Consider the following 72,089-nt stretch of genomic DNA (forward strand, 5'->3'; position numbering starts at 1 on the left):
CACACACAATCACACAATCATACAACTTACCAATCAATATACACACCACACACAGCACATCATACCTATCAACCCATGCAGAATACACGCACACTCACACAGTCAAAGCACACAAAGCCACACACCACAACAACAAACACATATCAACCTAAACACCAGTCAATACCATCACAACAACATGTCTGCTACATACACATGTCCATCACACAACACACACGGCATCCCTGGGGGACAAAAGCACTGCACACACCCTCACATACTGTCCATACAATGCATGAAGCACAAGCACTACACACACACACACACAAATACTCGTACACAAGCAATGTCAGCCAGGAACAAATCAAACCTAGGAAAGAAAATGCAGGGCAAAGATGTAACCAGATAACCAAAAAACTGGTTGGTCAGAATATATATTTTAAATGAATAAGAAGAAATTCATAGGCCATAGGCTTGTCCATAATTCCAGATTGTGCACCAAAGGCACACAATGGTGTCCCAACTTGACTCCTGACTACATGTAACATCCACAGGTAGGAGTAGCAAGGGGGCAGGCAGGGACCTCAGGGAAGATCTGGAAGGGGTATTGGCAGTGAGGGGGTTGGGCTTAGGCTTCGTGGGTTGGGCTTTGTCTTCGTGGGTTGGGCTTTGGCTTGGAGGGGGCGTTTAGGTTTAGGCTTGGGGAGGGTTGGCTCTTCTTGGGAGGGGGCAACTTCTTGGCAGGGGGGGCATGGCTGCTGGCAGAGAGGTAGGGGAGCCCTTGGAGGTTGAAGGGATTGTCTTGAGGACAATAAACTGAATGTTTAAGGATGTCAGGGAGGGGAGGATAAAGAAAAAGTTTAAACTCTGAGTGTATTTCTTTTTCACACACAGGGACAGTCATAACAAAAGGGTATGGGTGTGGAGGGAGACGGAGTGATTGCATGAGGTGTTGGTGTGGATGTCTTAGGTACGTGTCGTGGGAGGTATGCTTGTGGGTGGTGGGTGTCTGTTGGGTGGGTGAGTATGGGTATTTGTGTGTCTTGGGCTGAGGATGGGGGTGGATGTGCTGGGGGAATCCATGCTGGTTGGGTGGTTCTCTATTGGGGTGGTGACTGCAGGTTTGGTAGATGTACTGCTTGTAGGCGTGTCAGTGGTTATGGTGTCTGTGGTGGTGGTAACAGGGGTGGATGTCTGTGGACCTGCTAGGGTGCTGTCTGCTGGTAGGATGGGTATGGTGGCTGAATCTGTGAATGTTGGTGTGGTATCTACAGGTGTGTCAGGTGTGGTGTCTGTGATGCTGGAGTGGTGGAGCTATCAGGGCAGGTTGTGACTGTTGCTGTGTGTACATATGTATGTTGCTTGTGTGTATGCCGGTGGTGTGCCTGGGGTACCCTTTGCTGTTGAAGTGGATGCATGCCTATCTCTGTACTTTGGCTGGGAAAGGGAAGTGGGGATTCAGATTGGGAAGAGGAAAGTGGAGGGGGGATGCTAGACAAAGGGTGCCATCATTCTGGAGGCCAGAGCCTAAAATGATCTCTGTAGGCCAGCCAGTGCACCGTGAATGCCTTCCAGGAACAAATTACTCTGTTGTATGTGAGTTGCCAGTCCCTGGATGGCATTCATGATGGTCGACTTACCCACAGAGATTGGCCTCAGGAGGTCAATAGCCTCCTCAGCTGCAGGACGTGGCTTGATTGTTCTCAGAGGCAGTACACAGCAGTGCAGGTTGTGGAGGTTGTGCTGGCAGCATTGTCAGGAGTCAAGTGAGAGATGAAGTATGAGATGGTGGTCACGTCTGCCATGTCACCACTAGCAGACATCACAGTTGGCTCAGGACTGCCAAAGGCAGCAATGTGTTCCAATAGCAATGTCCACCGTGGTTGTATACTCCTACCGCCATGGTGACATCTGCAGACGGAGTTAGTTCACTTCCTAATGTCCAGTACAGTAGGTCAGGTAGATGCCAAGTTAAGGCTCATATCTGAATGAAAAGGTTTTTTGAAAGAGTTGCGTCACAAGCTGTGAAACTTATGAACGACATTGTGTTCACTGCTGGCTTTAAGGGAACATGTCGAAATGTGCATGTATCATGTAGAGGATGTAATAGTATTGTCAGCAGAGTGATGACAGTCTGGAAATGGTATGTGTGTACCAAATATGTGCAACAGAAAAAGAAAGTTAATATCACATAGACTGTCAGTGACATGTGTCTCCACTTCAAAAACATGATAGGGGTTAGGGGATGTGAATGCAGTTATAAGCCATTGTTTGCCTATAAATGTGGTGTGTACAATGTATGTACAGATTCATCTTCAAATATTTACCAGCATATGTGACATAGGTGTGACCATACTTATGCTGTATTGAGTGATACACATACATATTGTTTTTCTCCCACATAGTTACCCTGGCATGAGAAGAGCGAGACAACCTCCAGTGTTCCGTCTACTAGCAAAACTGCAGACCATGGAGGAGCGACATGTGATTCAGATCTATCACCTGGATAGGCATGCAATCATGGACCTCTATTGTCAGTTGGAACCTCCCATTGTGCAAGTAATGTCAGTGCTTCACTTCCTGGCCACAGGCTGTTTTCAAAATACTGTGGCCCTAACTACAGGGATGTCTCAGCCTGCATTCAGTCTGGTCTTGAAAGCTGTACTGTCTGCGTTGTTGAAACACCTGGACAGCTACATCCGATTTCCACAACGTGAATATTTGGCCCATGTAAAGGCTGATTTTTATGCTTTGGGACACATTCCACATGTGGTTGGAGCCATAGATGGCACCCATGTAGCCTTGGTTCCCCCTAATGCCAATGAACAGGTTTATAAGAACAGGGAAAACTTCCACTCCATTAATGTCCAAGTGGTCTGTTTGTCTGACCTCTAAATTTCACAAGTTTGTGCAAGGTACCCTGGGTCAGTCCATGATTCCTTTATCATGCAGAACAGCAATATCCCACTGCTGATGACACGACAATACACAGAGAGTGCCTGGCTGGTTGGTAAATCACATATGTGATGTGTGCCTGTAACTTATATCTGCTACCAAATATGTGGATGTCCAAGATTTATGTTTGGCTTATTGTAACTATTCCTTACAGGGGACTCTGGCTACCAAACCATCCTTGTTTGTTGCAACAAGTGAGGTACCCTACCACCCCAGGGGAAGTCCGCTTCAATGAGGCCCATGGAAGGAAAAGGCATGTCGTGGAGCAGACATTTGGGATCCTGAAGGCAAGATTCCGCAGCATCGATAAGTCTGGTGGAGCCCTCCTCTACTCACCCACAAAAGTATGTCAAATTATTGTTGCCTGCTGCATGCTCCGCAACCTCACCCTGAGACTTCAAATCCCACTTATACCAGATGAGACGGAGCCGGCAGTTCCAGCAGATGAGAATGCTGATTTGCCAAGTGAAGATGAGTATGATGAGGATGAAGCTGGCGACATCAGGGCTGATCTAATCAATCAGTACTTCACCTGACCTCAAATATGTGATGTGATGTAATTAGAGTTAATAAATGGGGGATTTGGTGAAGTTAGGAATGCTTGATAAGGGTCTTAGTATGACCATCAGAGAAGTCATCAGTACCTCCAAAGGACATGACTCAGTTGTGCATGCAGGTTTTTACATAGTGTAGTGTCCATTCATTTGACCAACATGGTCTCAGTTTTTCACAGAGTCACATTTGTATGTATGAATTGGCTGCGTAATGTCTATCTATCAATGTGGCCTATACCTTATGTTTGTCATTTACAAATTGCAGATTACGTGAACAGGCTCATCCTCATTTGGCAATGTCAGACAGTGTCACAGGCAGTTAGGATTTGCAGACTACCAAATGAGATGATCATGGATTCAAGCAGGTGCTGTCAGGCTTGAGATTTGTTGTATGTGAGTGTTATGCCCAGACTGTCAGGACAGTGGGATGGCAGTGTCCTATTCCACACTAAAGACCTGTTTGACATTGGATGTGGGGCCAATGGTGACTTGTGTGTATTCATTTGTTTCAGAAACATGTCATCGTGTGCTAGCCATACCCTTTAACATCAAAACGGTTTCTGCTGGTAAAAACAAACCTATATGTAGCTGTTGGTGTGTTTCCTCATTGCAGACCAATGCGCATGTGTCTGAAGACTGACATAGGTGATTGGCAAGCCTACAGATAACTGCCAATGGTATGTTGGAAGGTTGCATGACTGGGGGCGTTTGTACTGACCTCTTCCTGTTTTATGGGGTATGGTTAGTTGGGAGTTATGGTATGGGTATGTGATAAGGCTTTAGCTGATAATACATTGAAACAATATGTTTACCTCCTGGGACGGTGTAAGACTGACATGTCCCTAACTTCAGAAATCTATGTGTTGGATGGTGAATGACACCTATGCTGTACATAAAGGGGTCATTACAACCCTGGCGGACGGTGTTAAAGGTGCAGTAATACCGCAAACAGGCCGGCGGACAAAAAAAGGGAATTATGACCGTGGTGGAAACCGCCAACATAGACAGCCACTTTAGCACACCGCCCGCCACGGTGGTACAGACAAGCAGCGCGGCGGTCTCCGCCAACAGACAGGCGGAAGACAATGTACCGCACACAGTATCACAACCCGCCAATCCGCCACCTTTTCCGGGGCGGATTCACCGTGGATAAAAACACGGCGGAAACAGCTTTTGCAATGGGAAAACTCTCACCTCAACATACTCCACGAGGAAGGAGGACACCATGGAGCCGGAATTATCACAGTAACAACCCACAACCCCTCGGAAGAATGCAAAGACAAAAGGAAATCAGTTCAAACATTGTAATGTATCAAAATACAATTCCAAATATATACAGATATATATACACATTCAAATTTATTTACATTACGAGAAGTAGTGCAGGTATACACATATCAATGTCCCTGCACTACTGGTCCAAAAATGCATGGGCTAGGCCCACACTAGATACCTGTCCACAAACGGAGAGAACACTGCAGGGGCATCAGATAGAAATACAACAGGCACCTCAGGGGGAAAGGAAGGGGGGGGCACCTCAGCCGGATCACAGCACCACGCCAGATCCACGACGGGGCTCCATGCCCATTGACGTATCCTGGGGAGTGCAAAGCCACAGTCTCTCAAGCCTCTACAGTAGGTGGGTTGCTGACTGTACCATCCTGGGGAGTGCAAAGCCACAGTCTCTCAAGTCTCTACAGTGGGTGGTTTGCCCACTGTACCATCCTGGGGAGCGCAAAGCCACAGTCTCTCAAGTCTCTACAGTGGGTGGTTTGCCCACTGTACCATCCTGGGGAGTGCAAAGCCACAGTCTCTCAAGTGGATAACAGTCTCCACTGGTTCTGGAGGGGGGCTGGTGCCCAGAGTGCTTCATCCTGTTAAGGACAGACGGAGTGGATGCATGTCTCCACTGGTTCTGGAGGGGGACTGGTGCCCAGAGTTCTTCATCCTGTTAAGGACAGACGGAGTGGATGCATGTCTCCACTGGTTCTGGAGGGGGAATGGTGCCCAGACTGCATCAGGCTCCCTGTGACGGTTCCTGTTCCCTCACTGTCCCAGCTGCACATAGGATAACGGTGCTTGATGTGACGGTGTTTTCCTTGTTCAGCGGTGCTTTGCCCTGTTCAGCGGTGCTTTGCCATGGCGGTCTCTGACCTGTTCAGCGGTGCTTTGCCCTGTTCAGCGGTGCTTTGCCATGGCGGTCTATGACCTGTTCAGCGGTGCTTTGCCATAGCGGTCTCTGACCTGTTCAGCGGTGCTTTGCCATGGCGGTCTCTGACCTGTTCAGCAGTGCTCTGCCCTGTTCAGTGTGCTTTGCCATGGCGGTCTCTGACCTGTTCAGCGGTGCTTTGCCCTGTTCAGCAGTGCTTTGCCATGGCGGTGTTTTCCTTGTGCAGCGGTGCTTTGCAATGGTGGTCTCTGACCTGTGCATTGGTGTGTGGCATGATGGTCCCTCATTGCCCAGCGGGGCTGTGGCTGCCAGGGCCCTCCTGGGCTCTGACTCTGGTGGTTGTTTCCTGACCAGTGACGATACTGCTGCCCTCTTGGGCACTGACTCTGGCGGTGGTCTCCTGACCAGTGACAACGGTGCTGCCCTCCTGGGCACTGACTCTGGCGGTGGTCTCCTGACCAGTGACGACGGTGCTGGTGGTGGCGTCCCGGCCGCCGGGGAGGATGGCGCCCTTCTCCGCCGTGCTGCTCTCACCAGACTATGCAGACTTCTTCTGGCCCCTCACCACCTTTGGAGGAGTCACAGCTGACCCTGCAATCCCCGTGGGACCCTTGTGAGCAGTTTTGCCGCCAGGATTCTTCACCCTGTCCCGTCGGCCACTTTCCAACTTGAGGTGCTTTACAGGGGGTGGACTGGCAGTGCTTTGGCTCCATGTCACACTGGCTACCCTGGTGGCCGGTGCACTCCACACATCTTGAACACGCACCATAGGTCCTGGAGTTTATTTGGCTGAGGTGCTACTATGGGACTTATGAATTGGAGGGGTGGGGGCAAAGAGGTCAACGTTGCTGAGGAAGAGTTGCTGACGAAGACTGGGATGGGTAGCTGGAGGGGGTCTGGGAGTGGAGGAAGAGGAGGTGGTTGTAGGAGGTGTAACTTTAGGTTTTTGGGTGCAGGTGCAGGTACTGGAGGCTGTCGTGAGGTGGATGGATGTTGGGTGTGTGGGTGCCCGCGTTTGTGTACTTTGGGGGGGGTGCATCACATACACACTGGGAGTGGACACAGGGGACGTGTAAATGGTAGTGGGGTAGTGAGTGCAGGTGAGCGGGGTGTGGTGCTGGGTGTTCTGGTGCGAGTCCTAGTGCCTGTAAATGTAGTGCATGCAGGTGAGAGTGTAGACGAGACTGGGAGGGAGGAGGGAGACGAGGAGGAGGGGGACACAGTGGAGGCAGTGGATGTTGTTGTGTCTGTATGTGGGTGATGCTTTGCGTGAGTGCCTGTGGGTTGTGTGGTGCCTATGTTTGCCTAAGCTACTTGTGTGTGTTGAGGTGTATGCATGCTTGTTTGATGGTGTGCTTGAGATAGGCTGGGGTACAGGGGATTGGGTCTGGGTGGAGGAAGTTGGAGGGGGGAGGCTAGACACAGTGACAATGGCTGCCATCAGTGCTGAGGCCAGAGATTGCAGGGTTCGATGATGGGCAGCCTGACCAGAATGAATGCCCTCCAGGAATGCATTAGTGTGTTGAACACTCTTTATACACCCTGGATGGCATTCACAATGGTAGACTGCCCAACAGTGAGTGACCTGAGGAGGTCAATGGCCTCCTCACTGAGGGCAGCAGGGGTGCCTGGGGCAGGGGCTGAGGTGCCTGGGGCGAAGGTGATGCCCACCCTCTTGGGTGGGCGGGCACAGGGCGAATGCTGAGGGGCTGCTGGGAGGGCGGTGCTGGTAGGGGAGGTGGCGGCTGTACCTGTAGAAGTGGGGGGCACAGATGGTGCCGCCACCACAACGGAGCTCCCATCAGCAGAGGAGTCCGTGTCACTGGTTGGTGATCCGGTGACCGACGTGAAGCTCCCCTCGCCCTCCGTCCCACTGGTGTATTCTGAGTCCGTGGTGTGGCCCTCCATGGCCATGTGGGATGCAGCTCCCTCGTGCTCCGGTGCCACTGTACCTCTGCCTGATGATGCTGATGCACAAAAGAACAGGGAGAGCAGAAAAAGGGGAGGGACGACAGAAGAAAGACACGTTGAGTGCATGGCTTACTGATACCGTTGGCGGACAATACAGACACAGCAGCCCCCTGCACTACGCCGTGCTCTTGGCCACTACACATGCAATTCCTGGGATCTGGCCTACATGGCTATGGTGGACATCTGCACACATGGATGCCACAGGGGCATGTATACCTGTAATTGGCCCTCGACTGAGGTGGGGTGGAGTGGCACATGGCCTGCATTACGGAGGAGCCTAGCCTACGTAAGTCGCCCGGCTAGGAAAACCCACATCCCTCCTCCCCCACCCAGACCCCTCCACTGTGTGCAAAGTCCCCAGAGTGAGAGTGTACTCACCCCCTTGTGTCTGCTGTGATGCCCTCAAGTGCCCATCCAACTCCGGGTAGGCCACCGACAGGATCCTGAACATCGGGGGGGTCATGGTGCGACGGGCACCCCTCCCACGTTGGGAGGCCATCCCCAGCTGAGCCTCCGCCGTCTTCATGCTCCAGCGGCGAATGTCCTCCCATCTTTTCCGGCAGTGGGTGCCCCGTCTCTGGTGGACCCCCAGGGTCCGGACTTCCTTGGCGATGGCATGCCAAATGTCCTTCTTCTGGTGGGCGCTGACCTACATGACATGCACAGGGAAAGAAGAAAAGTCATTACCAACTGCACCGTCGATGTGAGTGGCCCCATCCCTACCCTTGCCATGTGGCACATGCATTCACAGTCCTTCATGTTCCCTGAACTCTGCCCCGTTCCTTCTTACAACCAGCCCTCTCCACCAGGCATAGCCCATACAACGTGCTCCCTTGGTACTTACCTGTTGGTCTGGAGGACCATAGAGTAGCGTGTACTGGGGGAGGACCCCTTCCACGAGCTTCTCCAACTCCTGAGCAGTGAAGGCAGGGGCCCTTTCCCCAGACCCAGCAGACATTGTCTCTTTCAGACCGAGGTCACAGCAGCACTTGCAGTGTAGGTCCTCTCCTGTCGAAGATCAGGTATCGAGTGATTGAACAGATAGAAAATGTCGGTCACGTCTGCGGCGGTGACGTCCGCGGCGGTGCGTATCGTCACCGCCGGCGCACTTCATCATTGGCTCCTGGGACCCATAGGGTCCAATGTTAACCAATGCAGCATTGCGCCGCAGTCTACATCCCATTGTCCCAGTTTAGAGGTCAGGCAGCCGCCATTTCAGGGGACCACATGGCTTCATTTACTACTGCGTCACACATACCTAGGCCTACACTCAACACACATACAGGAAGAGTTTTGTGTTTGGTCTCGTGTTCTGTGTATCTGTGGGTGCATACCTGGACATTTGTTGACTCTGTGGTCGCTGTTGTCCTTCCTAGGCACCGTCAGCTTGGACATTTGAGAAGATGGCGGAATCCTCCGGTGTACCGACCGCTGGTGGACCTGTTGACAATGGTGGAGTGACTTTAATCATCACCTACAGGTTTGACCGTGCCACTATCCAGGAACTATGTACCCAGTTGGAGCCAGACCTGATGTCACCAATCCGCCATCCCACTGGAATCCCCCCTGACATGCAGGTGCTGTCAGTGCTCCATTTCCTTGCAAGTGGGTCTTTTCAGACAACAGTGGCCATGGCATCAGGGATGTCCCAGCATTATGTTTTCCAATGTGTTGTCCAGAATGTTGTCTGCCCTGCTGAAACATGTAAGGAGCTACATCGTTTTCCCTCAGGTGGAGGATTTGGCTACAATTAAAGGTGACTTCTATGCCCTTGGACAAATCCCCAACATCATAGGTGCTACTGATGGCACCCATGTAGCTCTTGTCCCCCCCCCACAGGAGTGAACAGGTGTAGAGGAACCGGAAGAGTTATCATTCGATGAATGTACAGATGGTATGTTTGGCAGACCAGTACATCTCCCAGGTAAATGCTATGTTCCCTGGCTCTGTGCATGACGCCTACATCCTGCGGAATAGCAGTATCCCGTATGTGATGGGTCAACTCCAGAGGCACCGGGTGTGGCTATTAGGGGACTCTGTTTACCCCAACCTGTCCTGGCTATTGACCCCAGTGAGGAATCCCAGGACCAGGGCAGAGGAACGCTACAATGAGCCCCATGGGCGGACTAGGAGGGTGATCGAAAGCACCTTCAGCCTCCTGAAGGCCAGGTTCAAGTGCCTCCATATGACAGGTGGTTCCCTATTCTACTCACGGAAGAAGGTGTGCCAGATCATCATCACCTGCTCGATGCTTCGCAATCTTGCTTTGCGATGACAGGTGCCTTTTCTGCAGGAGGATAGTCCAGATGGCGGTGTTGTGGCAGCTCTGGAGCCTGTGGACAGTGATGAGGAGGAAGCTGAGGAAGAAGACATAGACAACAGGGAGTCAGTCATACAGCAATATTTCCAGTGACACACAGGTGAGAACATTTCTTTTTTACCATTACATTCACTTTCACACTTCTACTTCTATCATGTCTGTCATTTCATAGCACTATTTGGTTACTGAGTTGTACCTTTCCATTACGGTTTCACAGGTGTGGTTGTAGGAGGCTGGACTGGCTTGTAGTGAGTACCAAGGGGTACTTGCACCTTGCACCAGGCCCAGTTATCCCTTATTAGTGTATAGGGTGTCTAGCAGCTTAGGCTGATAGATAATGGTAGCTTAGCAGAGCAGCTTAGGCTGAACTAGGAGACGTGTGAAGCTACTACAGTACCACTTAGTGTCATATGCACAATATCATAAGAAAACACAATACACAGTTATACTAAAAATAAAGGTACTTTATTTTTATGACAATATGCCAAAGTATCTTAGAGTGTACCCTCAGTGAGAGGATAGGAAATATACACAAGATATATATACACAATAGCAAAAATATGCAGTATAGTCTTAGAAAACAGTGCAAACAATGTATAGTTACAATAGGATGCAATGGGGAAACATAGGGATAGGGGCAACACAAACCATATACTCCAAAAGTGGAATGCGAACCACGAATGGACCCCAAACCTATGTGACCTTGTAGAGGGTCACTGGGACTATTAGAAAATAGTGAGAGTTAGAAAAATAACCCTCCCCAAGACCCTGAAAAGTGAGTGCAAAGTGCACTAAAGTTCCCCTAAGGACAAAGTAGTCGTGTTAGAGGAATAATGCAGGAAAAACACAAACCAGCAATGCAACAACTGTGGATTTCCAATCTAGGGTACCTGTGGAACAAGGGGACCAAGTCCAAAAGTCACAAGCAAGTCGGAGATGGGCAGATGCCCAGGAAATGCCAGCTGCGGGTGCAAAGAAGCTTTGACTGGACAGAAGAAGCTGAGGTTTCTGCAGGAACGAAAAGGGCTAGAGACTTCCCCTTTGGTGGACGGATCCGACTCGCCTTGGAGAGTTGTGCAGAAGTATTTTCCCGCCGGAAGGATGCCAACAAGCCTTGCTAGTCGCAAATCGTGCGTTTGGCGTTTTTGGACGCTGCCGGGGCCCAGGAGGGACCAGGAGGTCGCAAATTAGACCTGAAGAGAGAGGGGACGTCGAGCAAGACAAAGAGCCCTCACTGAAGCAGGTAGCACCCGGAGAAGTGCCAGAAACAGGCACTATGAGGATGCGTGAAACGGTGCTCGCCGAAGTTGCACAAAGGAGTCCCACGTCGCCGGAGACCAACTTAGAAAGTCATGCAATGCAGGTTAGAGTGCCGTGGACCCAGGCTTGGCTGTTCACAAAGGATTTCCGCCGGAAGTGCACAGGGGCCGGAGTAGCTGCAAAGTCGTGGTTCCCAGCAATGCAGCCTAGCGTGGTGAGGCAAGGACTTACCTCCACCAAACTTGGGCTGAAGAGTCACTGGACTGTGGGGGTCACTTGGACAGAGTCGCTGGATTCGAGGGACCTCGCTCGTCGTGCTGAGAGGAGACCCAAGGGACCGGTAATGCAGCTTTTTGGTGCCTGCGGTTGCAGGGGGAAGATTCCGTCGACCCACGGGAGATTTCTTCGGAGCTTCTGGTGCAGAGAGGAGGCAGGCTACCCGCACAGCATGCACAAGCAGGAAAACAGTCGAGAAGGCGGCAGGATCAGCGTTACAGAGTTGCAGTAGTCGTCTTTGCTACTATGTTGCAGGTTTGCAGGCTTCCAGCGCGGTCAGCGGTCGTTTCCTTATCAGAAGGTGAAGAGAGAGATGCAGAGGAACTCGGATGAGCTCTTGCATTCATTATCTAAAGTTTCCCCAGAGACAGAGACCCTAAATAGCCAGAAAAGAGGGTTTGGCTACCTAGGAGAGAGGAAAGGCTACTAACACCTGAAGGAGCCTATCAGCAGGAGTCTCTGACGTCACCTGGTGGCACTGGCCACTCAGAGCAGTCCAGTGTGCCAGCAGCACCTCTGTTTCCAAGATGGCAGAGGTCTGGAGCACACTGGAGGAGCTCTGGACACCTCCCAGGGGAGGTGCAGGTCAGGGGAGTGGTCACTCCCCTTTCCTTTGTCCAGTTTCGCGCCAGAGCAGGGGCTAAGGGGTCACTGAACCGGTGTAGACTGGCTTATGCAGAATTGGGCACATCTGTGCCCAACAAAGCATTTCCAGAGGCTGGGGGAGGCTACTCCTCCCCTGCCTTCACACCATTTTCCAAAGGGAGAGGGTGTCACACCCTCTCTCAGAGGAAGTTCTTTGTTCTGCCATCCTGGGCCAGGCCTGGCTGGACCCCAGGAGGGCAGCTGCCTGTTTGAGGGGTTGGCAGCAGCAGCAGCTGCAGTGAATCCCCAGGAAGGGCAGTTTGGCAGTACCAGGGTCTGTGCTACAGACCACTGGGATCATGGGATTGTGCCAACTATGCCAGGATGGTATAGAGGGGGCAATTCCATGATCATAGACATGTTACATGGCCATATTCGGAGTTACCATGGTGAAGCTACATATAGGTAGTGACCTATATGTAGTGCACGCGTGTAATGGTGTCCCCGCACTCACAAAGTTCAGGGAATTGGCTCTGAACAATGTGGGGGCACCTTGGCTAGTGCCAGGGTGCCCTCACACTAAGTAACTTTGCACCTGACCTTTACCAGGTAAAGGTTAGACATATAGGTGACTTATAAGTTACTTAAGTGCAGTGTAAAATGGCTGTGAAATAACGTGGACGTTATTTCACTCAGGCTGCAGTGGCAGGCCTGTGTAAGAATTGTCAGAGCTCCCTATGGGTGGCAAAAGAAATGCTGCAGCCCATAGGGATCTCCTGGAACCCCAATACCCTGGGTACCTCAGTACCATATACTAGGGAATTATAAGGGTGTTCCAGTAAGCCAATGTAAATTGGTAGAAATGGTCACTAGCCTGTTAGTGACAATTTGGAAAGAAATGAGAGAGCATAACCACTGAGGTTCTGATTAGCAGAGCCTCAGTGAGACAGTTAGTCACTACACAGGTAACACATTCAGGCACACTTATGAGCACTGGGGCCCTGGGTTACCAGGGTCCCAGTGACACATACAACTAAAACAACATATATACAGTGAAAAATGGGGGTAACATGCCAGGCAAGATGGTACTTTCCTACACAACCCCCCCCCAAACGAAGGACAATAAGACTAGCCATGACCTGATGAGTCTTCATTGTCTAAGTGGAAATATCTGGAGAGTCCATCTGCATTGGAGTGGCTACTCCCAGGTCTATGTTCCACTATATAGTCCATTCCCTGTAGGGATATGGACCACCTCAACAATTTAGGATTTTCACCTTTCATTTGTTTTAGCCAAAGTAGAGGTTTGTGGTCTGTCTGTCTGAACAATGAAGTGAGTGCCAAACAGGTATGGCCTCAACTTCTTCAGAGCACAGCAAAGGCCTCCCTCTCAATGGCAGACCAACGCTTTTCTCTAGGGGTCAACCTCCTACTAATAAAAGCAACAGGTTGATCCTGGCCCTCAGAATTAAGTTGTGATAGGACTGCCCCTACTCCTAATTCAGATGCATCAGTTTGGACATAGAATTTTTTAGAGTAACAAGGGCTTTTCAGGACAGGTGCAGAGCACATGGCCTGCTTCAGCTCCTCAAAAGCTTTCTGACAGCTTGCTGTCCATAATACCTTTTTAGTCATTTTCTTGGATGTGAGGTCATTAAGAGGGGCTGCAATGGAGCCATAGTTCTTAATGAACCTCCTGTAATACCCAGTGAGGCCTAGGAAGGCTCTCACCTGAGTCTGAGTGGTAGGGGGAACCCAATCAATAATAGTTTGGATTTTCCCCTGAAGTGGTGCAATCTGTTCCCCACCAACAAGGTGTCCCAGATAAACCACCTTACCCTGCCCTATCTGGCACTTTGAAGCCTTGATAGTGAGGCCTGCCTTTTGCAGGGCCTCCAAAACTTTCCATAGGTGGACCAGGTGATCATCCCAGCTGGAGCTAAAGACAGCTATATCGTCCAAATATGCTGCACTGAAAGCTTCCAGCCCTTGCAGGACTGTGTTCACCAACCTCTGAAAAGTGGCAGGTGCATTTTTCAAACCAAAAGGCATTACAGTAAACTGGTAATGTCCTCCAATGGTAGAAAATGCAGTCTTAGGTTTAGCATCTTCTGACAATTTGATCTGCCAATACCCTGCAGTCAAATCAAAAGTGCTTAGATACTTGGCAGATGCCAGTGTATCTATGAGCTCATCTGCCCTGGGTATAGGGTGAGCATCAGTTTTGGTTACTAAGTTGAGACCTCTATAGTCTACACAAAACCGCATTTCTTTCTTTCCATCTTTAGAATTGGGTTTTGGTACCAGTACCACAGGAGAAGCCCATGGACTGTCAGAGTGCTCAACCACTCCTAGTTCCAACATTTTCTGAACTTCTTGCTTTATGCAGTCCCTGACATGGTCAGGCTGCCTATAGATCTTACTTTTGACAGGTAAACTGTCTCCAGTATCTATAGTGTGCTCACTCCAAGAAGTGGTGCCTGGCACAGTAGAGAAGAGTTCTGAAAATTGTCCTAGGAGATTTATGCAATTGTCTTTCTGCTCAGCAGTAAGACAATCAGCCAAAACTACACCTTCCACAAGAGCATCTTGTTCTGTGGAAGAGAAGAGATCAGTTAGAGGATCACTGTCTTCTTCCTGTCCCTCATCAGTTGCCATGAGCAGGGTGAGATCATCCCTGTCAGGGTTTCAGGCGGTTGACATGGAGCACCCTAAGGGGACTCCTGGCAGTGCCTAAGTCAACCAAGTAGGTGACTTCACCCTTCTTTTCAACAATTGTGTGGGGTCCACTCCATTTATCTTGGAGTGCTCTTGGGGCCACAGGCTCCAAGACCCACACTTTCTGCCCTGGTTGGTACTGAACCAAAACAGCCTTCTGATCATGCCATTGCTTCTGGAGCTCTTGGCTGGCCTGAAGGTTTTTACTGGCCTTTTTCATGTACTCAGCCATCCTTGATCTGAGGCCAAGTACATAATCCACAATATCCTGCTTAGGAGCTTTTAAAGGTTGTTCCCAACCCTTCTTTACAAGTGTGAGTGGACCCCTAACAGGGTGTCCAAAAAGAAGTTCAAAGGGGCTGAAGCCCACTCCTTTCTGGGGTACCTCCCTGTAGGCAAAAAGGAGGCATGGTAGAAGGATATCCCATCTCCTGCGGAGTTTTTCAGGGAGACCCATAATCATGCCTTTGAGAGTTTTATTAAATCTCTCCACCAGTCCATTTGTTTGTGGATGATAGGGTGTTGTGAACTTGTACGTTATACCACACTCCTTCCACATGGCCTTTAAGTATGCAGACATGAAATTGCTTCCTCTGTCTGATACTACTTCCATTGGGAAGCCCACCCTGGAAAATATTCCCAGGAGGGCCTTTGCCACTGCAGTAGCTGTAGTGGTCCTTAAAGGAATAGCTTCAGGATATCTTGTGGCATGGTCCACTACCACCAAGATAAACCTATTGCCTGAAGCAGTAGGAGGGTCAAGGGGGCCAACTATGTCAACCCCTACCCTTTCAAAGGGAACCCCAACCACAGGCAGTGGGATAAGGGGTGCCTTTGGTGTGCCACCTGTCTTGCCACTGGCTTGACAGGTTTCACAGGACTTACAAAATTCTTTTGTGTCCTCAGACATCCTAGGCCAATGAAACAGAGGAACAAGCCTGTCCCAAGTTTTCATTTGTCCTAGGTGCCCAGCTAAGGGAATGTCATGTGCCAGTGTTAGGAGGAACTTTCTGTACTCCTGAGGAATCACTAATCTCCTGGCAGCTCCAGGTTTAGGATCCCTATGCTCAGTGTACAAGAGGTTGTCCTCCCAGTAAACTCTGTGAGAGTCACTGACATCCCCATTAGCCTGTTTGACAGCTTGCTGTCTGAGACCCTCTAATGTGGGACAGGTTTGCTGTGCCACACTCAGCTCCTCTCTGGCAGGCCCCCCTTCACCCAAAAGCTCAGCAGTGTCTGCTTCCAGCTCCTCTGGTGTAGGTTCTGCACAGGGAGGGAATTCTTCTTCCTCAGAAGTAGAATCCACTGTAGAGGGAGGGATAGTAGGAAGTGGTTTGCTTCTACTAGCCCTAGCTTTAGGGAGCACTTGGTCCATTGTTCCAGGATCCAAGCTTCCCTGTCCTTTTTGCTTTTTGGCCTGAGCCCTTGTCAAAGCAAAAATATGCCCTGGGATGCCCAGCATTGCTGCATGGGCCTCCAACTCCACATCTGACCAAGCTGATGTCTCCAAATCATTCCCTAATAGACAGTCTACAGGTAAATCTGAAGCTACCACAACTTTCTTTGGACCAGTTACCCCCCCCCAGTTGAGATTTACAACAGCCATGGGGTGGCTTTGTGTTATGTTGTGAGCATCGGTTACTTGGTACTGGTGTCCAAGTATGTGTTGTTCAGGGTGCACCAGTTTCTCAATCACCATTGTGACACTGGCACCTGTGTCCCTGTAGGCCTGGACCTCAACACCATTTATTAGGGTTAGTTGCTTGTACTTCTCCAAGTTATGGGGGCAAGCAACCAAAGTGGCTAAATCAATAGCCCCTTCAGAGACTAAAGTAGCCTCTGTGGTCTCCCTAATTAGACCAACCCCAACTAAATTACCAAAAGTGAGCCCAGCTACTCCCTTGGATTGGCTATTAGTAGGTTTGCTCCCACCACCACTGCTATTAGTAGGGACACTAGGTGTAGCAGTAGGGGTTGTAGTGGTAGGAGCTGTGGTGCCTTTCTTTGGACAACTGGGATCTGTTGTCCAATGGCCTTTTATTTTACATAAATAGCACCATGGTGTCTTTTCCTTGTTCTGATTAAAGGAGGATTTGGACCCACCACCCCCACCAGAGTGTTTTTGTGGGCCTGATGAAGACTCATGTTTAGATTTGTCCCCACCCTTGTCAGAAGACTTACCATCCTTCTTTTTGTTGCCATCTTTGTCACCCCCTGTATGAACTTTTCTGTTCACTCTTGTTCTGACCCATTTGTCTGCCTTCTTTCCCAATTCTTGGGGAGAGGTCAGATCAGAGTCCACCAAGTACTGGTGCAACAAATCAGACACACAATTATTAAGAATATGCTCTCTCAGGATTAAGTTATACAGGCTGTCATAATCAGTAACTTTACTGCCATGTAACCACCCCTCCAAGGCCTTCACTGAATGGTCAATGAAATCAACCCAGTCTTGTGAAGACTCCTTTTTGGTCTCTCTGAACTTTATCCTGTACTGTTCAGTGGTTAAGCCATAACCATCCAGGAGTGCATTCTTAAGAACTTGGAAATTATTGGCATCATTTTCTTTCACAGTAAGGAGCCTATCCCTACCTTTTCCACTAAATGATAGCCATAGGATAGCAGCCCACTGCCTTTGAGGGACATCCTGTACAACACAGGCCCTCTCAAGTGCAGCAAACCACTTGTTAATGTCATCCCCCTCCTTATAAGGGGGAACTATCTTGTGCAGATTCCTGGAATCATGCTCTTTTGCAGGATGACTATGGGGAATACTGCTGCTGCCACCATGGGTATCTAAACCCAACTTCTGTCTTTCCTTCTCTAATTCAAAAGACTGTCTATCCAAATCCAGCTGTTGCTTTTTAAGCTTCAGTCTGGTTTGTTCCACCCTCAACTTATTGAGTTCCCTCTCTAACATTCTGTCATAGGGTTGGTGGGAGGGACATTTCTAGAAACAGAGCTATGATGGGAATGAACAGAAGGAGACCTGTCCCTTACAGAAGCCAACTTAACAGCTTGGTTTACAGAAACATTACTACCAGTATGGTGAGAATAAATGCTTTTGCTATGATGTGAGACAACACTATTTCTCTGGTGTGGCTCATCATCATTACCATCTATGCTAGATTGTCTAGTAATGGGCAGGCTAGGAAGTTTCTTTCCTGAATCTTTTCCTGGGGGAGTCCCTGAATCAGATTGGGAACTATTAGGTACTTTTTTCAACAGATGGGCCACCTCTGGCCTTATCCTGTTCTCTAAGCATGTTAATTAACAGTTCCAAGGCAGGATTCTTCCCTACACTCAAACCTCTCTCTATACAGAGACTCCTTGCTCTTTTCCAGCTAAGGTTGTCATATGCAAGTTTGTACAGATCAACGCTTTGGCCTGTGCCAGACATTTTTTAGAGAGAGTTAAAGTGATAGAGAAAGAGACAAAAGTTTTCAGAACTTTTTGGAAAGACAGAAAAAAAACTTTTTAAACTTTTAAGAACTTTTTGAAAGTTTAGGAGTACTTTTCAGCACTTAGAAAAGAGTGAAAAGAGGAAATGCAAAACTTTTTGGCTATGTGTATATACACTGACCTTGTTTTGTATATTTTTCTCTTATGAAAAGTACAATGACAAGAGCGGTAAGTAGTCTCAAGCACTTATCCCACCACTGCACAACCAATGTAGGAGGCTGGACTGGCTTGTAGTGAGTACCAAGGGGTACTTGCACCTTGCACCAGGCCCAGTTATCCCTTATTAGTGTATAGGGTGTCTAGCAGCTTAGGCTGATAGATAATGGTAGCTTAGCAGAGCAGCTTAGGCTGAACTAGGAGACGTGTGAAGCTACTACAGTACCACTTAGTGTCATATGCACAATATCATAAGAAAACACAATACACAGTTATACTAAAAATAAAGGTACTTTATTTTTATGACAATATGCCAAAGTATCTTAGAGTGTACCCTCAGTGAGAGGATAGGAAATATACACAAGATATATATACACAATAGCAAAAATATGCAGTATAGTCTTAGAAAACAGTGCAAACAATGTATAGTTACAATAGGATGCAATGGGGAAACATAGGGATAGGGGCAACACAAACCATATACTCCAAAAGTGGAATGCGAACCACGAATGGACCCCAAACCTATGTGACCTTGTAGAGGGTCGCTGGGACTATTAGAAAATAGTGAGAGTTAGAAAAATAACCCTCCCCAAGACCCTGAAAAGTGAGTGCAAAGTGCACTAAAGTTCCCCTATGGACAAAGTAGTCGTGTTAGAGGAATAATGCAGGAAAGACACAAACCAGCAATGCAACAACTGTGGATTTCCAATCTAGGGTACCTGTGGAACAAGGGGACCAAGTCCAAAAGTCACAAGCAAGTCGGAGATGGGCAGATGCCCAGGAAATGCCAGCTGCGGGTGCAAAGAAGCTTCGACTGGACAGAAGAAGCTGAGATTTCTGCAGGAACGAAAAGGGCTAGAGACTTCCCCTTTGGAGAACGGATCCATCTCGCCTTGGAGAGTCGTGCAGAAGTGTTTTCCCGCCGGAAGGACGCCAACAAGCCTTGCTAGTTGCAAATCGTGCGTTTGGCGTTTTTGGACGCTGTCGGGGCCCAGGAGAGACCAGGAGGTCGCAAATTGGACCTGAAGAGAGAGGGGACATCGAGCAAGACAAAGAGCCCTCACTAAATCAGGTAGCACCCGGAAAAGTGCCAGAAACAGGCACTACGAGGATGCGTGAAACGGTGCTTGCCGAAGTTGCACAAAGGAGTCCCACGTCGCCGGAGACCAACTTAGAAAGTCATGCAATGCAGGTTAGAGTGCCGTAGACCCAGGCTTGGCTGTGCACGAAGGATTTCCGCCGGAAGTGCACAGGGGCCGGAGTAGCTGCAAAGTCGCGGTTCCCAGCAATGCAGCCTAGCGTGGTGAGGCAAGGACTTACCTCCACCAAACTTGGGCTGAAGAGTCACTGGACTGTGGGGGTCACTTGGACAGAGTCGCTGGATTTGAGGGACCTCGCTCGTCGTGCTGAGAGGAGACCCAAGGGACCGGTAATGCAGCTTTTTGGTGCCTGCGGTTGCGGGGGGAAGATTCCGTCGACCCACGGGAGATTTCTTCGGAGCTTCTGGTGCAGAGAGGAGGCAGGCTACCCCCACAGCATGCACAAGCAGGAAAACAGTCGAGAAGGCGGCAGGATCAGCGTTACAGAGTTGCAGTAGTCGTCTTTGCTACTATGTTGCAGGTTTGCAGGCTTCCAGCGCGGTCAGCGGTCGTTTCCTTATCAGAAGGTGAAGAGAGAGATGCAGAGGAACTCGGATGAGCTCTTGCATTCGTTATCTAAAGTTTCCCCAGAGACAGAGACCCTAAATAGCCAGAAAAGAGGGTTTGGCTACCTAGGAGAGAGGAAAGGCTACTAACACCTGAAGGAGCCTATCAGCAGGAGTCTCTGACGTCACCTGGTGGCACTGGCCACTCAGAGCAGTCCAGTGTGCCAGCAGCACCTCTGTTTCCAAGATGGCAGAGGTCTGGAGCACACTGGAGGAGCTCTGGACACCTCCCAGGGGAGGTGCAGGTCAGGGGAGTGGTCACTCCCCTTTCCTTTGTCCAGTTTCGCGCCAGAGCAGGGGCTAAGGGGTCCCTGAACCGGTGTAGACTGGCTTATGCAGAATTGGGCACATCTGTGCCCAACAAAGCATTTCCAGAGGCTGGGGGAGGCTACTCCTCCCCTGCCTTCACACCATTTTCCAAAGGGAGAGGGTGTCACACCCTCTCTCAGAGGAAGTTCTTTGTTCTGCCATCCTGGGCCAGGCCTGGCTGGACCCCAGGAGGGCAGCTGCCTGTCTGAGGGGTTGGCAGCAGCAGCAGCTGCAGTGAATCCCCAGGAAGGGCAGTTTGGCAGTACCAGGGTCTGTGCTACAGACCACTGGGATCATGGGATTGTGCCAACTATGCCAGGATGGTATAGAGGGGGCAATTCCATGATCATAGACATGTTACATGGCCATATTCGGAGTTACCATGGTGAAGCTACATATAGGTAGTAACCTATATGTAGTGCACGCGTGTAATGGTGTCCCCGCACTCACAAAGTTCAGGGAATTGGCTCTGAACAATGTGGGGTCACCTTGGCTAGTGCCAGGGTGCCCTCACACTAAGTAACTTTGCACCTGACCTTTACCAGGTAAAGGTTAGACATATAGGTGACTTATAAGTTACTTAAGTGCAGTGTAAAATGGCTGTGAAATAACGTGGACGTTATTTCACTCAGGCTGCAGTGGCAGGCCTGTGTAAGAATTGTCAGAGCTCCCTATGGGAGGCAAAAGAAATGCTGCAGCCCATAGGGATCTCCTGGAACCCCAATACCCTGGGTACCTCAGTACCATATACTAGGGAATTATAAGGGTGTTCCAGTAAGCCAATGTAAATTGGTAGAAATGGTCACTAGCCTGTTAGTGACAATTTGGAAAGAAATGAGAGAGCATAACCACTGAGGTTCTGATTAGCAGAGCCTCAGTGAGACAGTTAGTCACTACACAGGTAACACATTCAGGCACACTTATGAGCACTGGGGCCCTGGGTTTCCAGGGTCCCAGTGACACATACAACTAAAACAACATATATACAGTGAAAAATGGGGGTAACATGCCAGGCAAGATGGTACTTTCCTACAGTGGTTACCAACGTGTGTCATCTGCTTGCATCCTTCAAGGACTTGTGATGTGTGACATAGGTATGTTGGCTTTAAAACTGAAAACGCGGTTTGACACTGTCATTGATAATACAAATTTACCAAATCACAGACTGACTCCAGATTGTTTTGTGGTTCAAGGTTGTTTATTTATGTGTTTAAAAATGGAGGGGGGTTGTAAAATGGTGATGGGGGACGGTGGAGGAATGTCCATGGCAGAGTCCAGTCTATTGGTCACACAGGTGCACTGCCCATATGGGAATAGGAAGTGGAGCTGGGGCAGTTAAAGTATGGACAGGGTAACAAAGTGGGACAGTGGGAGGACAATCAGGGTGGTCTCATTTCCTGGCGGGGGTCTTGCCATCTTGCTCTGTCCTGTTCCTGGATCTCAGGGACCGCTTGCGTGGTGGTTGTCCGTCTGCAGGGGGTGGGGTCCTGGTGTGGTGGTCCTGTGGCGGGGCATCCTGTCCACTAGCGCCGGCGGAGTTGGTGGGCAGTTCATCGTCCATGCTAGTGTCAGGGGCCCCTTGGAGTGCCGGGGTGTCCCTCATGGTCTTTTGTATGTCCTTCAGCACCCCTATGATGGTGCCCAGGGCGGAGCTGATGGTTCTGAGCTCCTCCCTGAACGCCAAATACTGCTCCTCCTGCAGGCGCTGGGTCTCCTGAAACTTGGCCAGGACCGTCGCCATAGTCTCCTATGAGTGGGTGTATGCTCCCATGATGGAGGAGAGGGCCTCGTGGAGAGTGGGTTCCCTTGGCCTGTCCGCCCCCTGTCACACAGCAACCCTCCCAGTTCCCCTGTGTTCCTGTGCCTCCGTCCTCTGGACCGTGTGCCCACTACCCCTGCCCCCATGTCCCTGTTGCTGTTGGGGTGGTGGGTTATCCTGTGTTCCCTGTAGTGGTGGACACACTGATGATTGACGTGTCCTGGGTACAGAGGTATGGGCCCGCTGGGTGGGTGCTGTGCTGGTGTTACCAGAGGGTGGAAGGTCAGTGTTGGGCTGTGCCTGTGCAAGGGGAACCGACTATCCTGAGTCCCACGATGGTCCGGGCTTGTCATCAGGATCCAGTAGAGCACAGCTGCTGTCGTCACTGTGGGACTCTTCTGTGGGTGGAGTGGAGATGTCTGGACCCTCCGGTGTGGTGACGTTCCTTAGTGGTCCTGCAGGGATATGAGAGCATGATTATTGCATGTGTGTGTGATGGTGTGCAATGGGTGGGTGTGCATGTACCCCAGTGCAAGCATTCCTGTGTGTGGGTTTGTGTGATGATGGTTAGGGAGTTGTTCTGGGTATGTGCAGTGAGCATGCTTTGGTGAGGGGTGACCATGCTTAGTTGTGTCATGCAGGGCTTGGTGTTGGGATGAGGGGTTTGTGTTATTAGTACATTAGTGAGGATTTGGGGTGATAGGGGAGGGGGTGAGGGTGGGGGTGTGTGATAGCATGAAGGTAGGGTGGAGGATATGATAGTTAAGATTTGACTTACCAGTGTCCATTCCTCCACCGACTCCTCCGAGGCCCTCTGGATGCATGATGGTCAAGACTCGCTCCTCCCATGTTGTTAGTTGTGGGGGAGGAGGTGGGGGTCTGCCGCCAGTCCGCTGTACCACGATGTTGTGCCTGGAGACCACAGAACGCACCTTTCCCCGTAGGTCGTTCCACCTCTTCCTGATGTCATCCCGATTTCTTGGATGCTGTCCCACAGCGTTGACCCCGTCCACGATTCTGCGCCATAGCTCCATCTTCCTGGCTATGGAGATGTGCTGCACCTGTGAGCCAAATAGCTGTGGCTCTACCCGTAGGATTTCCTCCACCATGACCCTGAGCTCCTCCTCAGAAAACCGGGGGTGTCTTTGGCGTGACGTGGGGTGGTGTGGGTGATGTGTGGGGTGGTGTAAGTGTTGATGTGTGTGGTGATGTGTAGTGGTGTGTGGTGTTTTGTGCGTGGAATGTTGTATGGGTGATGGTGTTGTGTGCCTCTGTGTGGTGGGGTTCTCAATTGCTGTGCTCTCTGTCTCTCTGGCCTTCGTTTGTGAATTATGGTCATAGGGGTTTGTGGGTGATGAGGGTGTGTGTTTTATATTGAATTGGGTGTATGGGAGTGGTGTTTGTATGTGTGTCAGATGTGTGTATTTGGAATTGTCCAATGTGGGAGTGTTTTGGAGATGTGTGTGTATTTTGAGCGTGGCGGTGTGTACCGCCAATGGAATACCGCGGTTGAAAGACCGCCGCGTGGATTCGTGGGTCGTGATAGCATGGGCGTGTTTCTGTCGACGTGACGGTGGAGGAATTCTTTTCGCCAGTTTAACACTGATCTTTGGTGTGGAGGAGTTGTGTGGGTGTCTGAATTTCGGCGGATTCCGAGATGTGTGTCATAATAGCTGTGGCGGAATTCCGCGGCGGTGTTTTGGCGGTCTTCTGCACGGCGGTAAGCGGCTTTTACCGCCAATGTTGTAATGACCCCCATTGTCTTCTGCCTGTCCGTTGGGGGTGACCGCCGAGCTGCTTGTCTGTGTGTTAAAGTGGCTGTCTATGTTGGCAGTTTTCCGCCATGGTCATAATTCCCTTTTTTTGTCCGCCGGCCTGTTTGCGGTATTGCCGCACCTTTAACACCGTCCGCCAGGGTTGTAATGACCCCCCTAATCCCACTTCTGCCATCAATGTTAGAATTGGAGTCTCTAGTTGGCAGTCATTTTATACCCTGTCCAAGTAAGGACCCTCACCCTAGTCAGAGTAAGGGAGATACACAACTCAGATAACCCCTGTTCACCCCCTTGGTAGCTTGCCACAAGCAGTTAGGCTTATCTCAGAGGCAATTATTTGCACCAACACACACAGTAACACAGTGAAAACACCACAAAAGGATTCCACACCAGTTTAGAAAAATAGCCAATATTGATCTAAATCAAACAAAGTGACAAAAGTCCAACATACACAAGCAAATATATTAATTTTTAAAGTAAAAAAGAGGCTCATCCATAGAAATCAATGGATGGATTGTTTTAGCACAAAGTACCTGTTATGCGTGAAATATAAAGCAGCATGGCAAGTGTACATCGGAAAAGCAAGCGATGCATCGATTTCTTACTCACAAGTGAGGCCGTATGTTGATTCTTTCTCCGTTGGGTAAGCGAGGTGTCAGTTTTTAGACCAGCAGCCTCGTGTCCGTGCACTGGTATTGAAGATTCTGACACCCAGGGAAGATGCGTGGAAAATCAGGACTCACAGCAGGAATGAATCCATACTGAGCTGGTGATTCATCAATTTCACAGGTGCTGTGTTGATTTTTCAGCCGTGGTAAAGGTGCTGCATCGATTTTTCTGCTACGCGGCTCTGGTGCGTGGATTTTCTCTCTGGTTTCACCAGCTTCTCCTTCCAGGGCCCAGGGGAATGGATATGACACTATTTGGCAAGTCAGGGGGTCTCAACAAGAGAGCCCAGGTGCTGGCAGATGAAGTCTTTGATGACCCTGAGACTTCTTAACAGGAGACAAGCTTAGTCCAAGCCCTTAGAGAATCTTCACAAGCAGTAAACACAGCGAAGTCGAGTATTTCAGAGACAGGATGGTGGCCACGTGAGCGGCTAAAGCAAGCCCCTACCCCTCCAGTTCACCTACCTGGATGACTCAGAAAGGCACTTTGTCCTTACCAGAATGAGGGAACTTGGCAGTGCCATTGTGGTCTTTGGTCTAGCAGTTTTACAACGCTGAGTGCAAGGTGATCATCACGGACTGTGGACCTGTGGAGGAGCGCTGGTCTGCCGACTCACAACAGGCATGCGCAAAGGTTGGTGGCTGCTGGACGGTGATTGGTCCTGAGACGGCGACAGGCTGGAGAGCAAACAACAGCAAGTTCGGCCACTTAGCATGGCGCTGAAAGTTCCCCGTTGCTCTCGGGGGTGAGCAGGTATTGGTGCAAACGAGCGGAGGCAGCCTCCTCCACCCTTAGGGACTATGGCTAGCACCAGGCCGAATCAGGCAATCAAACCCTGGGGACCTCGTTCAATCAAGAGGCCACCTTTGTCTGAGGGTGACCGTATAGAGGCTGGATTTAACGATACTGTGCAGCGCGGCGGAGGACCGTTAATAGCTGACATTTTTAAAGTGCTGTGACAGGCTAAATGCTCATCAGCATTACCAGGACGCGGGTAGCCAATATGACTTCATCTTTACTGGGGGACCAACTGCTAGAAGCGGTGAAAGGTGGTGATTCTAATCTTGCTGCAGGAACTAATGCAGATCAGTCAGTCCTGGACTTAAGTGGGCAACCGGAAATTGTGATCAGCTCCTCTCAGGTTAGTGCCAGCACTTATGATAGCATATCTGTAGCTTTAGAAAGGTCTCTTCCTGCGGGTGAATATGATTAAACCAAAAAAAGTATGTAGCGACTAAAGTAGCAGAGGTTAAAGAAGAGGAAAGTCAAGTACCCCTTGTCCTAGATGAGATAGCACTTGTACCCTGGAGTGTAGAGGGCACGATGTTTGGTGATAACAGCAAGTCAACTTCTGGACAGAAGCATGATGGTGAAGTGCTCAGCATGTCTGGGAGCATTATTGGGGAAACTACTGGAGTTAGAGTGACTAAAGGAGAAGATGTAGGGCAGGATGAGACAGTAGGAAAGGGCCCACTTCTCAGTTACTGCATAAGAAGTTAAACATGATCAAGGACTTAAGGGTTGGATATAGGTGTACTGGAAATGGGGGGCAAACTATCCATCTTACAGACCTAGCGGTCTGGCTGTTTCATTTGGCTGGATTGGGGGGTTAGAGCGGGAGTGGTTTATCAGGGTAGAGAGTGGGTTTGGAGGGGCTGAGGGGGTTGGTTGGGGTGGGGTGTTAGAGTGGTGGGGGCGCACAAAAGGTCAAAGACTCAAATCTAGTAAATTCACACTAACAACTGACATGAAATAGATGTATATGTATTCTTTTTTGTGGGGGACAGTATACGCACTAATAAGGCGCATGGAAGTAGCTTGCGCATCGCCCCATTAAACATATGTGGGTTAAATGATGGTTGAAAAAGGCCCTTTATGGCTGAAGGGCTGAAAACACTTAGGGCAGATATTATTTGTATGCAGGAGACACATATTGCAGGCTCTAAGAAACATTTGTTGGAATTTCCTGGTTATCAATTATTGGCATAAACCACACAGGGGGCAACAACTAAAGGAGTAACAATAGTGGCACGTAATAAATTAGTAGAAACGCTAAAGAAATCTACTGACAAATTAGGCCACTGGGTGATTCTAGAGTCCTCAATTGGTAGAACCAAGTTTACATTATATTCAGTTTATGGATCTAACCTGAACATTCCGGATGAAATTGATTTTATTAATATTGAATTAGCGACATGGGCAATGCCGATCATTGTATGTTGGGATTTGAATATTCATATCAACAGTAACTTGCCTAATCAGAATCTTGGGTGGTAAGAGGAGAGGAAACCCAGAGCATTTCAGGCTGTGCAGGCCCTTGTTTCGAGTTACAGACTGGTGGACGTTTGGTAGCAATGTAAGGCTCCCGACACAGGATTTACTTTTTTCTCTTTCCCCCACAAGAAACATGTTAGATTAGATTATTTTTTGGTATCACCTATACTTCTGGAGGGGTTAATGATTGAAAAACACCCAAAAATTATGTCTGACCATGACCCCTTGGTAAAAGAAATAAGAACAATATCCCAAAAAATGGTCATTTGATAGGGGGCTGCTGAATATATTTTACACATGAAAAAATACATACCAGAATTTTGGGAAATTAATTGTGGTAGTGCCCCCAGTAACGTGGTGTGGGATGCCCTGAAGGCAGGAATATGAGGTGAGAGTCTCAGGTTTTGCTTAGAGGAGAAAGTGTGCTCTCAACAAATGAGCGCAGCTCAGGCAGAGCTGGTAACACTGGAGTCTCAGATAGTGGAGGCGGTAAGAATTGATTTATCTGTGCATGAGATGTTAAACAAAATATCCATGGTGAAGGCTAGAATCACCCAATCTTATTTGGAAAGGGTCATGGGCAAGTTTCAGGCATGTCAACAGGAATGTTATGAACTTAAGGGTCGGCAAATTATTAGCCTTCAGGACAAAGCAAAAGATGACTCATGGTTCCATTAGTGAAGTCAAGGACACAGATGGACACGTAGTGAGAGGAAATTCAGCAATTCTTAGGGTGTTAAGAGAATTTTATCAAAACTTATATCTGCAGGGTGACTATGTAGCAGAATATGAGATCAATAAATATATGGCAAAATCCCTGGTGTGCAATTGCATGAAGATGAAAGATGGCAGCTAGTGGCTCCGATGACTACTGATGAGATTGTAGTAGTGTTGAATTCACTGTCTAGTGGAAAGGCTCCAGGACCAGATAAGCTCCCTTTAGAATTATTTAAGGTATTTTTCTTGGAATTGAGAGATGTACTTCTCGCACTATTTAAGGCTGTTCAAGGTGGATCTCCAGCCCCAGCATCATGGCTGATAGCGAATATCATTGTCCTTTTTTAAAAAGAGAAGGACCCTTTAATTAATGGAGACCCTAAACTCTCTGCAATGGTTCTTGCCACCAGATTGAGTGTGGTGATAAGTAAATTGGTTTCTCCTTGGTGTCACGGATTTATCCCCAGCAGGGGGCTATTCATCATGTCAGGTGGGCTACAGCTCTGTTGGATGCAATGCAGGTCCCTAGGGCTCCTATATCACTGATTTTATCGGATGCTGAGAATGTTTTTGACCGGGTGAACTGGTCTTTTTTTATGGGCGGTGTTCCCCAAGAACAACATAGACCTCGGATTTATCAGGGCTATTTAGGGAGTATATAAGAATCCCACTGCAAGACTACAAATTACGGGGTCGGAATCTGAGACCATCTCAATTTCAAGGGGCACAAGGCGGGGATGTCCCTGTTCACCTTTGCTGTTTGCCCTATACACAGACCCACTCGTAATAATACTGTTAAATAACAAGCTAATTACTCCAATTGAAATGCCCAGGGGGAACGTCAAAACTCTAACGTATGCAGATGATATTGCAGCTGCAACACCAGACCCAGTGACAACAGTAACAGAGATAAAGAAATAACGGCAAGATTTAACAAGGAGTCGGGTTATCTGTTAGACTGAGCAAGGCAAATATTTGGGGGTCAAGTTGACAGGATAATAATCTTGCCCCAGTGTTAGCTAAGACCAAGAGAGAATTACACTGCATGAATAGCTTTCATCTCTCAATAGTAGGGCGTTGGAATGTTATTAAAATGCTCTTCCTTCCTAAGTTTTTATATTTCTTCAGGACCATTCCACTGGAATTTGGACAAAACTGTTTCAAACGAATGGAAGTGATAGCCAGTAGTTTCATATAATCTTTTGCTAAAGCTCGTTGCGCTTTTAAGTATATTTAGTGGTAGCAAGGGAGAGGGGAGAATGGGCAGTCCCTAACTTCAGATTATGCTATTGGGCTGCTACTTTGCAATGTATTCAAGCATTAATTATACCTGATTTCTCTAGCAAACCACTAGGGGAAACTCCCCCACCTATATATAAAATGATCTGGGGCAATGTTGCTGATGCTGCTTTTTTTAGAATAATTGAGCCAGGCTATTTTAAAAAGGTTACATTTAAAACAGTAAGGGTTGCATTCAAATTATGGTGTCAGGTTAAGCGATTAGGAATTGGTCGGTTTAGCTACTATGTGCTACTGTGGAACACCCCAATTCACCCCGTGATAATTACTGTAAAAAATGGGCACAAGGAGGCACTCAAATATTGGGTGATTTTTTCTTTGGCAGACAAATTAAATCATTTAGTGAACTGAAAGAGGAATTCTTCTTAATAGTAAAGACTTCTTTAAATTTCTAAAGATTAGAGATGTCTTGCTAACTGCTTCTAGAGAGAGTGTTTGCTGGGAGAACGTCATAGTGATGGAGCTGCTTGAGAGCTCAATGGATGGTAATATAAGAATTCTCTATCCGCTCCTTATGGACTCTATGCAAGACGATCTGGGGAAGCAAGCAGAGAACTGAAGATGATGAATTGATTCCTGTGAAACATCATTTTTAGTTTCCTTGGAAATGGGCCAGCTTGTATTACTTTCAGCTGGGCCACAAGCACAGCATTATAAGACGTTGTTCAATTTATATTATACCCCCACCAAAACATCCAACTTTGGAAGGGCAGCTGGTGTCACTGTCCATGGTGTAAAAGTACAAAAGCAGATTTATGCAATATGTTTTTTAGCTGTGATGGGCTTATAATATTCATAACTGATATAATTACGTTTTTGGAAGCTGCACTGCACCAGGAAGTATGTTTAACACCTCGACTTGTATTATTAAGGATTGACGAAGAGGTATGTATGGGTCAATCTCAGTTCTTTGAGTTTTTGGCCATGGCTGTGGTACGGAGCTGTAATACATCGGATTGGCTAAAGCCTGACCCACCAACTTATTATCAGTGGTTGGCCCGAATACTTGCAATGCATTATTTGCAGAGTGTCTTGTATGCGACCAAGGGTAAGGCCGGCAGAAAGAGGGGGGTGAAAATATGGGCCCCACTGTCACAATAGCTAATGAATTAGTAGTCGGTAGTCTGTTGAAGGAAATGAATTTGAAATTTGTCACTATATCATGATTGTACTGTATTGATCAAGATTCTGAACTCTATTGATGTCAATGATGACAGTCGTTTTTTATGTATCTTACTGTGCGCTATTAAATAATAAAAACGAATGCCTAGTATTTGTCCTCTTTAAGGCAAAAGCAGCAACTGCAGGCTAACTCAGCAAAGCACACACAGCAAAGGGGCAAAATTCCTCCTCAGAGCACTTCAGCTCTTCTCCTTGGCAGAGGTTCCTTTTGATACAGAAGTGTTCTAAAAGTCAGAGGTTTTGGGTCCACTACTTATACTCATTTCTGCCTTTGAAGTAGGCAAACTTCAAAGGAAAGTCTCTGCATTCACAAGATCCTGCCTTGCCTAGGCCTGGCATCAGACACGCTCCAGGGGGCTGAAGACTGTATTGTGTGAGGACAGGCACAGCCCTTTCAGGTGCAGGTGTCTAGAGGGAGTTCATAACCAGCTCAACTGCCAGTCTGACCCAGACGGGAATTCCATAGGCAGGCAGAGGCACAGAATGGTTAAGAAAGAGAATGCCCACTTTCTAAAAGTAGCATTTTCAAACAGACAATCTAAAAAACAAGTTTACCAAAAAATGTTTTTTAAATTGGGAGTTCAGAGTCCCCAAACTCCATATGTCCGTCTGCTCTCAATGGGAAAATGCACTTAAAAGGTATCTAAAGGCAATCACCATGTTAACCTATGGCAGAGATAGGCCTTGCTACAGAGAAAAACGACTTTGTCAGAATTTCACTATCAGAACATGTGAAACACACCAGTACATGTCCCATTTCTAAAATACACTGCACTTTGCCCATGGGGCTACCTAGGGCCTACCTTAGGGGTGACTTACATGTACTAAAAGGGAAGGTTTGGGCCTGGCAAGTGTACCCACTTGCCAGGCCGAGTTGCAGTGCAAACCTGCACACACATAGACAGTGCAGTGGCAGGTATGAGACATGTTTAGAGGGCTACTCATGTCGGTGGCACAATTAGTGCTGCAGGCGCCCACCAGCAGCATTTGATTTACAGGCCCTGGGCACCTCTAGATCACTTTATTAGGGACTTACTAGTAAATCAAGTATGCCAATCAGGGATAACCAATCATAATCACAATTTACACAGGGAACACTTGCACTTTAGCACTAGTCAACAGTGGTAAAGTGACCAGAGTACCAAAAAAAAGCAAAAACAACGTCTACCACACAGTCCAAAATAAGGGAAGCAAAGGCAAAAAGACAGGGGAAACAACACCAAGAATGCCAGGTCTAACATAAACCAATAAACAAATAATTGACAAATATTTGACAAATACAATAGATAAAAAGAAAGAAATTGCATTAAATCTAATTGCCATTCTGTTTTTATAGATAGTATTCACAAAGATAGGAATTCCTCGGATATTACCTCCCTAATAACTTTCCATCCAATTGACAATACAGAACTTTCAAGACCAATTGCATTTTGCACATTATGAGATGATGTAAATTTGTGTGGTGAATTCTCAATTCTATTTTATTCTCTGGGATTTCTTAAGTGCACAACTCCCCAAAAGGGCTTCCCGGTGCTGTGCCCAAGCACAGGTTTCTTCCTAGCCAAAGAGTTAGAGTAACAGTCTGTTCTTTTGGGCTTTCCTGAACATTTGTTCTGATCCTATTTGTTTTAACTGTAACCCTAGCAAGTTCCAAAGCTTGGGGGCGAGATGAGCAAAAGAACGACCACTGGCTCTTACTATTTTTGATTTTTGGGACTGCTAAGAGCTGCTGGTAAGTAAAGCAAAAGATCCTTCCTGGCTTGTAGAGTACAAGAAGCCTCTGAATTAATTTGGATTGTTTATTATATATTGCTATGTGTACCAGGCATAGGGGGTTATTCCAACTTTGGAGGAGGTGTTAATCCGTCCCAAAAGTGACGGAAAAGTGACGGATTTACCACCAGCCGTATTACGAGTCCATTATATCCTATGGAACTCGTAATACGGCTGGTGGTATATCCGTCACTTTACCGTCACTTTTGGGACGGATTAACACTCCTCCAAAGTTGGAATAACCCCCATAGTGTTTTGAATTGGACTCTTTTGGATATGGGCAGCCAATGCAGCAAGGCCAGTGCTCCTCCCAATGACTGATGTTTGGGTATCCTTAATATTAGCCTAGATGTAGCTTTTAGTAGCACTTGTAGATTCTTTAGAACAGATTTAGGGCTCCCAAGATAAAGAGAGTTACCATAGTCCAAGCAGGAAATTATCAGGCCTTGAACCACCACTCTCCGTGCTGGATCTGGAAGCTAACTCAAAAGACTTCTTAGGGTGTGAATCAGGCCAAAACTAGTGGCCGCTACATTCTTGGCCTGGACTTACATTGCAAGATTTTTTGTTGAGCCATATTCCTAGAATTTTGACCTGTGCTTTGGGGGGGGGAGGGGCTGGTTTCCCGTAATGATATGCCAATTTATTTCTCTTTCCCACTGTCATCACCTCTGTTTTGTCGCCAGCAAGTTTGAGATTGCTAACAGCCATTTATTCAACTATTTGCTTAATACATGATTTGAGCAGGGTGCAGGTTGTATCTGTTTGTAGAGACAAAATGGTGACTATTTGTATATCATCTGCATATGAAATTGAAAAAAACTTTATGATCTCCGTTAAAGGTGCAACATACATGTTAAACAATGTTGGACTTAAAGAAGACCCTTTATAGGATTCCTCAATTAAGAGGGAAGATGTTTGAATACTTGTCCTCTTCGCATACTTGAAAAGTGTGGCTATTCAAGAACAATGTCACCCATTCCAATGCAGTACCAGTAATGTCACCCTCAGCTAATCTTTTAATCAGTGTTGGATGTGATACTGTGTCAAAAGCGACAATTAGGTCAAGTAAAATCGAGGCTGTTGATCCACTGTTATCTAAAATTGCCCTCAACTTCTCTGTGGCTGTTAAGAGGGCGGTCTCAGTACTGTTCCCTGCTCAAATGCCTGTTTGTGAGGGATGCAAAATTCCATCAAACTCCGAATTCAAGGCTAAATTCTTGTTACATTTTTTTTTCAAAATCTTACATGGTCCTGGACGAAAGGAAATTGTCAATAATTTTTGGCAAACTAATGAGTCAGCCCCAGACTTCTTCAAAAGTGGCCGGGTTATGGTGTGCTTAAAGACTGAGGAGACTATGCCAGCTTTCAGCAGTTGTTTAAACAGATTAATCAAAGTCGAAATAACTGACATCCCCCTTTCAACATAAAGGCCTTCATTACAACTTTGGCAGATGGCAACCCCCGCCTGCCAAGTTGTAACTGCTGCGCGGCCGCCAATGTGGTGGCCATTACGACATCCCCGATGGGCCGGCGGGCGGAAACCGAGTTTCCGCCCACCGGCCCAGCGGGGATGTCGGCCGTGCGACGGTGCGATGGGTGCAGTTGCACCCATCGCACTTTTCACTGTCTGATATGCAGAGAGTAAAAAGCTCCATGGGGCTGTGCCACGGGGCCCATGCCAAAGGCACAGGGCCCCGCGACTCCCCTCCTGCCAGCCTTTTCATGGCGGTTCCTACCGCCATCAAAAGGCTGGCGGGAGGGGGACTCGTAATCCCCTGGGCAGCGCTGCTAGAAGATTAAATCCGCCGGGACCACTGTGGCAGAAAATCGCCGGTCCCAGCGGTGCAACCGCGCGCTTCCGCCGCAGTCGTAATACCCAGGATTGCACCGCCAGCCTGTTGGCGGTGCAATCGACAAAACAGCCCTGGCGGGGAGAACCTGATTTAAGGGAGACAAACTTACTCCTGTTTTTTCTATTGCCATATCTGGAAACAAATTCATTTTTCCCTGCCCTGCTCCCATAGAAGAAGACTCCTAATGTAAGGAGGATATCATAAACTTTTACTAAAAAAAAGGTTGGGTACTTGATTACACCATGTCTCTGAGGGAGGGGGCTCAGATTTATTACTTACAGGATTTATTAAACTATTTACCAAATTGTAAAGATCTTTAAATGATTTTGCTGCATGATGTATTTTAGTGGCATGATAATTAGTTTTAGCTATCCTAGTTGCACAATGGTACTTTTTTATAGTCTATTTATATTCGTTTTCGCTGGTACTGTCATAGGTTTTCCTCCAAACCCTTTCTGCTTTCTTAGAGTCTTTTTTAAAGGCCTGGAGCTCGGGTGAGATCCAAGGTACCTTCCCTTTGGGGCATGCTGCTTTTAGTGGTTTCAGAGGTGCCAGAACATCTGCCGCCTTCCGAATCCAATATTCAAAGCTCTTGTAACTATTCATGAACCCTGACATATCGGGGATAGAACAGAAAAGTATATTTTCCCACTCCTTTGTATCCACTTTTGACCAGTTACATCGTAGTCTAGGATTTGTAAGGGCCACCGTAGTACATTTATAATTGGTAAATTGTAAAGGAATTATTTTATGATAAGATCAGATAATGTCTATAGTAACGCTCATAATTAAGCTTGGCTAGTTGGACAAGACCGGATCAAGTGGATGACCGGCGTTATGAATGGGGCCATTAAAAAATGGTTAATGACTTCACAGTTTTTATTTTACAGATGTAGTTAGGGTTCCCTAAGAACGAAAAGTTGGCTGTTGTAATACTATGCCCGGCCACTGCTTCTGGAAAAGTTTGTGAAAATTAAGTTGCAGGGACAGTCGGTAAATAAGAGTGTTTGAAAAGGCGAAAGTAAAAGCGAGCTCCAGTGAGAACAGCATCACTTCACATTTTGGGAGTGGTGGAGGGATAGTCTTGGCTTTGATTCCCTTTTTATATATACAATAGCCACGGCCGACTTTTTTTTCACTTCCTCTGTCTTTGTGACTATTAAGTAGCCTGGGGGGGTGCATTTGGGGGTGATTATGTCAGGTACTGACTCTTCGCAAAGACACGTTTCTGTGAAGGAAAGGGCTGCCGGTTTTTCTTCCTCAAGGGAGGTAGAAATATCTAGGCTGTGTTTGGGTAAGGACCTACAGTGAAGTAAGGGAGTGTAAGGATGAAGGGGGAGTCCCAAAAAGCATTTTCCATAGAATATTGTATTTGATGTTGCACAAAAATAGATGAATGAATTTACATTAATTAATGTCAGGATTATACATTATGTTGCAGAGATGATTTTTTTTGTTACTGCAATAAAATATGTAAGTATTTTTAAGTTATAAGGCATTTAAATTTAGCGATGTCTGTCACTGCAGTACTTTTACAGAATTTCACTTAATGTTGTGAAACTAATGCAGTACATGGCGTAAACGTATTTACAAATATATTAATATGAATACATGTCCTTACCTATTACCGGTTTAATGAGGTGGTATTAGGTAGGGACTTACTACTTACATCTATCTAAGGCCCTAACACTCAACACAGCCAAAGTATGGTAAAAACAATACGGCTGCTTTTCAGCCATTACCCAGTTATATGCTGGCTTGTCATCCCAGTGTACTACAGTATACTGCAAGGCTATCAAGGTATACCATGGCCCAAAATATAACTAAGGCCAAGATGCATTATTGAATTACGGTACCCTTGCATCACTCATGGAGGCGTAGGGGCAATGCAATACTTTAGTTAGATTCACAAAGGAATGCAAAGCCATCATTGCCCTGCATTGATAGGTGAATCTGGAGAAATGCAAGCCAGCGCAATTTGATGTTTTGCGTTACTCTGCATACCATAATCTACATTGCTGCTAAATTTCATACCACCCATATGCCATGCCTCTCTAGCCACTCCACTATACCCTATTCCACTTTACACTACTCCACTCAATGCCTCTCCACTGTACAATACTCCACTCTATGCCACTCCACTCTATGCTATTACATTGTACGCAACATCACTGTACTCAACGCCATTGTACGCCACTCCAGTCTATATCACTCCACTGGATACTATTCCACTATAAGCTACTCCAATCTATACATTTTACTCTACCCCAGTCTACATTACTCTATTCATGTGTATGCCACTTAACTCTACAACACTCCAATGCATGTTATTCCGCTGTATGAAACTCCACTGTATACTACTGCATTCTGTGCCAATCCAGCGTATGGCACTCAACTCTACAACACTTCATTTTATGCTATTCGATTGGACTCCACTCCAATGTATGACACTCCACTCTCTGCTATTACATTCTACCCCACTCTAGTGTATGCCACCCCAGTCTATACCACTCTATCATACACCACTCCACTGTATGGCACTGTAATATACACTATTACTCTCTACACAACTCTAGTCTACAACTCTACTCTACAACTCTACTCTATGACAGTCCACTTTACGCTATCATACTGTATGCAACTTCACTCTACGCCTCTTCAGTGAATGCCACTCCAATGTATGCCACTCTGCTATGTGCATCTCAAGTATATGCTATTCCACTATACCCCATTCTTCTGTATGCTACTCCACTCTATGTTATTCCACTGTGTGCCACTCTACTGTAAGCTACTCCACTCTACTCCACTCCAGTGTATGGCATTCCACTCTACATCACTTCAGTTTACTCTGTTTGATTTGACCCCCACTCCAATGTATGCCACTTCACTGTATACTATTACACTCAACCCCACTCCACTGTACATGACTCCAGTTTACACCACTCCACTGTACACCACTCAACTCTTTGCTATTCTACCCTACGATCTTCCAATCTATGCTATTCTACTCTACGCCACTCTGGTATACTCCACTCTATGCTATTCCCCTGTGCACTACTCCATTCTATGCTATTACACTGTACAGAACTTCAATATTTGTCCCTCTACTGCATGATACTCCACTCTACCCCACTCCACTATATGCAAATCCACTGTATGCTATTGCACTCGACCACACCCCACAATACAATATTACAGTATAAACTACTGTACACCACCCCACTGTATACTACTACACTATATGCTATTACAATTTATGCCACTCCAATGTACACTACTACACTATACGCCATTACACTCTACACCACTCCACTGTTTGCCACTCCAGTCTATGAGACTCCACTCTACAATATTCCATTTTATGCCACTCCAATGTATGCTATTCCATTCTATGCCACTCCAGTGTACTCTTCTCCACTCTACGTAACTCCACTCTACAAAGTTCTACTACACTCTATGCCACTCTACTAGTCTCTACTCCAGTATCTCCCTGTACACTCCACTGTCCACACTCTATTGTAGAACACTTTACTCAACTCTATGAAAGTTTCCAACACTGTATGACCCAGCACTCCACTCTACTTTATGAGACCCTACTCCATTTTATAACAGTTTCCTTGATTCTGTGCCACCCGACTCTACGTTAACCCACTGTACCCTACTCCATTCTATGCCACTCCACTCCTTTCTACGCTATTCCACTCTATGCCATTCCACTCTTCTACACTCCACTGCACAGTATTCCATTGTATGCTATTCTACTGTTCGCTGCCCCACTTTACGATAATCCACTCTACACCACTACAGCGTATGCCACTCCACTCTGTGCCGCTTCATTGTATGACACTCTCCTCCACTCCATATAGCTCTACTTTATAAAGGTTTACCACACTTCATGGCATGCTAGAATATTCTACTCCACTCTATCCCCATACACTGCACTTCCCAACACTGTACTCCACTCCGTGCCTGTACACTCCAACATATAACACTCTATACCACTTTACAACACTTTTCTATACCACACAGCTCCACTCTAGTGTACGAGACCCTACGCCAATTAATAGCATTTACTGCCTATGTTATACCAGTAGACTCAATTCCATGCAACTCTACTCTATGACACACCAATACACTCCATTTCACTTTACTTGTTACACCACTCCAGTCAACACCACTCCACTCTATGAGACTTTACTTCACTCTATACTACTATACAACAATCCAGTCCATGCACCTCCACTATTACACACACTACTGTACTCTATGCAACTCTACTCTGCAAATCTTTACTATACTGTACGCCACTTTCCAACACTTTACCTCGCTCTATACCCCTTCACTCTACTCAAGAAGACTGCACTATACTGTATACACTATACTGTATGCCACCGTACAGCACTCTAATCTGCTCTACTCTGCAATATTCTAGTCCACTATATGACACTGTACTCTACACTTTGCATGCCACTGCACTTCACTTTATTCCACTTAACTCTGACACAGTACTCCACTCTGCTCCACTACCTCCATTACTCCACTGTATGCCACTCAACTCTATGCCACTCAAAGCCAGTGTTTTCTATAACACTGTATGCCAATTCACTATACCACACTTTACAGCACTGTACTGTGCACCACTCCACTCTACAAAAATCAACTAAATGTATGCCACTCTACTGTAGTCTACATCACTTTACAATACCGTGGTTCTAAAAATTCTGGACCCATGTAATTTACTTTGCCACAGCAGTACGATTTTAGTATCAAAAGACCGATAATGACTAGTACACTAAGCATGAGCATTTTCGCTCAATTCCAGCAGCGTTTTCACCTCGAAATCACCATTTTCGTCCTGCACTCGTGGCTCCCATTTTATACACGGCAGCCATTTTTAAAAGTTGCCCTCACATAGGCTTATAATACAGTCAGATTTGATTCCAAGGACACGTACACCTTGATTGACTTCTCTGTGGCCTGGGCAAGCTGGAACCATTGCCTCAGGCCAAACCTGTTTGGTCAGTCCCTCTCCCAGTGGCCAAATCAGATAGCATCAAGGCACACCATGCCATAAAACCCTTATTATCGCTCACACACCCTGCCTAATCTTGCTCACACCTGCACCTGCTCTTTTCTTCTTCTTACTTTACGAGGGGGAGGTGCCCGTTTTTATTGGGGGTCCACACTTATCTGATGTAAAATACTAGGCCTTGCCGGGTAATTTATTATGGGTTGGATGACATGAAATATGAGGTTTCATCATGACACTGTTTTTTCCTTTGTAGTAAAAACATGTGAATGACCAACCAAAATGTCAAGAATGTTTGCCTGAAGCTTAAACAACTGTATATAAGGAAACCTGACTTTGCATTGAAACACAGTCTCCTGAGAACATACAAACCGTGCTGTTGTACTTCTAGGACGCTTGTTACTTGGCTGCAGCCAATAAATTTGATCTTTGACTTCACCTAGAAGACTCTGAGTTTCTGTGGTCTGAATCAGGAAAGTACCCGAGGTCTTTGGGTGTACCCTGGCACCGCTGGGTTACCGGATCAGTACCGGTTCTGAAAAACCCAGTACCTCAGTTGGCGCTCAACGTGGGGCGATACCAGCGGTACCGGTCCAAGCCTGAGGTCCGTGGGGAGCTTCGTGTGAAAATTCTGGAGGAAGGCCGCCACTTCATCGACCCCTGCATGTCGACGTGGTCCGAAAGTCTTTGCTGCGAAGTTCCCCGCTTCCCGACGGCTATGAAGGACTGCTGCCCTGGCTATCGCCCTGATTTGGACCCTTGATGTTTGGTAGAGCGAAACGATAAGACGAGTCTTCTGGTGACGTCATCGATATTTTCAGTTAAGTATAAGTGGAGCGTCTCCCAGTCCTTAGTTGGACACTTGGTTTGGTCCTTAGTTGGACATTTGGTTTGGTATCCCTTTGGGATCACTTTGATGTGGAACTTGCAAGTACCAAAGCCGAAGGACTCGTGTATTCACGAGACTATCGTAAACGATAATCCTTTGAAGTTTGAAGCTAGACTAGTGAGCGAAGATGCCTGGTCTTAGCAGACTTGGAAATTTGTTTTGTCTTGGTTGTAAAAGGGACTCCCGGTTGGAGGACTCATGTCCGGTTCCTCCGATTGGAACTCCAACCTATGAACTATATGTTAAGCACGGAGTAGGCCCCATCACGTTTAATAAAGTATGGGTCCGCTATTCTTGGAAATAATTGAGAAAAGTTTTCTTTTTTTCTTGTAAATATGACTTACAACTAGGATCTGCAAACGGTTCTGTAAGTAAAATGCGACGGCGCTATTTATGAAAAATGGCTAAAGCGCGCTGTATTATGTGTACTGAGTGTTTTCTGTTTATATCTGAAATGAGTTCAATGTGTGTTTGTGGGTCTTCTTGATGTTTACAGTTTGTTAAGTAAAATGTTGGTTAATTAATATTAAGTAGAAACTTAGAAAAAATCCAGAAATGAACCATGTGATGTGCTAACATAGCTATATGTTGCTCTTTAATTTATAGAATGAGCAATTGTGCACATATACAAAACTGCCGTTAAATGCTTAATAAATTAGAAAACACATTCAATAGATATAAATAGGGCCCCAAAAAAAAACGAAATTATCTATTTTTGCAAAAAAAAAAAATACATTTACAGCATTTTTCTTAGATGCATTGTATTAGATGTTCACAGGCAAACTTTTCAGCTGCAGTATATTTGATAGGAATATTCAATTCAGCCAGCACGTTCCCAGTTAAACATGGGTGGAATTTTGCATAACCTTCCTTTTAAATGAAAGTGGCGCAAAAATGTGACGCATTTCAAGTTAGGCTTATGCGCTTAGGCTTGTGAGTTAATGTATCCCAAATAATAGGCAAGGGATGCAGCTTGCTTTTATATGTGGAATTATCAGAAAAAAAAGAATAATTGGGTTTTTATTTTTATTTTAAAAGAAAATTATTAATTAAGGAAAAATTATTTAAAAAATAAGTGCCTTTCAAAATCATTTTTTAATATTTATAAAGCTTAATACCTATACTATAACCTCCTAACATTAAAATTTAATTTAAGTTATGTTGCACCGCTAAAATGACATTTGCATGTGCAATTTTCCCTTGGCGCAGGAGCAAACAAGCTCATTTCTATAAAGTATAAGTTAATATTTTCAATGGCTGACTCATGGATTGTGTAATAGACATTCTGGTAATGCATATTATGCAAGAAAATTGTAGGATATTGATTTTTTAATGCCTAAAACATCAAAGTCGATTTTGGGAAAAAGCACTGTTTAAACTGCATTTTCTTTCATTTAGAGTACTTTTTAAAGTGTCTCAGGCTTCAGTAAATGCATACATTTAGGTTTGATATATATTTGCAGGTTGTGCCTTCTTATGATTCAATGAGTCAATGTGCCAGTACAAAGGCTTGTTTTAATATCAAGGTTGAAGGTTCTAACTTCAGCTGGGCCTACTGAGACGTTCATTCATTCGAGGTTGATGAAATATGTACCATTGCATGGGATTGCAACAAGCATTTATTCTAACAACTGGTATGTGTGTTATTAAGGTTTTTGAATTATTCACAGTAAATGTAGTTTAATAATCTGGAAATAGAGATAATTTTTTTAGCGCCTAAAAATGATTTTTTTTTTTTTTTTTAAATAGAGTGAATTATTGCAGGTTAGAAGGAAAATAGGAAGGCCTACTGTCTTTGACAGATTCAGAGTGGCAGAAGCTAGGAGAGCTACAGAGGCTGGCTCAAGTCACGCTGCTGAGATGCTATCTTTAGTTTTCCCATAAACAATGGAGGAGGCTGTCATGTTGACACTTGTGACCTTTTAAATTAGGGCCTTGTCTCTGTGAAATGCAGAATGACCCTACCGGCCTCTAAAAGTGGGATTTCTGGTTTCTCCAGAAGAACATCAATACAATTAAAGAACTTAATTCCAAAGGGAAAATATAAAAAAAAGGGGTTTCTTCGAAAGTCCCAACATCATGTTAAATGCTCTGCAGAACTGATACATTTGTGTCTCCGCTCTAAAAAAATAAAATGATGCCTGCTAGTTGCTTTTATTTGACAGAAAACAAAGTGTTGCATTAAGTCTTAGACAGAAAATAAGATGCAGCCCTTTTCTCAAATTTTGAAGGCTACATGCCTTAATGAGAACGATTTGCCAATTAAGACTTATTTTTCACAGTGGAAATTGTAGGTGCCAAATTAATATGGAGTGTCAGTGTAACAATTTTTACTTTTAGAAAGGTAAAACTAAGGTGGCTTGATGTTGCGAAGTAACTGACAAGAGGGTAACAGTTAAGTAATGGAAATTTATTTTCATGTATTTGGTCCTATCATGAATTGTTCTTGCTGGTCCTGTATGTTAGAAGAGAAACAGTAAAGTTATATTTGACAGCAGATTTCCATTGCCTGGTGATCTACTGTCAAAAGGAGGGTAAGGATTTTAAACCTGACAAATTACACAGGCCCAAATATTGGGTTTTGGGCTGCAGGTTTACAGTGCAGAAAGTACATGACATGGTGTTGTGTGTCACCACTTATTCACACATGCTATTGTTTTGTCTATGCTTTTTGTGCTTGATACACAGCAAGTATATCTGATGGCTTGACGTTTTATGCGTTTTTATTATTTTTTATTTGTTTTTTGCATGTTTGTTGCTGCTTTTGATACTATTACAAGCTCCCCTGTGTTGTGAGGGGATGGTCATGACGATGCCCATCGCTACGCAACAGTTGGTTGAACTTGTTCTGGTTACTAAATTCCACAGATAATGATATTTCATGCTGTGAACATAAAAGACAACACTTCACCAGTGAATGTCTATTTGGCTATAATGGTATTGAAGGAAAATAAAAAGAGATATACAGGATCAAAGTGTGTCACCTGCCGTTAGTCACGTTACTGCCCCTTCCCTTAAAGGAACAGGCAGCTCTACATTTATGTATCCTTGATTGGACCTAAAGATGAAATTATAGATCTGTGACTCAAGGTGGCCTAATTTCTATATTACATTAGTTAATGATGTTCTGTTTCCTAAGTAGCATATGGCTTTCGTTCCTTAAAAGAAAACCAGGTTTTCATTTTTTCCTGAAGAAGGAACTGAAACATTAGCTAGGAGTACCGCATATGGTGTAGTCGCCAACGGTAGAGTTAAAATTTGTGTAACTAAGGCCTTTGTGTATCACCCGTACTCTCGGTGTTGTGTCACATGCCTGACTATCACCCAAATAATTTTTTTTGTTCTTCCTATAGATTTTTTTCTTTTGTTACTTCCCCTGACCAATGTCGCATCATGCTTAGTTATTGAGATTTTAGCTATGTCCTAGTCCCATTTCTCTTTTTCGAATTCCTTTCCCCAGTCAGCCCTTTTATTATTATTGATGTATTGTTCAGGTTCACATTTCCAGACTGCAGTGATGTACCAGGGACCCCCATGTTATGTATAATTCCCTTTGGTATGACCAAACTGGTTTTCAAGAATTTGCCTGCTTCAATGTTTTCCAGCCTGACTGTCAGGGTAGCGATAGACTGGTTAACTGACTCAATATTATAGTAAGACAAGTTTTCCATTTCAATAGGAGATATCTTATGTTTACCTTTTTTGAACATGACGAATTTTCAATGTCAATTTTAATTTGGTTTTCGGTTCCCTTCTGTTCCTGCTACTTTAATTTTGGGTGGGATCAGATGTGTCCTAATCATGCAAATATCAGGACCCTCTAATTCTTGTCTTTTTGTTTGCACATTTGACTATTAGCCTGTGTATTGCATAGTGCACCTGATGCACAGTTTTTAAAGGAAGGTTTCTACATGTCCCTGATAATCGGTATCATGTGATTTCTCTATTGAGATGTTCTAAGGTAAGGAGGAACACCTAGACTTAATCATTGAGGAAAATATGTGTTTACCCCATTAGACAATGCCACTGTGTGAGGAAATCCATTCAGATAGAATTCTCATGTAGCTATAGATGGCAGAGAATAATGGAGTGAACCCAATTAAAGATGCAAGAGACCCTGTTTTGCCCTTCTGCCTTTGTCTTTGTATTTTATGCCCATGGTGTATGGCTACTCCTTTGAAGATTGCAGACCACCTGCTTGCAGTCCCCTTGTTAAAAACCATGAACTGTTTTTTTACTAAATTGAAGGAAACTAACAACTGTGGCACATTTCCTACGTCACTAGATTCTGCGGGTATCAAGTCATAATAACCTGCAGGACATTGATTTAAGCCTAATTCCCATCAGTGACAGCTACAGATGAAAGACGGACGTCTTGGCCCTACAGTCTCAGCACCCAGAAAGTAGCAAAGCTGGACAGCGATCGCCAGCGCATGGTATCGTACTTGCTCCATCAGACGGCGTTGGACTTCACAAAACTAAAGTTTCAGTGTAAAAGAGCTAAAGAGAAGGATTCCTGTTGTTGATAGCAGAGCTGTTTTGAGGTTTCATTTCTCTACCTGTCATGTGCTGGTAACCTCTGACAGTGTGCAATCCCTTGAGACCCTTGGCCTGAGTTTTGGCCACCCACCCCCTTTTCTTTGCTCCAACGGAAGAAGGGCAGTGCACCGGAGATTTCAAGTTTGGAAAAAGGCACTATATTGTGGTGCCCATGAAAGAGCAGCTTGAGCGTCCTCTGACACTAAATAATGAGTGTTGGAGTCTGAAAGTGCTGCTGAGCTTGAGCTATTTCCCAATTAATGGTGCTTGGGTCTGCACGAGATGATTTGTGCCCTTGATCAATGAAGAGCACATTGTTTGTAGTATCTGCCACAGAGGAGAGACACTGGTGCATTGCTTTAAGACATTGAGACTTTCGAGTGAGCTGTGGGTGTTTGCCAGGACGGCACTCCAACTAAGCAGTACTTTTCTCACGAAGAGGCCTGAATTGAGAGGCCCATGCGAAAGAAAACAACAAAAGAAAATTTGATGGACAATAGAAGCCTGCCAGAGAGGCTTTTTGAACGGACTTTGGGCATAGTTGGTTTCACAAGAGGTTTCCGTGTGATTGTATAGACTAGGTGTTAGGAGACTGATTGTTTTGCTGGCATTGTTTTAAAGTACTATTCTGTTTAGTAAAGGCAGAATAAAGTCCATTTTCTGTGGAAAGAGTACCCCCTTTTCACCTTAGAGCATTGATGAGAGTCACCACTGTTCCACCTGAACATACAAAAATTACTGAAATGCAGAGGAGCCCTAAAAATGTTACTAGATAATTTTAGGATTTGCTTTTTGGTTAGGGTTGTGAAAAATTATTATTTCATAGTGGTCACTACTTTCTCCCGTTGTCTATATGTTCTTAATAACGTGTTTTCTAGTGTCTTTTAAACATGACGTTGTCATTTATGGGTAGGATTGTTTTTCTCTACTCAATTGACTTCTGCACCCACTTCCCAACCTATGTCTTTTCCTACTATTGTTTCTTTGCACTCTTTTCACCCTTTTCCTGAACATGAGCAGGTTAGAAGATCAGAATTCGTAAGCAATTCTTTTGTACAGATTCTGCATCAACACTAGTTAGTAGTGAACATCACTAATTGTTGGGTGTGTGATCTTATGCCACCTACTGCAGATAGAGGTATTCCTTATTTTGTCCTGCCATATGTGGCCTTTTTGTGCTACTTCATGTTCGAGGAGACCTGTCCAGAGAGAGTTACCAAGTACTAGAATTTTGCTCCAGCAACATCTCCATGGCCTTATAAACATAGACCTGGACTCAGATTAGCATGAGAATAGGTTTATTGCCTATGTAAGGGCAAAAGGAGGGTTTGTGGTTCTAAAAATTCTGGACCCATGTAATTTACTTTGCCACAGCAGTACGATTTTAGTATCAAAAGACCGATAATGACTAGTACACTAAGCATGAGCATTTTCGCTCAATTCCATCAGCGTTTTCACCTCGAAATCGCCATTTTCGTCCTGCACTCGTGGCTCCCATTTTATACACGGCAGCCATTTTTAAAAGTTGCCCTCACATAGGCTTATAATACAGTCAGATTTGATTCCAAGGACACGTACACCTTGATTGACTTCTCTCTGGCCTGGGCAAGCTGGAACCATTGCCTCAGGCCAAACCTGTTTGGTCCGTCCCTCTCCCAGTGGCCAAATCAGATAGCATCAAGGCACACCATGCCATAAAACCCTTATTATCGCTCACACACCCTGCCTAATCTTGCTCACACCTGCACCTGCTCTTTTCTTCTTCTTACTTTACGAGGGGGAGGTGCCCGTTTTTATTGGGGGTCCACACTTATCTGATGTAAAATACTAGGCCTTGCCGGGTAATTTATTATGGGTTGGATGACATGAAATATGAGGTTTCATCATGACACAGTTTTTTCCTTTGTAGTAAAAACATGTGAATGACCAACCAAAATGTCAAGAATGTTTGCCCGAAGCTTAAACAACTGTATATAAGGAAACCTGACTTTGCATTGAAACACAGTCTCCTGAGAACATACAAACCGTGCTGTTGTACTTCTAGGATGCTTGTTACTTGGCTGCAGCCAATAAATTTGATCTTTGACTTCACCTAGAAGACTCTGAGTTTCTGTGGTCTGAATCAGGAAAGTACCCGAGGTCTTTGGGTGTACCCTGGCACCGCTGGGTTACCGGATCAGTACCGGTTCTGAAAAACCCAGTACCTCAATACTGTGCAACATCCCACTACACTGTACCGTACAACACAGTACTCCAATTTATCACACTTCACTGAAATGTATGCAACACTACTCCACTCTACTGCACTCCACACCACTATAGTCTTAAAACAGACCGATAGACTACTCCACTGTAATGCACTTTACTACACTTTACTGCACTTTATCTCACTCTATGCCACTGTACTAAACCCCGCTCTATGCCGCTCCACTTTCTGACACTCTTGTCCACCGTATGCATGTCCACTCTACAACACTGTACTACTCTCTATGCCACTCTATAACACTTCATGACACTCTATGCCCATCTACCCTATACCACTGTACCACACTATTTGACACTTGACAACACACCACTCCACTTAATGACATGGTACTCCACTCAATGACACTCTCTTCCACTGTACTCTATGATACTTTATTTGATGATTTTCCACTGTATGACACTGTACCTAACCCTACTTAACTCTGACAGTTTACAACACCCTACTGTACTGCTTGACATGTCATTCCATTGTACAACTCGCTGCTTCAGTCTGCAATACTTGGCTTAACTATAGGAGACACTACATACTACTCTAGAACACTTTACCAGACTATACTATATGTTACTACTCCCTACTCCACTCATTTCCAATCTACAATATTTGAGTTTATGACAAGAGACTTTACAACACTCTCCTCCACTGTACTGTACAACACTCACATAACAACTCTCCACTTGTGACACTGGACTCTAGGACTTGAAACACAGTTTTATTAAAAATGAAAAAAATGAAATTCAATGAAAAAAAACTAAGGGTTACCGATTAGTTATAGTTGGGAAAACTTAGTTTCCTTACACTAAGTTTAAACTACACAAACTTAAAAAATTCTGAACGTATAACTTTCATTTGCAATATAACCACCTCCTTCAAACTATTTTAAGTAGCCGTCCTTGTTACACAGTCTTTTCAGCTTGCTAACCGAACAACAGTGAGTATAACTTTCTATGATAATTTGAAGGTGGTGGATAAATTGTAAATGAAAGTTATAAATATACCTTAAACATTTTAAAGTTTGTATAATTTAAATTTGGTTAGAATAGGGAAATTAAGATCCTGCCATGCACAATTTTCTCATCTATAATTTACTGCAAATGTTGCAGTTATAGTATCAATGATGTCATAGGAGATGTCATGAATGATATTATATGTGGGCTAATTAGCAGTGCATGGTGAGGGTGCAAGTTATAGTTACCTTAGAGCACAAGTTATAGTAAGTTGAGATAACTCTAACTACTGATGAATTTCTATGGTTTTGTGTGTGTAAATTCTGAACCTAACTATGACGTACTTGTAACCTTTAGTGATTTTCTAAGGTTTTTTAAATTCTATTTCCTAATTATAACATCCCTCTAACCTTTGAAATTTTTGATGAATTTCTAAGGTTTATTTTTAATGTGGCGGGTGAGTTGGCCACAGAAATTAGCTGGGGGATAGCAACCCCCAAAAGGCAGACCAACTGGGAGGGGGCATGCAGCCTCCCTCTCCTGGTGCTGACTTTGTTCCTATGGACCCCATTTTGTGGGGATGCCAGATTTTTTAGGGGAGGATGTAATTTAGGACCAAGGAACCCATTTCTTGGGGCACATCCTTATTGTAAATGAAAAGGGGGAAGGCAGTCGCCCTCTGCAGGCCCCATTCTTGCCCTAAGGACCCAATCTCCCAGGCCTGGCCATATTCAAAATGGGGGGAAGGTGGCCCCCATCTCGGGCCGTATTTCAGCCCCAAGGACCCCGTCTCCAGGGCCCCAGCCTTATTGTAAAAATGGAGGGGGAAACACAGCCCCTGTCTCTGGGCTGATTTCTGGCCCTGGGGACCACATATCCAGGGAACCAGACATACATAGAAAGCGGAGGAGGCACACAGCCCCTTTCCCCGGACCAATATTGGCCCTGGGGACTTCATTTCATGAGGCCTGTTCTATTAATAATTGGGGAAGTGGGCTGCGTGGCCCCCTCCTCAGGTTAATTTCGGCCCAGGCCCCCATCTCCCAGCATCTGGCCATATTACGAAAGGGGAGGGGGACACTTAGACCCCTCTGTGGGCCAAAATTGCCCCGTAGCACACAGCAAAAAATGCCGGTCCTTGTGGGAGAGAGCAATATTTTCATCTGTTTCCTTGCCTGCTTCAAGCATTTTTCATTCTCCTGCCCTCTGGGAACAGATCTAGTGGCATATTTATACTATTTTCTTTCTTTTTTATGCAAATCTGGGGCAAACTTAACTTCATATTTATATTTTGGTGATAGACATGTCTAGCGCCAAAATATTGGAGTTAACATCATTTATTGACTGCGGAAAAGTACCTTGCGTCAATGAGATGCAAGGTAGGCGTTCCAGGGCAAAAAATACCTCAAAGGGTCTAGCGTCTTTTTTATCCTCCTGTGCAAAAATCAAGTACAGGAGGAGGACGAGGGCCTTAAATAATGCCGCTAAGCCTGCTTAGTGCCATTATTCAACACTTGGGTATGGGCAGGTGTTAGGGGACCTGTAGGCAGATTTCGATGGTCAGACACCATGGAAATTGCCCACAGGTGCCCTGCCCTATCCCCAGGGACACCCCCTCCCACCCTTACCCACACCAGGAGATGGGGGACCCATCTGAAGGTAAGTCCAGGTGAGTATTTTTTTTTTCTGTCCAATGCCGTTCGGGGGCCCTGACTTGGGCCCCCCTGCACGTCCCCTGGGTATGGCCATTGGGATGGTGGGCATGGCTCCTGTCATTACTGAGACAGGAGCCAGGTCCATGGGCCTTGTGCACAAGAAAAGGGTGCCACACTGCTTAGAAGCAAATATTTTGCCTCTAAACAGTGTACCTTCATAACTTAGCACACAAGCCCCAGTTCCTCCTACGCCTCCGAAGCCTAAGGACGCTAACAGGGCCTTAGCGCCGGACAGAGCCATTCCTTAAATATACCACCCTGCCAGCGCCTAGGAATGGCTCTATACCTTTTGCCGCAAACCTGCGCTAATGCAAGTGATAACGCGTCCTTCTTTGTCAATTTTATACACATTAGGACTCGTTTTAGGCCGATGAATCTTTTGACCCAGTGGTGAGACACCGCAAGACGAGATAACTGATCAATATGTCAAGCAATATGTCAATGATGTCACCAATATTTATCACCACAATACACTTTACTTTGGATAAAGACATTGATTAATCTGTCGACGCAACTATGACCTTACAGTCATGAATAACCACACCTGTTGATAGAATTTTATGAGTTTTATTTCCCTATTAGTTACAATCTACGAGCAGCAAGATTAATCTCAATATCAAGAAAAATAGAATCACCATATAACGACTATGATAAGATTTCACTAATGCAAAGGTTATGCGCATGAGATATAACACAAAATGAGCATAGATAAAACATAATAAGTGTCAGCTTCTTCAAGTTCAGCAAAACGTATCGTCAGTCATTTGTCTAATGCGTCAGTCCGTGTGAAAACCTAATCCTAACCTCTAATTGGCATTAGCATGTTGGGCTTCATGCAAAACAATTTGAAACACCAATTTAGAAAACATCTAGCTATGGCCTCTATTCAAAAATACAAAGCAGTTGGTACCTAGAAAGAAAAGGCAAACAGACAAATTATAATTTTCATTGTCATAGTTACCCTCCAGTAATAAGTCAGCACACAGGATCAGTCTTTGTCTTGAGGACATCAGTCAGATCGTCTTCAGTATAGCTTCATCTAAAGGACAGGGACACTTCCCTTGTAAGGAGGAAAAGTGTGTGGGGCCGTCTATGGGCAAAGGTAATTTTATTAAGTCTCCAATCACCAAACAGAGTGACAGAGTTTCTAGATTAAATCGATATCATTCCCTACCTAGTTCTAACGTCTCCTTTGTGACATGAGTTTTTATGCCTTTTTCGTAACACCTTCCCCCAAAATTCTATTGGTCATTTACTATACCCACTATCTTTACTCTATCAAATTATACATTAGGTAATCCTAATTGTCATTCCATGATAATTTACAACACTTTGATTGGTCTTCATAATTGACGTCTTCAGAGGAGGCACATCCGGAGGGTTTCATCGTCTTGGCACGTTTCTCGGGTCAAAAGTTCTCCTTCCATGGTCAAATGTCCTTGAATATTTCTACTTTTGTTGCAAATTGTATAAAGTCCATACAAAAAGCAGCTAACATGTGGATGGGAACTAAACCAATATAGTTACATAAAACGAAGAAAAGAACAAATGCAGGGTCATGGCCCTTTGTGAGTCAGCACACTGTAAAACAGAGAAAAATGCTTTAATATGAGAGCTTAGGCAGCTAAATCCGCAGCTCGCGCTAACTTAAGGCCTATGGTTCAATGCAATATTGTAAACGCCAATATAAGCTTGATTAATTATGATGCAAGCAATCATTTTTATAACTAACATTTGTTTGTATACGCAATGATATTTTCACGTTTCATTGACATAATTCAATTACACATTAAGCAAATTACTATTCATTGTCATTTTCCATGCAGCATTGGTTAGGCATTTATATAAGCAATATACTCTTAATAATTGATATATTTAAACTACACTCTCAGTCCCTCCTCTGATGATGCTTGTCATCACACAAACCTCTTCAATTTTTCACCTTGCACATAATGCGCATTTCAACATCTTGCCCTTTATGTGAACTTTCCCAAATTTCATTGAATATTTTCTCTCTTTCACTCTCTTCATTTCTTCTTGTTCTTTTAGTCCAATTTCTCTTAATTTTGTCAATTTTGTCTCTTAATTTGTCATTGCAAGTACCTAATTCCAAATATTGGTAAACCAACTCCCAACTCTGGCAATTCCCTTTTCCAAATTTCTCCCAAACACCAAGTTCTTTCAAATCCTTCAAATCTGTACTATCTCTAGCAAGGTTAGTAAGCATATTTCTAATTTTCTTACTGTTATCTGGAATGAATGAACAACAATGACGCTCACTGAGCATCTTGCAGACTCTTCCACTCTTTGCTAAAAGAATGTCTAAAGCAAGTCGATTTTGAAGAGTCATAGCTCTTTCTGCAGCCAGTTTAGTATCCATCAGGAGTATAGCTTCTGTAAAATTTGTCAGCATGTTATCCACAATAGTAGACAACTTTTGTATCTTTACAGAGTTTAAAATAACCCCACTGAAGGGATTATGGCTCCAAATATATCACCAATGACAGCCACCACTGATTCTCGTTTTTGTCTAGTATGTTGTATTTCAGACGTTTTAGGTAATTGTTTTAAGTCATCAATCTGGTAGATCTTTGGGAAAACTATTCATAAATAACATTTCCCATACCATCCTTTAGGATGACGGTAATATGCATTAAGCCCACAGATGTAATAGATCCCAGGGATCGCTGGATCCTGTCCATTCAACATAAAAGTCCATTTACTCTGAAACAAAAACACATGTCTGCATTCACTCGTTCCCACAAATAAATTGTCTTGCTCAGATTTTGGTCTATACAGGGAGTGCAGAATTATTAGGCAAATGAGTATTTTGACCACATCATCCTCTTTATGCATGTTGTCTTACTCCAAGCTGTATAGGCTCGAAAGCCTACTACCAATTAAGCATATTAGGTGATGTGCATCTCTGTAATGAGAAGGGGTGTGGTCTAATGACATCACCACCCTATATCAGGTGTGCATAATTATTAGGCAACTTCCTTTCCTTTGGCAAAATGGGTCAAAAGAAGGACTTGACAGGCTCAGAAAATTCAAAAATAGTGAGATATCTTGCAGAGGGATGCAGCACTCTTAAAATTGCAAAGCTTCTGAAGCGTGATCATCGAACAATCAAGCGTTTCATTCAAAATAGTCAACAGGGTCGCAAGAAGCGTGTGGAAAAACCAAGGCGCAAAATAACTGCCCATGAACTGAGAAAAGTCAAGCGTGCAGCTGCCACGATGCCACTTGCCACCAGTTTGGCCATATTTCAGAGTTGCAACATCACTGGAGTGCCCAAAAGCACAAGGTGTGCAATACTCAGAGACATGGCCAAGGTAAGAAAGGCTGAAAGACGACCACCACTGAACAAGACACACAAGCTGAAACGTCAAGACTGGGCCAAGAAATATCTCAAGACTGATTTTCTAAGGTTTTATGGACTGATGAAATGAGAGTGAGTCTTGATGGGCCAGATGGATGGGCCCGTGGCTGGATTGGTAAAGGGCAGAGAGCTCCAGTCCGACTCAGACGCCAGCAAGGTGGAGGTGGAGTACTGGTTTGGGCTGGTATCATCAAAGATGAGCTTGTGGGGCCTTTTCGGGTTGAGGATGGAGTCAAGCTCAACTCCCAGTCCTACTGCCAGTTCCTGGTAGACACCTTCTTCAAGCAGTGGTACAGGAAGAAGTCTGCATCCTTCAAGAAAAACATGATTTTCATGCAGGACAATGCTCCATCACACGCGTCCAAGTACTCCACAGCGTGGCTGGCAAGAAAGGGTATAAAAGAAGGAAATCTAATGACATGGCCTCCTTGTTCACCTGATCTGAACCCCATTGAGAACCTGTGGTCCATCATCAAATGTGAGATTTACAAGGAGGGAAAACAGTACACCTCTCTGAACAGTGTGTGGGAGGCTGTGGTTGCTGCTGCACGCAATGTTGATCGTGAACAGATCAAAACACTGACAGAATCCATGGATGGCAGGCTTTTGAGTGTCCTTGCAAAGAAAGGTGGCTATATTGGTCACTGATTTGTTTTTGTTTTGTTTTTGAATGTCAGACATGTATATTTGTGAATGTTGAGATGTTATATTGGTTTCACTGGTAATAATAAATAATTGAAATGGGTATATATTTGTTTTTTGTTAAGTTGCCTAATAATTATGCACAGTAATAGTCACCTGCACACACAGATATCCCCCTAACATAGCTAAAACTAAAAACAAACTAAAAACTACTTCCAAAAATATTCAGCTTTGATATTAATGAGTTTTTTGGGTTCATTGAGAACATGGTTGTTGTTCAATAATAAAATTAATCCTCAAAAATACAACTTGCCTAATAATTCTGCACTCCCTGTATATACAGAGCCTACCTACATGTAATGCATCTATTGCTAATTTGCCTTTTGTTTTGATTGCAGTGTAAGCATAGTTATTTGCATATGTGCGCTTTTCTAATCCTTTCTCTAATCTCTCCTTCAATGCTTTGCGTCTATCATCAGTGTGATCTAAAAAAACTTTTCTCTACAGGCGATAGTAAACAGGTTAGATTATTGCGATGTGCATAAGCAGTTCCAAATGTGAGTATTGGCTCAAAGAAACCTCTAACTAATTTTATATCGTGTTCTTTCGCTAATCTATTCAAAAATTCAATCACAGGTACAAAGGAAGACACAAAATCCAGGTTTGAATAGAAATATTGCACATGCTCTTGATTATAGAATCTTGTTAATAGCAAGCTACAACTAATTCCATAAGTTAAAGGAAGGCTATGATAAGTAACTCCCTCCTGTACAGATGAAGGAATCTTAGTGCACACATAGCAATCTTTTGCATCCATAGTTTCCACATATTCATTTAGCAAGCGATAGAAGACATTAGTAGAAAGTTCCCCCTTTGAATTAGTTCCCTCATGCATGTGTCGTGCATCTTGCTCGAATCTTTCCCACGGTGTTAGTGCTGTAGTTACAGGCTTTGAGGTAGCATTAATAGTCTTTTTCTCCAACCACAGCATTCCTACAATCACACCCACAATCATTGTTGCACATACAATACCTACTTTAAGGCTCAACCATCCACACACTTTACTTTTCTTACTACTACTTCTATTACTAGCCATGTCTGTATATAATCAGATAGCAGAATAACAATCAACTAGAGGATAACCTAAACTCTTTTTTTTTTTGCGTATATTTACAGCGTCTTCACTCACTCCAGGACCCCTTTTCTTGTCAAATCAGGTTAGCAGCTTGTCTCAATCAGGTTTCTTGATGTCAATCCGGTTTTAGTGTCACTTTCGGTAATTTATAAAGTCTCTCTTTCAGTCTTCAATTTCAGATTTGAACCAAGATTTTCTCAGACTCGTTCAAGTACCGTAGTATTGGCCTGGTACTTCTCGATCAAAACAGAATGCCAGGAGTTCTTGTTGCCATTCAGATGTTGTAGCATATGCCCATTCAGGACCTGTATATCTCCTGTTTGCAATTCTTTTTCTTTCTAATTTCCGTTCACCTTGTTGTTCACCTTCGCTTAAGTCTTCTACTCGAGATGTATCACCTTCCTCTATTACTGTGTTTCTTGGCACACCTTTCATTTTTGAAAGTGGTTTGTTTGGTCTGTTATCATTCTTATATGTCTGATGCATCTTTTCAGAACTTTGGACAGCACCCTCCTCTTGTACTATGTTGTTTTCGCTTGATGGACCTGCAATTGGCTCAGGAGATTTCGGTTCACTCTGACTTCTCTCTACTATTTCTACTTCCTCTTCTTTTTCTAGTTCTGGGTCTGTACCAGGTTCAAGTTCTAGCCCGTATCTGTCTATTTCTGGGAGAACTTCCTCTGGATTTTGTTCTCTTGTCATTTCTACTGAGATAGGCTCTCTGTCACCTCTCTCAAACTCATTGACTGTTTGAGGGACGAGGCTGTTCTCAGTGAGTTCTCCAGCAGTCTCAGTTCTTTCTTGACTGTTTTCTAGACCTGAGACTTCTCCTTCTGAAACTGGTGTGCTGGTGATTTCGCACTCTTCTTCATCTGGACACGTTACCCTTTTGGTGTGGCTGGCATGTATCCAGTTTGGAATTCCGGCACACTTTACAGCAGTGGTAGTTGTCAAGATCACTTGATAGGGCCCTTTCCAACGTGGCTCCAGACATGACTTTCTCACATGCTTTTTGACAACCACCCAGTCACCAGCTTGCAGAGAGTGTCCTGGATCCCCAATCGGTGGCAAATTGTTAGCTTCCACCTCGTGAGAGAAAGAGCGAATCACATCAGCCAAACTTTTGCAGTAATCCAACACCATATCATCTGTAATATTCACTAGAGCATTTGCAGGTACTGCTGGTAACTTCATAGCTCTGTCCATGAGGATTTCATGGGGAGACAATCGCGTTTTCTTATCTGGGGTGTTTCTCATTGACATAAGCACTAGAGGTAATGCATCTGGCCACTTCATATTGGTAGCTGCACACATTTTTGCCATTCTCGATTTCAGGGTGCCATTCATTTGCTCTACTAGTCCTGATGCTTCAGGGCGATAGCTACAATGCAGTCTCTGTTCAATGTTAAGTGCAGCGCACAGGAGTTTGATCACCTCATTGTCGAAGTGTCTGCCCCTATCTGATTCTATAGAGACCGGAAACCCGAATCTTGGTATTAGTTCCCTGAGTAGTAATTTTGCAACTGTGAGATGTCATTTCTTCTTGTAGGGTATGCCTCAATCCAGTGACTGAAAACACAGACAATCACCAACACATATTTCAATCCTCGCAAGCAGGCATCTCAATGAAATCCATTTGCATCTTGCTAAATGGACCTCCAGCTCTCCCAATGTGGCTCAAAGTTACCACTGTCCCTTTTCCCGCATTCATCTGTTGACAGATGATGCACCTGTGACAAATGACCTCGGCAGCATGTCTGAATTTTGGATTAAACCAATCAATTTTAAATGACCTGATGATTGTTTCCCTCCCAAGATGACCCTGTCCGTGGTACAATCGGGCAAATTGTGACAAAAAGCTATTTGGTAGAACTAATTTTCCTTCCTCTGAAACCCATATATCATCAGTTATTTAGGTACATTGCATTCTTTGCCAAGAACGTTTCTCTTCTTTGCTCGCACGGCTCTGTAATGTCTTTAACTCATCTAAAGTATCAACTACTCGTAATGCAAGATTCAAACATGTGTCATTTTCAATCTGTGGTAATAGTTCCCATTGCTCCTTGAACGATATACAGTTCAATGCACAAAACCTTGCGACTTGATCTGCATAACCATTTCCCATGGACACAAAGGGGCTCATTCCGACTGAGGAAACCGCCACTTGGCCGCTCTGCGGTCAAAAGACTGCGGAGGCCATTCTGGCTTTCCCGCTGGGCGCCCGCCAAAGGAGCGCCCGCCGGCCCAGCGGGAAAGGCCCTGCAACAATGAAGCCGGCTCCGAATGGAGCCGGCGGAGTTGCAGGGGTGCGACGGGTGCAGTTGCACCCGTCGCGATTTTCACTGTCTGCATTGCAGACAGTGAAAATCTTTATGGGGCCCTGTTAGGGGGCCCCTGCACTGCCCATGCCCCAGGGGCCCCACGAAACCGCCAGGAACAGGATGGCGGGAAGGGGGTCGGAATCTCCATGGCGGCGCTGCTTGCAGTACCGCCATGGAGATTCAGCCCATGCAGGGGAAATCCGGCGGGAAACCGCTGGATTCACTTTTCTGACCGCAGCTTTACCGCCGCGGTCAGAATGGGCTGGGAAGCACCGCCAGCCTGTTGGCGGTGCTTCCGTGGTCCCCGGCCCTTGTGGTCTTGGACCGCCAGGGTCGGAATGACCCCCAAAGTCTTGTAATCTGGTATGAGCACTGCATTTCACCATGGCAATTTCAAGAGGTAACTGAATTGCATGTAACAAATCCTTTATGTATTCACCATTTTTCACAGGAGAACCAGATGAGGTCATGAAACCTCTCTGGGACCAAAGTTGGCCAAAATCATGCACAATTCCAAATCCGTATCTGCTGTCAGTATAGATAGTGACTTTCAAATTGACAGCTGCGTGGAATGCCTTAGTAAGGGCAATTAGTTCTGCCACTTTTGCGGAAAACACTCTTTCGAGCCAGGAAGCTTCAACAATGCCAGTTATAGTACATACCGCATAACCAGCTCTCAGCGTTCCTGCTGAATCTCTTAGACAGGACCCATCAACAAACATGATGCAGTCATTTTCTTTCAATAGGGTATCCTGAATATCTGGACGAGGTTTTGTACACAGATCAGTTACTTCAAGACAATCATGTTCAAATTCTTCCTCATTTTTAATCTCAGTGTTTTCAACAGGAAGTAAAGTTGCCGGGTTCAATACACTGCACCTTTTCAAGAAAACATTTGGTGACCCCAATATGATTGTCTCATACCTAGTGAGGCGTGCATTAGTCATGTGCTGAGTTTTAGTTCGAGTCAACAGTATTTCAACTGAATGTGGAACCATTACTGTTAGAGGATATCCCATGACAATGCCTTCACATTGTGTGAGGCTCTGACCAACTGCTGCGACTGCGCGCAAACAACCCGGTAAGGCTGCTGCGACAGGGTCCAAGGTAGCTGAAAAATATGCTACAGGGCGATTTGCATCTCCATGGACCTGTGTTAAAACAGACAAAGAACAAGCATCACGTTCATGACAGAACAACAGAAAAGGTTTCTCATAGTCTGGCATTCCTAATGCTGATGCCCTGCACATACATTCTCTTAGTTCCATAAAGGACTCAAGTTCTTCCTTAGACAAAGTTATAGTATATGGTTCGTCCTTGATTTCTTTGCCTGTTAGCTTTATCAATGGCTTTGAAATGATCGAAAAGTTGGGTATCCACTGACGACATTAGCCCACCATTCCTAAAACCATCCTGACATCTCTTTTTGTTGTTGGAGGGTTCATTTGCAAAACAGCTGTTATTCTTTCCTTTGATATTCTCCTAGAACCCTTTTCAATCGAGTGCCCTAAGTATTTCACCTCCTTCTGACAGTATTGTAGCTTTCTGGGCGACACTTTGGTGGTCATTACGACCCTGGCGGATTACTTCCGCCAGGGCCGCGGGACGCGGTGGCACCGCCGACAGGCCGGCGGTGCCCCGCGGGGCATTCTGACCGCGGCGGCTTATCCGCGGTCAGAGAAGGGAAACCGGCGGTCTCCCGCCGGTTTCCCGCTGCCCCCAAGGAATCCTCCAAGCCGGCGCAGCTTGCTGCGCCGGCTTGGGGATTCCGACTCCCCCTCCCGCCATCCAGTTCCTGGCGGTTCTCCCGCCGGGAACCGGATGGCGGGAGGGGGAGTCGCGGGGCCCCTGGGGGCCCCTGCAGTGCCCATGCCAACGGCATGGGCACTGCAGGGGCCCCAGTAAGAGGGCCCCAAAATGTATTTCACTGTCTGCATAGCAGACAGTGAAATACGCGACGGGTGCAGTAGCACCCGTCGCACCTTCCCACTCCGCCGGCTCGATTACGAGCCGGCTTCATGGTGGGAAGGTCGTTTTCCCCTGGGCTGGCGGGCGGCCTTTCGGCGGCCGCCCGCCAGCCCAGGGGAAAACTTGGAATACCCTCCGCGGTCTCTGGACCGCGGAGCGGTATTCCTGACGCGCAACATTGACAGGCGGCCTCCGCCGCCCGTCAATGTTGGAATGAGGGCCTTTGTGTCCATTCTTTCCCAAATGATTTAATAAGGCAATGGTATCATATTTACAACTGTCCCTTGTCTTAGATGCAATCAGCAAATCATCAATGTACTGCACCAGTGTCGAATTAAAAGGCAGTACCAAGGGTTCCAAATCCTATTTCAATATCTGATTGAAGATGGACGGTGATTCAGAAAACCCTTGAGGAATTCTGCACCAACTGTATACCTTATCCAGGAATTTAAAACTGAACAAAAATTGGCTGTCCTCATGAAGAGGTATCGAAAAGAAGGCTTGTGCTAGATCTATCACAGTGAACCATTCAGCATCGCAGGGAACCTGGAACATTATCACTGCTGGGTTGGGTACCACGGGCAGCATTTTATCACAATTTCATTTATTTTTCTCAAATCTTGCACAATTTGAACCTTTCCACAGGGCTTCTTCAAACCCATTATTGGAGAGTTACATGGACTGCTCAAAACTTCCTTCAAAACTCCCTGCCGGAAAAAGTCTGCAATTATTTGTGACACTTCGATGAGAACGTCTTGGGTCATGTGGTACTGTGGCACTTGAGGGAATATTGCATTTGGCTTTATTTGGACTTTGACTGGTTCTACCCCTTTTATCAATCCTACCTCCTTTCCAGTCAGATCCCACACTTTCTCTGTTACTGTCCCCTGTAATTCAACAGGCAGGTCAATCAAGGTAAGCATTGGGAACAAAGTAAATAAAGGGTAATCTTTATTCGCTGTTCCTGTGTCATCTTCAGAGAATTGCCCTCCATCTCCCTCATCGTCACTATTTGTTTGTACTTCAATTCTGTCATTAGAACAGGTAATTGCACATTTTGTTTTGCACAGTAAGTCTCTCAACAGTAGGGATACCGGACTTGAATCACAAACTACAAACCTATGCAATCCCTGAAAGTTACCAATCTCAACCTGAACTGGATCTGTAACCGGATTTGTCAAATACTGGTTTGCCACTCAGACCACCCTTATAGTACGTCCTGAAAGTGGCAACTTTGGGACCGCAACGCTTCTGACTGTGGAGCGTGTAGCTCCTGTATCCACCAGGAATAAAACCTTGTAACCCATCACTTTCCCTTCTACATATGGATCCCTCTGATCCACCTCTAAGGACAGTGCGAGCCTGCACTCTTCACTGTCTGAGCTATCATCTGACCATTCTCCATTCATGCTGTTTTCACCTCGTAATGGGAATTGTTGTACTGTATTAATTTGACTCATTACTTGACCTGTGACCTGCTGAGGAACCATCACCGGTTGCTGACCCATTGGAGCCATTGGTAATTGCATTTGCTGTCTAGGCACCATAGGTATCTGCTGTTGTACTGATTGCAATGGTACTGATTGAAAACGTGGCATTTGTAATTTTTGCATCGGCTGTACCCCTTGCATTTGTACTGAATTGTTCTGAAAATTTGGGTTTTGATGTCTCACTTTCGGACCTCGTGAATTTTGTAATGCACTTACGTTAGCACCTTGCTGAACAGCACCATCCTGCACCATCCTGCACCATATTCGGGCACTCCCGTTTCCAATGCCCCACGCCCCGCACGTGTGACATGGTGACATCTTCTTTGCCCCCTGCATATCATTTTGAATTACAACAGTATTCATGTCTGAACCACGGTTCACAAACCCTCGACCTCGACCCCTCGGTTGGGTCTGAAACACACCGTTCATTTGCGGTTGCTGCTGTATCATCTGTTGTACTCCATTTCCCTGTATTCCTGCCTGTGCAGCCCTTATCTGCATCACCATCACCCTTTCTTTCCACTTCTTCTGTTTCAACTCAATTTCGTCACTACAGTACTTCGCATGCTGCAACACCTCCTCGATCGGTTTAGCTTGCCAACAAATCAAATGATTCTTAATCATCTGGCTAACCTCTGGTCTCAACCCTTCGCCGAATCTGAACACAAGGTGGTTCATGTCCTTTGGTTCAATAGTCTCAGTACCACTATAATGCTTAAATGCCTTAAACAATATTTCGTAGTAAGCATGTATCGACTCCTTAACCTCCTGAGAGGTCCGGTCAATTTTCTGCCAATCAGTCACTTTCGGCGACACCTTTTGTTTAAAAAATTCAATCACCTTATGATAATATTTCATTACCTCTTCAGAAGGTGCCCCGGTAACCTTATCCCTTGCTGGTTCCTTTGTCGGCCAATCAACTCCCCTCTTACACTCAAGCCACAAATCAGGTGGAACAATGATTTCAAACAAAGTATTCAGGTCTTCCCAAAGACATTTTGCAAGTTTCACAAACCTATCTGTTTGCTGATACCACTCAATCGGTTTCTCTCTCATTCTGGGATAATCATTAGTAAAAGATAGAATGTCTCCTCTGGTCCATGGCACATGCAGTAAGACACCACCAGCTGTCTCTCTCATGGGTAATATTTTTACTGATTCCAAATCAGGTGAAATCTTAGCTGGATCAGACCCTGGACTGTCGCTCTTTCCCTTATCTCTTTTCTTTGCCCATCGGCCTTCCCATTTTTCCAGTGCACCCCAAATTTGCGCGCTTTGTAATAATTCTCTCAAATGTGTCTTCATCCCTGCAGACCTCATATGTTCAAAATCTTTCTTTTCAAATGTTTAGTGTTTCTGATATCAATGTTGTATTTATCCGCCAGGTTCGCTAATCTCTGATGTACCTTGCCTACTTCTTTAGTAATTTTAGGGCATAGGTATCTCAATTCTGCCTCAGTATGATTCCAGTCTGTTTACTCCCATTGTGCCTTCCACTAACTCAGCAGCTTCTGCCCCTAGTCTTAAAAAGTTCAGGTATTTGTCCTGTTTTTCTTTTTCTGGTTCGGCTGTAACCACTGGACTCTTTTGTGAAGTATAAGTCTTTTCTAACCATTCATTTAACTGCTGGACTGTGAAACCCTGCAATGAGATATTCCCTGCATGCATCATTGGTGAATGCGAAGTATTTATACTCATTGTCTGTGGAGTTAGAACTCCTAACCTTGCTTGACGCATCGCTTCAATGGGTGCTCCCACTGGACTAAGGTCCATCAAAGACCTTGGTTGTTCAACCACTTGTTCTCCTGGGGCCATAATCTGGGGGTTTCCCATAGGCCCTCCTCTTATCGCATCTTGAGTCATCACTGCCTGATCACATACGCCAGGTTTGCCCTGTGCATACAATGGCACTGGTGGACCAACAGTAATTGGTAATGATATAGCAGCAGGTGTTTGACCCGTACCCGAACTGCATGGAGCCGCGGCTCCATAAATCTGCTCTAACGCACCTGGGACAGGTACTAATGATGGACCAGTTACTTGGTTGTACCCTGATATCAGCTGTGGTTGCTGCTGGGACACTAATTTCGGAGTTGATTCAATCTGTATTAGCTTTGGCTTTGTGTATATCGGGTCTGGCAGTACTATCAGATTTGTAGTAGTCTCAAGTACTGGAACGTCTGGGTAGATTCTCTGTATCTGCGGTGAAGGCTGCAACTGTATCGATATGTCTGGTGCGGTGGGTACACTGACACCATTCTGTAGCGGAGTCATATCACTAGTCTGTGCCATATCAGCAGCTCCATTTTCCTTCGTCTGGTTCCCAGGATCTGTGCTAGTGCTTGGAGCAATGTCGCTCACTGCATAAGGTGGCGGGCACTCATGTAGCAGTCTGTCCATAAATTCCTCATCGTCTGAATCATCTTCCTCTTCCCAAGATCTTTTATTTTCTTTAGATTTGCCTGAGTCTCTATCTGTTTTAGATGAATCTTTCTTTCCCTGTGTTTCTTCCCCTTGTGCTATTGCTGGAAACAGTTTTAGCCCATCAACTATTCCCCTTCTCCACATTTTGCTCTCATCATCCCATCTAGCTTCCGCATAAGATTTTTCTGCCTTTCGCAACCTTTTGTGAAATTTTTCCTGCTTTTGCTTAAGAGCCATTAAATCCCAAACTGCTAACGCCTCATATTGTGCTGGCCTCGGAGGTGGTTTCTGTTCACTTAACATCCACCTCAATCATGCAAGGATCCTCGTATTGAATGTTCCATATTCTGGAAACGCTAAACATCCCTCTTTCTCTGTTAGTTTACGCCACTGTTTTATCCATAAACAAGGAGCGACACCCTTTTCTTCCATAACTATATAGGCTGGGGTACCTTCAGGTGGTGTAGGCTCCCCATCAGTCGCTATGATATATGTGTTTCCCTTCAGTGCGCTCTTAAATGCTTTAACAAAATTCATTTTCGCGATTTTCTCTTGTTTTGTATTTTAATCAGAATTGACTTAGTTCCCAGGACACTCTTCACCCACCTTTCTCAATGGCAGCCAATCCGTTCGCGACCCCTCTCGACAACTGACCTATCTCAGCGCGACACCACTGACATCACACTCACACACACTGCAGCTGACAAAGTCTTGCGGCTCATCCGCTTTTCACTGAACTCATACAAACCCACACAAACTAATGCATTTATTGCGAGCACCCTAAATGACAACACAAATCTGCCGGTTTACTACAGGAAGGGTAACACATTCGCTTCAGAATTTTACAGAGATTTCACTTGAAGCCTCGGCCGCTACTTTCTCCTTATGAATTCCCACATGCGCAAGCAGAATTTGACCCGCAAATTCTACTCTCGACTTGTCAATGGTTTATTCTAGTGCACTTTAGAACTCACCAAATCTCCATCGAAGGTTTCACACATACATTATGATTCAAACATGACTTGTCAACCACGCCCGATTGAACTATTAAACCGCACAGATTACAACATAAACCACACTTGTTTTCATACTCCGGAGTTTTGGACCTCAACAAGTCCATACACAACAACCAACCACGTGGATAATTTTGAGCATTAGGTGCCACATTCACATGAAGTACGCCAACTTCCCTACTCTCATACCGTGGAGTACGCCCACTCCTACTACACAACACTTAGGGGGTGATTCTCACCCTGACGGGCGGCGGAGGCCGCCCGCCAGAGTTCCCCCCTCCAGAACACCGATCCGCGGTTGTAAGACCGCTGCGGTGATTCTGGGTTTTCCACTGGGCTGGCGGGCGACCGCCAAAAGGCCGCCCGCCAGCCCAGTGGAAAACAACCTTCCCACGAGGACGCCGGCTCCAAATGGAGCCGGCGGAGTGGGAAGGTGCGACGGGTGCAGTGGCACCCGTCGCGAATTTCACTGTCTGCAATGCAGACAGTGAAATTCTTGGTGGGGCCCTCTTACGGGGGCCCCTGCAGTGCCCATGCCATTGGCATGGGCACTGCAGGGGCCCCCAGGGGCCCCACGACACCCCATACCGCCATCCTGTTCCTGGCGGGTCTCAGATGGCGGTATGGGGTGTCAGAATCCCCATGGCGGCGCAGCGAGCTGTGCCGCCATGGAGGATTCTGAAGGGCAGCGGAAAACCGGCAGGAGACCGCCGGTTTTCCACTTCTGACCGCGGCCAAACCGCCGCGGTCAGAATGCCCTGCGGGGCACCGCCAGCCTGTTGGCGGTGCTCCCGCCAACCCTTAATTTGGCCTAAATACACACAAATCCTTACAATCTTCTGCAGAGGAGCATAAGCTATGCAAGCGCGAAAACCCTAACCCACATACATTATGGCACCAAGAACATTCCCAACTCACTTAGGCAGGCTCCGAAATCCCAGGAAAGTCATGTTGAACTTAGAAACCCATCATACCTCCAATTTGCATTATCACAGAAAAACAAATTAAACAATAACTCTCCGTCCTGGGGCCCCCAAGGGCCAAACAGTCGCTCTGCTACCAGAACTGATAACGCGTCCTTCGATGTCAATTTTATACACATTAGGACTCGTTTTAGGCCGATGAATCTTTTGACCCAGTGGTGAGACACCGCAAGATGAGATAACTGATCAATATGTCAAGCAATATGTCAATGATGTCACCAATATTTATCACCACAATACACTTTACTTTGGATAAAGACATTGATTAATCTGTCGACGCAACCATGACCTTTCAGTCATGAATAACCACACCTGTTGATAGAATTTTATGAGTTTTATTTCCCTATTAGTTACAATCTACGAGCAGCAAGATTAATCTCAATATCAAGAAAAATAGAATCACCATATAACGACTATGATAAGATTTCACTAATGCAAAGGTTATGCGCATGAGATATAACACAAAATGAGCATAGATAAAACATAATAAGTGTCAGCTTCTTCAAGTTCAGCAAAACGTATCGTCAGTCATTTGTCTAATGCGTCAGTCCGTGTGAAAACCTAATCCTAACCTCTAATTGGCATTAGCATGTTGGGCTTCATGCAAAACAATTTGAAACACCAATTTAGAAAACATCTAGCTATGGCCTCTATTCAAAAATACAAAGCAGTTGGTACCTAGAAAGAAAAGGCAAACAGACAAATTATAATTTTCATTGTCATAGTTACCCTACAGTAATAAGTCAGCACACAGGATCAGTCTTTGTCTTCAGGACATCAGTCAGATCGTCTTCAGTATAGCTTCATCTAAAGGACAGGGACACTTCCCTTGTAAGGAGGAAAAGTGTGTGGGGCCGTCTATGGGCAAAGGTAATTTTATTAAGTCTCCAATCACCAAACAGAGTGACAGAGTTTCTAGATTAAATCGATATCATTCCCTACCTAGTTCTAACGTCTCCTCTGTGACATGAGTTTTTATGCCTTTTTCGTAACACCTTCCCCCAAAATTCTATTGGTCATTTACTATACCCACTATCTTTACTCTATCAAATTATACATTAGGTAATCCTAATTGTCATTCCATGATAATTTACAACACTTTGATTGGTCTTCATAATTGACGTCTTCAGAGGTGGCACATCTGGAGGGTTTCATCGTCTTGGCACGTTTCTCGGGTCAAAAGTTCTCCTTCCATGGTAAAATGTCCTTGAATATTTCTACTTTTGTTGCAAATTGTATAAAGTCCATACAAAAAGCAGCTGACATGCGGATGGGAACTAAACCAATATAGTTACATAAAACGAAGAAAAGAACAAATGCAGGGTCATGGCCCTTTGTGAGTCAGCACACTGTAAAACAGAGAAAAATGCTTTAATATGAGAGCTTAGGCAGCTAAATCTGCAGCTCACGCTAACTTAAGGCCTATGGTTTAATGCAATATTGTAAACGCCAATATAAGCTCGATTAATTATGATGCAAGCAATCATTTTTATAACTAGCATTTGTTTGTATACGCAATGGTATTTTCACGTTTCATTGACATAATTCAATTGCACATTAAGCAAATTACTATTCATTGTCATTTTCTATGCCGCGTTGGTTGGGCATTTATATAAGCATTATACTCTTAATAATTAATATATTTAAACTACACTCTCTCACAGGTGTGCAGCACAAAGTATAAATCTGCCCCCTAGTGTTTGCTCTTGCTTGTCAGAAGCTTTGAAATTGCTTTCCCCAAACAAGAGCAAACACAGGTTTCCCTGCTGATATCTGTGCAGGAAGGAAACCACTGAGGGCATAGCTGGAACCGGCCCTATGAGGCATGGGATCTTAGGCCCATTAATGTCTCTGGGAGGAGGGCCATGCAACACCCCCCATTTTCAAATTCAGCCAAGCCCCAGGAGATGGGGTGCCAAGGTGCAAAAATCAGCCTGAGGCCTGAGGGGGCAGTGCAGCTCCCCTTCAAGTTTTTATAGGCAGACGGGCCGAGACCCCGGGACAGAAATCGGCCTGGGGAGCAAAGTCATGTACGCACCCTCCACCTAATATATAAATTAAATTCCCCCTAGGATCTATGCCACTCAGGGTGCCAAAAAAGATTTCCCACAGATCCATGGAATCTCCACAAATTTGTGGGGAAATTAAAATAAAAACATTTTTGGCCCCCAACGGGGTCCCGGGAGACCCCACCAGCAGGCCCAGGGGGCAGGGTATTCCTACCCTGCTCTCTTCTGATTTGTTTTCCTTTTATCTTGCCCTTGTTATGCACTGCTAATTACCCCATATATGTATATATGTATATATATAACCTACTGTTTCCAGAAGGTAATTTAAGTTAGGACCTAGTTTTCATAGGAAGAGCATTTTTTGTTTTGCCAATAACTTTCATTTGACGTCGCTTGATGAATCTTAATGAAATTTTCAAAACGTATACTTTAGTCGGTTAAGCTGCTGTCTTGAAAGTTTCAGGGTGATCCATCAAGCGGTAGCCATGACAAAGGGGGTCCCAAACGCATTTTCCCACAGGCATTTTGAACATGACTACAACCCACACTGCTGGACAGAATTACACTGAATTTGGCAGAAAGCTAGCACATGGTCCAAAAAGAGTGTTATTGTGATTTGGTGAAAATCTGTTCAGCAGTTTTTGAGCAATTAAAGCAATGTGCCTCCCCTCCCCTGGTTGATTTTGACCCAAGGGACCACATTTTCCGGGGCCCACCCTTCAAACTGTTTTTGGGGGATGGAGGCTGCGCAGTCTTCCCTCACCCGGCCAATTTCAACCCTGGGGACATCATCCCCAGGGCCCAAACTAAATATATATTTTTTTGTTTTGGAAGGGGACCTTGAGGCTTCTCTCCCTGGGCCAATCTTGGCTCCGGGACCCCATCCCTCATGACCTGGCCATTTGTGCTGAGTGCCCCACTAGGAATCAACTGTGTAAAATAGGACAGCGGGGGAGTCTGAGGGCTCACACACTCCCAGCTGGCCCTCCGCCTGCTATGGGAGCTGGCATTGCTGTCACAGATAGGGAGTTGCTAAAGATGGAGCTCCCACTCTGTGAAAGCAATAGTTTCCTTTGTTTCCATGCCTGCATGTCTGCAGGCAGGGAAAGAGAGGAAAGCTCTGCTTGCAGGAAGTGAGAGCTGTTTGACAGCTCTCATTTGCTGCAAGTGGAGTTTTTGCTCTGTCTTGGCAGGAGCTGTCAGGTCATATCAAACAGCTATGTCCCGGAGGTGACACCCCGGGACATAGCAGGAGCCGGCCAATGTTAGTAGCCCCTGGGATATGGAGGTCCACGAGGCCAAGGGTCCCTGATGGACCCCCTTCATTATTTAAATTCTGCCCAGGGAGGTGGTGGTCCCTGGGGCTGTGGGAGGCCCTGCATTCTATATTACTTAAGCCCCAGAGAGGTAGCAATCCCTGAGGCTGTGGGGTGCCCAAAGGACCCGACCACATAATAATAATAAGACCCAGGAAGGTGATGGTTCCCGGGGCATAAAAATGCCCATGGATGGAGGCCTGGGACCTTCCCCTTTATTTTAGCATGCCCCCAGGACCTGACTCACTCCGGGGCTTCATGAAATCAAGCGCTGGAAACTATGCTTATTTTTTTGGTAATTTTTGCAGCAAATTTACAACATCATAGTAAATTTGTGGCAACATTTTCCCAAAAAGTGTTTAGCCCTGGCGGGGAAATTCTGTGACTCCAGCACCAGCGCGAAGGGGTCAGGGCACCCCTACTCTGCGCCCCTTTTCTTTTTTTCACTTTTTTTTAGGACTGAGCTGAAGCTGAGTCCCAAGAGTGATGTCAACAGCGTTAACAGTCAATCAGAGCTATGCAGATCTCTGAACAAGCTTTTCTTATTCCCGAAGTCATTGGTGAGGAGCCTAGATATACAAATGTGGATTTCCTTTCATTTATCTTAAACCTTTGAATGGATTTGCACCAAATAAAAAAGCATGATCTGCGTACCAAAAGCTATCTTTCTGCCGAATTTAGAGTAATTTTGTCCAGCGGTTCAGGCTGTAGTCGTGTTCAAAACTCCTATGAGAATTTTTTTTGTGCAACAAGAATCACCATCACCATGTCCTTTTTTACTTCAGGAAGATTTGTCAAACGACGCCAAAGATATAGTCAAAAAAAGCTTTTTCTATGGAAACATGGTAATAATTATTACTATCTACTGGTGATGATAGCTAGTAGTATATATGCATATATTTATACATATATATATATATATATATATATATATATATATATATATATATATATATATATATATATATATATATATAAACACTCTAGTCTCTCCAACAAAAACAACCAGGCACAGATACCAATTCCTTCTCTTCATGTTTTATTGCAGAATGTCCACCATAACATATTTCCTCCAAGCCTGGCCTTCTTCACATACAAACAGTGTTACTAACATGCATTTAAATGGTGGTCATGTGATTAATGGTCATAGAAAACAGTCTATCATGCTTGCCAATTCACTACTGCAAAGCTTACTCAAACCGTTGTCGCAATGCATACCTGTTCATAAAAAACTAAATTCACATAATAGGCATGACATAAACATTACAATTCATAATTTACTGATCACATGGATAAAATCAGTATTTACAAAACTCAGCAAGATTTCTAATTAAAATTACTTCCAATTAAAAATCTGTTATTGATTAATGTGAAAACTATGCTATAATTGGATATTCCTGAATATGCACATACAATGCCCATACATTATTCTTGTATATTATAACCACAATTCAGCCCATAATGGGCTAACTTCACAAAAAACATGTTTTCGCTGTGGCACTGCAGCATGCTCTATATTGCAATGGCCAATGTAGCATTATGAAACAGAAATGTCACCCTTAATGGGGATGGCTTGACAATAACAGATTAAACAACTTTACCATCATATATATTTTCTATTGCACATCCCTGAGTATCATATTATTCATATATTGCATAATCTAATGACTTTTAAAGATAAACAAAAACATAATCAAACCCATTGAAACTTATAAGTCAACTTCCTAAAATGGGGTAAAAATGTTCCTGGTCATTGATCTAATGTTTCCACTAAATCTCAAAATGTCCCAAAGGGAAAGGCAAAACTAAACCTATTACTGACACCCTCAGTGAATTATCTAAAACATTATGGTGGTCATTACAACATTGGCGGTAAATGTCGCTTACCGCCGTGCAGAAGACTGCCAATACACTGCCGCGGAATTCCGCCACAGCTATTACGACACACATCTCGGAATCCGCTGAAATTCAGTCACCCACACAAGTCCACCACACCAAAGGTCAGTGTTAAACTGCCGAAAACAAAACCTCCACCTCCAAGCCAACAGAAACACTCCCATGCTATTAAGACCCACGAATCCATGCGGCGGTCTTTCAACTGCGGTATTCAATTGGCGGTACACACAGCCGAGCTCAAAATACACACACATCTCCAAAACACCGCCACATTGGACAAATCGACATACCTGATACACATACAAACAACACTCCCACACACCCAATTCAATATAAAACACACACCCACATCACCCACAAACCCCTACGACCAAAAATTAGTCATGAAGGCCAGAGAGACAGCACTGATTAGACAATCCCACCACACAGAGGCACACAACACCATCACCCACACAACATCCACGCACAAAACACCACACACCACTACACATCACTACACTCATCACCACATACACCACCTCACACATCAAACACACCACCCCATGTCACGCCAAAGACACCCCCGCTTTTCAGAGGAGGAGCTCAGGGTCATGGTGGAGGAAATCCTACGGGTAGAGCCACAGCTATTTGGCTCACAGGTGCAGCACACATCCATAGCCAGGAAGATGGAGCTATGGCGCAGAATAGTCGACAGGGTCAACGCAGTGGGACAGCACCCAAGAAATCGGGACGACATCAGGAAGAGGTAGAACGACCTTCGGGGGAAGGTGCGTTCAACATGGGAGGAGCAAGTCTTGACCATCATGCATCCAGAGGGCCTCGGAGGAGTTGGTGGAGGAATGGACACTGGTAAGTCTAATCTTAACTATCATATCCCCCACCCTAACTGCATGCTATCACACACCCACCCCCTCACCCCCTCCCCTATCACCCCAAATCCTCAATAAAGTACTAATAACACAAACCACACATCCCAACACCAAGCCCTGCATGACACAACTAAGCATGGTCACCCCTCACCAAAGCATGCTCACTGCACATACCCAGAACAACCCCCTAACCATCATCACACAAGCCCCCACACAGGAATGCTAGCACTGGGGTACACAAACAACCACCCATTGCACACCATCACACACACACACACATGCAATAATCATGCTCTTATGCCCCTGCAGGATCACGAAGGACCGTCACCACACCGGAGGGTCCAGACATCTCCACTCCACCCACAGAAGAGGCCCACAGTGACAATAGCAGCTCTGCCCTACTGTAGCCTGATGACCAGCCCGGATCATCGTGGGCCTTGGGACAGTCGGTTCCCCTTGCACAGGCACAGCCCAACACTGACCTTCCACCCTCTGGTAACACCAGCACAGCACCAACCCACCGGGCCCAAACCTCCGTACCCAGGACAGGTCAATCAGCGGTGTGTCCACCACTACAGGGAACCCAGGATAACCCACCACCCCAACAACAACAGGGACCTGGGGGCAGTGGTAGTGGGCACACAGTCCAGGGGACGGAGGCACAGGAACACAAGGGAACTGGGAGGGCTGCTGTGCAACAGGAGACGGACAGGCCAAGGGAACCCACTCTCCACGAGGCCCTATCCTCCATCATGGGAGCATACCACCGCTCCCAGGAGACGATGGCGACGGTCCTGGCCAAGTTTCAGGAGACCCAGCGCATGCAGGACGAACTGTATTTGGGGTTCAGGGAGGAGCTCAGGACCATCAGCTCCGCCTTGGGCACCATCGTAGGGGTGCTGAAGGACATACAGCAGACCATGAGGGACACCGTGGCACTCCAAGGGGCCCCTGACACTAGCCAGGACGATGAACTGCCCACCACCTCCGCCGGCTCTAGTGGACAGGACGCCCGCCACAGGACCACCACACCAGCACCCCACCCCCTGCAGATGGACAACCACCACGCAAGCGGTCCCTGAGATCCAGGAACAGGACAGAGCAAGATGGCAAGACCCCGCCAGGAAATTAGACCACCCTGATTGTCCCCCCACCGTCCCACTTTGTTACCCTGTCCATACTTAAACTGCCCCAGCTCCACTGCCTATGCCCAGATGGGCAGTGCACCTGTGAGACTAATAGACTAGACTCTGCCATGGACAGTCCTCCACCATCACCCATCACCATTTTACAACCCCCCTCCATTTTTTAGCACTTAAATAAACACCCTTGAACCACAAAACATTCTGGAGTCAGTCTATGATATTGTAAAATGTATTATCAATGACATTGTCAAAATGCTTTTTTAGTTGTTAAGGCAACATACCAATGTCACACATCACAAGTCCTTGAAGGATGCATGCAGATGACACACGTTGGTAACCATACCTGTGAAACCGTCATGGAAAGGAACAACTCAGTTACCAAATAATCCC

This window comes from Pleurodeles waltl, chromosome 3_1, assembly GCF_031143425.1.
Source record: "Pleurodeles waltl isolate 20211129_DDA chromosome 3_1, aPleWal1.hap1.20221129, whole genome shotgun sequence".
NCBI lineage: Eukaryota > Metazoa > Chordata > Amphibia > Caudata > Salamandridae > Pleurodeles > Pleurodeles waltl.